General features: G+C 35.9%; 6 protein-coding genes across 7 annotated transcripts; all 6 read right to left on the reverse strand.

Annotated features, from left to right (window-relative positions):
- Positions 1–20197: 20197 nt before the first annotated feature.
- Positions 20198–21950, reverse strand: LOC136221872 (NAC domain-containing protein 90-like). Of its 2 annotated transcripts, none has more exons than XM_066009341.1 (3): positions 21728–21950; positions 21148–21440; positions 20198–21031 (listed from the first exon to the last, which is right to left on the reverse strand). In XM_066009341.1, exons 1-3 carry the CDS (start codon positions 21903–21905, stop codon positions 20729–20731), a joined length of 774 nt encoding a protein of 257 aa, XP_065865413.1. In that variant the 5' UTR covers positions 21906–21950; the 3' UTR covers positions 20198–20728. The 2 variants fall into 2 exon arrangements, with proteins under 2 accessions (XP_065865413.1, XP_065865412.1); XM_066009340.1 differs by having other exon boundaries at positions 21148–21464.
- Positions 21951–25930: 3980 nt separating this feature from the next.
- LOC136223530 (NAC domain-containing protein 90-like) lies at positions 25931–27344 on the reverse strand. The gene is made up of 3 exons (XM_066011582.1): positions 26979–27344; positions 26553–26845; positions 25931–26450 (listed from the first exon to the last, which is right to left on the reverse strand). The coding sequence occupies exons 1-3, from the start codon at positions 27190–27192 to the stop codon at positions 26160–26162; spliced, it is 798 nt and encodes a 265-aa protein (XP_065867654.1). The 5' UTR covers positions 27193–27344; the 3' UTR covers positions 25931–26159.
- Positions 27345–29688: 2344 nt separating this feature from the next.
- Positions 29689–31157, reverse strand: LOC136223276 (NAC domain-containing protein 90-like). The gene is made up of 3 exons (XM_066011201.1): positions 30768–31157; positions 30394–30686; positions 29689–30291 (listed from the first exon to the last, which is right to left on the reverse strand). Exons 1-3 carry the CDS (start codon positions 30946–30948, stop codon positions 29995–29997), a joined length of 771 nt encoding a protein of 256 aa, XP_065867273.1. The 5' UTR covers positions 30949–31157; the 3' UTR covers positions 29689–29994.
- Positions 31158–35277: 4120 nt separating this feature from the next.
- LOC136223672 (abscisic acid receptor PYL11-like) lies at positions 35278–39888 on the reverse strand. The gene has a single exon (XM_066011788.1). The coding sequence runs from the start codon at positions 37597–37599 to the stop codon at positions 37042–37044; it is 558 nt and encodes a 185-aa protein (XP_065867860.1). The 5' UTR covers positions 37600–39888; the 3' UTR covers positions 35278–37041.
- Positions 39889–42211: 2323 nt separating this feature from the next.
- Positions 42212–43884, reverse strand: LOC136221734 (NAC domain-containing protein 90-like). The gene is made up of 3 exons (XM_066009169.1): positions 43651–43884; positions 43117–43409; positions 42212–43014 (listed from the first exon to the last, which is right to left on the reverse strand). The coding sequence occupies exons 1-3, from the start codon at positions 43826–43828 to the stop codon at positions 42718–42720; spliced, it is 768 nt and encodes a 255-aa protein (XP_065865241.1). The 5' UTR covers positions 43829–43884; the 3' UTR covers positions 42212–42717.
- Positions 43885–68432: 24548 nt separating this feature from the next.
- LOC136222517 (abscisic acid receptor PYL11-like) lies at positions 68433–68954 on the reverse strand. Its single transcript, XM_066010289.1, has one exon. The coding sequence runs from the start codon at positions 68952–68954 to the stop codon at positions 68433–68435; it is 522 nt and encodes a 173-aa protein (XP_065866361.1).
- Between the last annotated feature and the right edge of the window lie 3135 nt (positions 68955–72089).

Genomic DNA, 72089 nt, shown 5'->3' on the forward strand with positions numbered 1-72089 from the left:
GGTAAAGAATCACCCATTTACATTGATGCTAAATATAAAAGAGAGAGGGGGAGAAGGAAGAATTGATTTATTTACAGTGTGTCTTATGCCTCGATTCGTATGTTAACCCTACACTAAACTCACTCTCCAAAAACGAGTTTATTTACATGGTTCGTACCTTAATCGCCGTTGGAACGATTTAGGTACGTTTCAAAACCCCGTTAATTTACATGGCATCTACTCGAATCGCCGTTGGAACGACTCGAGCGTTTGAAGACGTGGAATAAAGAATTTTAACCCAAAGACGTGGTTAGGCATACAAGTCAATTTATTTTGTACAAATCATTTAAGGAAACGATTCAAAACTTTATTATTTACAATAAAAACAATTTTAATTACAAGGTTCGCCTAATCCGTCGTTGGAACAGATTAAGGTTTCAACATGTGATATTTTGGAAATAGTTTAAAAAGGTCAGGAAAAACGTCATTTACACTTTAAGAATGTCTAGAAAACTTAAGTTTAAATAAACAAATTAAAGTCTCTTTTTGTGATTTTATTTTCCCTTTTTCACTCAATTAATCCTTACTTGAATATAATTACAACAACTAACAAATTAAATTCAACTTCACCCAACCAAACATGTTTAAAGAATATATACCTATAGTAAATCCAAATGGAGAATGAATATACATATTTATACATATATGTAAGAATAGTAAAAATGGTAATAATATATATATAGATTAAATGTAGGATAAGGAAAGTAGTAATACATATAATACCTTTTTATCCTAATTACAACTATGTAAAAATAAGGGAGACTATAAAAACTAAAAATAACATTTAATTTCCAAAATAGTTTTACCCTATGATAGCTAATATACTTCAAATGCCAAAGAAAACTATATATATACATATATACTACTTTATAACATTAAATCCAAACGAATTAAATTTCAACATGAAATAAATAAATATATAGTACATAATAAATAGTTATAGGATTAAAAAAAAAATTTATAAACATATTACACAATAATATACATATATATACAAGTAGAAATGTCAAAAAGTGGGGAAAGGAGGGTAAAAATGGCGATTTTCGGTTTCCAGCAGATTACCGACGGAAAATCCCTCGCCAATCTGCTGTTAGTGACAGAAAAGGTAGAATTACAACAGCACTCCAAAACTTTCCAGATTCGTTCAAAAGCTTTAAATTAAATCTAATTCGATCGTTTGGGATCTCCGAACTACCAAAAATGGATCATAGTCTATAACGGAGTTTCCTAAAACGACGTTTTTATTTTAAAACGTTATTTGGAAATATCTTTTCCAAACTTATAATTACAACGTTTTTAATACCCGAACTACCTTTTAATCGGATCACGGTTCGTATTGGGATATTAAAACGAGGTTTTTTATTTTAAAACAAAACCGAATTTTTATTTAACACGGGATAAAAATAAATACGAAGAACTAAATAAAACGTGATAAATAAATGAATAACTAAATAAATAAACTTATAACATAAAAATAAATAAAGAAAATAAAATAAATGAAATAAATAAAACGAGTCTAGTCCCCGGATAATACCTCAAGTTCGGTATTGACGGTTGAAATCGGTTGATTCCACGAATCGTGCTTTTCCGGTGTTTTTTGTGTTTTTGGTAAAATTTTAACTTTTAGGAAATTTGAAATTTTTAGGAAAAAAAATGTTTTTTCCCAAAAAAAGATTTTCTCTCTCTAAAAATGTTTAGAGTGAGAAGCTCCTCCCAAAAGTCCTCCTCTCTCAAATGCATGGGGATCCGTGCCTTATATAGGCAAACGGATCCCCGGAACTTTGGGCGACGCTCGAGTAAAATTGGGCGTCGCCCAAAGGGGGTTGGGCGATCGCCCACCCTGGTTGGGCGAACGCCCAACCTATGTTGGGCGAACGCCCAACCATCGTTGGGTGTACGCCCAACTGATGTTGGGCGTTCGCCCAACCATCGTTGGGCGTCCGCCCAACGTCATTGGGCGCCTGCCCAGCGGCCGTCGGGCGCTCGCCCAACGGCTGTCGGGGGTGCGTGCCCGACGGCCGTCGGGCGTCCCGCGGACGCCGAGCGCACGCCCTGCGCTGCCGGACGTGCGTCCGACTGTCGTCGGACACACGTCGGCTGCCGCTAGGCGCTCGCTCTACGTTGCGGAGCGTCCACGAGCCGTTCACTCAACGACCACGATTCTCGTTGACTCACCGTTTTATTATTATACGTTTTTCTCTTTCAAAATTTTCCCGGAACCAACCGCTTCGACCGCTTTGTTAAAGGTTTTCGTCACAGGTCCTCCGACTCGGTGTCTACAGTTGCCCCTACTTTCCTATTTTGACAGTGATGTGTATGTTTCGAAAACGTTTTTTGCTAACGCAACACATGCAATGTAAAACATATAAAATTAAGAGACACGTAAAGAGTAGGAGGAAGAATACCTGACCTTTGCGCTGCGCGTTCCGGCGTCGTTCTCGATCCTTTCTGTCCTTGCCTTTGAATCGGCCGCCGGCGGATGTTCTTCTCACGGACACTAGCCTAAGTTGACCGCGGGTAAAAATGGCTCAAAAGCAACCTTGGTGCCCGACCGCGAGCAAGATGGCTCAAAAGCGATCATGGTCTACGACCCGGGGGGAAATGGCTCAAAAGCGACCCTGGTCTACGACCGGGGGGAAGTGGCTCAAAAGCAACCCTGGTCCACGACCGCGGGTAAAATGGCTCAAAAGCAACCCTGGTCCATGACCGCGGGTAAAATGGCTCAAAAGCAACCCTGGTCCACGACCGCGGGTAAAATGGCTCAAAAGCAACCCCGGTTCACGACCGGGGTAAAATGGCTCAAAAGCAACCCTGGTCCACGACCGCGGGTAAAAATGGCTCAAAAGCAACCCTGGTCCACGACCGGGGTAAAATGGCTCAAAAGCAACCCTGGTCCACGACCGCGGGTAAAAATGGCTCAAAAGCAACCCTGGTCCACGACCGCGGGTAAAATGGCTCAAAAGCAACCCCAGTCTACGACTGCGGGTAAAAATGGCTCAAAAGCAACCCCAGTCTACGACTGCGGGTAAAAATGGCTCAAAAGCAACCCTGGTCCACGACCGTGGGTAAAAAAGGCTCAAAAGCGACCCTGGTTCACGAACGGGGTAAAATGGCTCAAAAGCAACCCTAGTCTACGACTGCGGGTAAAAATGGCTCAAAAGCGGAGGTTCTTTCTAACGATTCTGAATTCTTTTAAAACACTGTTGTCTGTATTTTCTCGCTGAAGCTAGTATCTTGGAGGTTTGAATGGTTTGATAGGAACGTCTTTTAGTCCAGAATGATTCCAACTAACAATCATTTTTCTGTTGACTGTCGTCTGTATTTTGACTGGTGCCACTGCTCTGTAAAAATTGGCTATCGTCTGGAGTTTCGTCTTGATATTATCGGTCACTGTCTGGCAGAAGCGCAGGCTGAGACGGACTGCAAATCGGAGGTCTGTACACCTGGTAAATGATTATTTACTTTTTACCTTTATGTCACATCGTACCTTTTTCACTATCTACGGAAATGCCATTCCCATTTCCTATATAAGGTGGTGAGGTTTCATTTCAACCCCACACCTTCTCTTTCTTCTCTCTCTCTCTAACTTTTGATTTGGATTGTTCTCGGGATGGATTTGGACCAATATGATGGCACGAAGGGCATGGAAGCGGGTTTCATGAACCTTACTACAGTGGACCCTTTTCAGGACCCCGCAACGCATCTGAGCCGGACCCGCGGTAACCAGGTAAGTACTTTCTTACTTCCTCATCTTTTGACTAAAATTCTAGGCTTTAGTATCCCTATTTAAACATGATTTGCATGCTAACTTCTAGATTGCCTTAGAATACTTTTAGTTAGAAAACATGAATTTCTTCGCTTGCAAGTAACCTTTATTTATCTTTTGTAAGCATGCGAACTATATGCATGTGAATAGTAAAACTACAAACAATGCATGCCAACAGTAAGAACAAACATGAATAGTGCACGTGAATAGTAAAAACGTGAATAGCACACGTGAATAGTAAAAAACTTGACTAATGTACGTGAATAGTAAAAACTTGACTAATGCACATGAATAGTAAAAACTTGACTAATGCACGTGAATAGTGAAACTTGACTAATGCTCGTGAATAGTAAAAACTTGACTAATGCACGCGAATAGGCCAATGAATAAAGAATTAATCAAATCCTATGCAGACAACCCCAAGGTAGAGATTTCACACAATGACGGTCTAAATTGACAAGATGTCTCTAGGTTAGATTTGACCGAAAGAATAGCTAGATTAACGTGCTTTCATCAGATGCAAGCCTGGGGACAACCTTTAAACTTACCCGTTCCGTTCTTTCTAGTTTATCGGTATTTCCGGGACTACAGCGGATATTCACATGTGGTACTCTATGTTAGGCGCCGCGGCGAGAGCCCGTGTGCGAGAGCTGGGCTTTGAGCCCTTTATTTTGGCGCTGCCCAGCGCCAACGGGGTGTGCGACCGCTTTGGCCTACGAGCCTTATGCGAGAGATGGGTAGACTCGACCCACACCTTCCACCTTTCCTTCGGGGAGATGACCATCTCGCCCAGAGATTTCTCTTTATTGACTGGGCTGCGGGAGAGTAGCACTCCGGTTCCCCTTTCCTTTAATGCGATGCGCCCGCGGGTTGACCGTGCTAGATTGGCTGCTTTGATTGGGCCGGGAGTTTATCCAGTCGCCAACTCCACCCCGGCGAAGTTCATCACTACATCGGGGCTTTTGAGTCGTAGGGACTTTTGCGGGACCGACGACACCAATTTGGCCGTCCGCAGCTTCCTGATATATGCTTTGAGCGAGACGATCTTCCGCACCAAAAGCGGAACGATTCATGCAGGTCTCATTCAGGCTTTCAGCGATATGGATGCGGTGGCGTCCTATGATTGGGTGGGAGTGGGTCTAGCTTTCCTGTACAAGTTTTTGGATTTGACTTGCTGAAAGCGCAAGGATTTCGGCGGCTACACCTTTGCTCTTCTGGTACGTGGTGCATCCTTGACTTGCCCTTTTTATCTTCTTCGCGCTTTCTGTTCGTAACCTTTGTTTTCACGAGCAGGTTTGGGCCTACGAGAGGCGAATTCTTCCTAGCGAGCATCGGCGCAGGCCACGGGTGCCGAAGCCCCCACTCATGGCTCGATGGAGAGAGTTCGATTTAGGTACCGAGGAGAGGCCGACGGTGGCGCAGCTCCTGGATTGGATTGATTCGCGGACTTTGGGACAGGTAAATATCTTCTAGTCGTGCTAGATTCTTGTTTGATCAGACCTGACTTTTCTTGGTGTTTTTAGATTAAATTCAGGTGGGACGACCTTGACTTCGGTCCCGATTACGCGTATGTTACCCTGATCCAGGAGCAGCAGAGTGTGCTTACCGGCCCTTGCGTGCGGACCTAGTATTTGGGTGACCGGGGCATCACCGGGGTAAGGGCCTCGCACTGGTCACCAGGCAAGATCCCTGTCTCTATGTTTGCGGTACGGACCATGCCCTTATCGGTCATTCGTCAGGATTTGACCCGCCGCTTTGTTGGTAGAGATGTGTGGGTTCATGCCGGGGGCCGTGCTCCTTACCTATCGACCTTATTGAGTGCGAGGGATGCCCCAGCGGCGGCGATGGAGGTGGACCCTGTGGCAGACGTGTTTTCGCGGGAGGCTGTCGCTGCAGTCTTTGGTCGGGAGGAGATCCCGGTGAGTGGTTCGGCCTATTTATCTTTATTTACGAGATAGTTAGTGGTATTTATTGTGTCTCTATTTGCAGGAGGGTTTCTGGAAGAGTGCTCATCTGTCAGAATTCTTCGACGACGCTCGAGCTCAGACGTCTGCGAGTGAGCCACCATAGTACGTGGGCGAGTCCTCCAGCGCCGCCCGACCGGAGAGGTCCCCTTTGGGCGTACCCGTCCCGGATTTTGGGAGGGATTTCGCGACTATTTGTTATGACGAGTCCAGGGTGGCCTATGTCGGTGTCGAGATGGCTCCTCCGGTCTTTACATCGAGGGTACCGTTTGACCCCTCAGACGCTTCCCAGACCTCGAGAGAGACTTGCACCGATTATGTGGGGTTGTCTGGTTACCTCCGAGATCGACTCAGCTTGCGCTGCGCTGACCATCTGGTATGTATTATTACTTTATTTTAGTGTAGTGGGATGTATGCATATATGTATGTATGATTTTTATTCTTGCCAGTATTTCTTTTTTTTCATATTTGTTTTTTTTTCTTTTCAGAGTGATATTCACACACATGAGCGGAGACGGAGCGAGTCGGTGCAGGAGTCCGATGCCAGGGTTGGCCAAGTTTATCGGGAGAGGAACGACCACTGGTCAGAGGTGATGCGGAGAGAGACTGCGGGACGCCTTGCTATTGAGGAGAGGGTGCGGGAGGAGACTACCGGACGCCTTGCTGCTGAGGAGAGGGCGCGCATTGCCGAGGAGAGACTTCGAGCCACCGAGGAGGCCCTATCTGCGGAGCGGGCGTCACATCTGAGGGATTTTGAGGCCTACTGGGATGTCCCTCCTTATTAGGCTCATCATGTATAGCTTTGTAGTTTTTATTAGGAGTACCCCGATGTATAGTTGATGTATAGGGAGTGGGGTGGATAGTATGTAGGCTTTTTATTGTGAAAAGTAAAGTAGGAAATGTATAACTCATGATTCGTATTGCCATGCATTCAGTAGATTATGATGATTCCAATCATTCTCTTCGAATATATTCATGCCTTTATTTATTTACAAACAACAGAAATACTTAGCCTCTTATACATTATTTTTGTAATTGCTCAAGATATAACTACCGTTACCAAGACCTGCCTTTTTTCGGTTTTCAGATCCTGGCGATTTTTCATCTCTCCTTTTACTATCCCGGAATTTTCAAATGAGTGCCCTTTCGGGTTTTCACCCATTGGGATGTCCCTTATTGTTGCATAGGCCGCCCTTTGCGGGTTTTCAACCTATCGGGAATTTTCTTTCGCTTTTTTTTTTTTTTACGAAAAGTATTTCTTAAGCCTATCCAGATTGGTAGGTTCGGAGAACTCCATGCCGTCCATAGTAGTTAACTTCACCGCTCCTTTGCTTAGTATCCTCTTCACGAAGAACGGCCCTTCCCAGTTTGGCCTAAACTTGCCCCTCGGGTCGGTGTGCGTCACGCGGATCTGTTTTAGCACCATATCCCCTTCTTTGATAGGGCTGGCCTTGACCTTTTTGTTGAAGGCTCGGGCCATCCTTCGCTGATATAACTGCATATGGTAAAGGGCCTCCATCCTTTTCTCGTCCACCCATGCTAATTGTTCATACCGCTTCTTTACCCATTCCGTCTCGGGAATCTCTGCTTCTACTGCGATTCTCAACGATGGTTTTTCAATCTCAATTGGCAGGACTGCTTCTGCCCCATACACTAAGGAGAACGGCGTTGCCCCAGTTGATGTTCTAACCGTCGTGCGATAAGCCCATAAAGCGAGCGGAAGCTGCTCGTGCCAATTCCGGTGCGATTCTGCTGTCTTCACGAGAATCCTTTTAAGGTTCTTATTAGCGGCTTCTACTGCCCCATTAGCTTGCGGTCGATAAGGAGAAGATCTATGATGCTCAATACCGTACTCCTGGAAGAGACTTCTTACTTCCCCCTGAAACTGGACCCCGTTATCCGTAATCATGTGATGAGGCACTCCGAACCTGGTGATCAAATGTTTCTCAATGAACTTTCTCATCTGCTTGGATCCCAATTTGCTAAACGACTCTGCCTCTACCCACTTGGTGAAGTAATCAATGGCGACTGCAATAAATTTGTGCCCATTCGAAGCATTAGGCCTCACCTCACCGATGATATCAATGCCCCAAGCCGCAAATGGCCAAATAGGTGCTAACACATGTAATTCCATGGCTGGTAGATGACTACAATCTCCGTGGATTTGACAATCGTGACATTTCTTCGCATAATCGTTACAATCCTTTTCCATGGTGAGCCAATAGAAGCCTTGCCTTATGATTTTCTTTGCTAACACCGCTCCTCCCATATGGGCTCCACAAATTCCCGAGTGTACTGATTCCATTGCCTCGCGGGCTTCTCCCGCATCCAAGCACCTTAGTTGTAACCCATCGATGTGCCTTTTGTAAAGCAAGTCATTGTGAATGACGAACTGCTGAGCTAACCTTCTAATCACAGCTTGATCCCTAAGTTCTGATCCCGCCGGATACATCCCGTTTTTCATGAAGTTCACGATGTCGAAATATCAAGGCTTTTCATCCACTCCCAACAACATTACGTCTTCATATCACGGTTTGTGAGACCTCTTTAGCACCAAAGGCTTTGAGGCAAGATTCCGTGGATTATCCCACACCGACACCAAGGTGGCCAAAGCATCCGCTGCTTGGTTCTGTGCTTAGGGAATGTGATAAAAACGACATTCATTGAATCTTTGTGCCAACCCTTCTAGCTGGTCTAGGTATGGACGTAATCTTTCTTCCCTCACTTCCCAGTTTCCTTGTGCCTGCTCGATGATCAGCTTTGAGTCGCCCCAGATTTCCACATACGATGCTCCCAATGTCGTTAGCGACTCTAACCCATAGATGCATGCTTCATACTCGGCCATATTGTTAGTAAGAGGGAATGATAACTTTTTCGCCATTGGTATCCTTTCTCCTTCCGGTGAGATAAGTAGCACTCCTACTCCGGCTCCATTCGAATTGACTGCTCCATCGAAGAACATTTTCCACGGTATAACTTCTATTGCGTTCAAGTGCTCATCGGGGAAATCATAGTTTATCTCTTCCTCTTCTGTGTTCAGAGGTTGGTTGGCCAGGAATTCTGCTACGGCTCTCCCCTTGACAACCTTCTTCGTTACATATTCGATATCAAATTCGGACAAAAGCAACAACCATCGGGCTAGCTTCCCTGTTAGAGACGGAGTTCGGTACAGATACTTCACGGGATCCATCCGGGAAATAATGATCACTTTATACGATTGAAAATAGTGCCGTAGTTTCTTTGTTAACCATACTACTGCCACACACGTCTTTTCGATCATGTTATACTTAAGTTCGTACTCCAGAAACTTCTTACTCAGATAATATACCGCGTGCTCCACATCGGTGTCTCCTTCTTGGGCCAACATTGCCCTAATAGATCGCTCCTCGATCGCCACATAGAGGAGAAGCGGTTTTCCCAGTTTAGGCGGTCTCAGAACTGGCGGATTAGACAAATAGTTCCGAACACTCTCTAATGCTTGCTGGCACTTATCATTCCAAACCGTGGGTTGATCTTTCCGTAGCAGCTTAAAGATCGGCTCGCAGATCGCAGTGAGTCGTGCTATGAACCGACTGATATACTGAACCTGTCCCAGAAATCCTCTCACTTCTTTCTCATTCTTTGGTGCCGGCATTTCCCGTATGGCATTCACTTTGTCGGGATCTACCTCGATTCCCTTGTTACTGATCACATAGCCTAAGATTTTCCCCGATGAAACGCTAAAGAAGCACTTCTTCGGGTTCAACCTCAGTTTGAATTCGGCAATTCGGGCCAAAAACTTCTCGAGTGCAGCGAAATGCCCCTCTCTTGTCTCCGACTTGACCATCATGTCATCCACATAAACTTCTACTTCCTTGTGTATCATTCATGGAACAGTGCTGTAGCCATTCGCTGGTAAGTTGCCCCGGCATTTTTCAAACCAAACGGCATCACCCTATAGCAGTATGTTCCCCACTCAGTTGTGAACGAGGTTTTCGCTTTGTGTTTCTCAGCCATCTGAACTTGCATGTAGCCCATGAAACCGTCCACATTTGTGTGTAAGACGCTTGATGCTGCACTGTCGATCAACACATCAATATGAGGCAACGCGAATTCATCTTTGGGGCACGCCTTGTTAAGATCTCTATAATCGACGCACATTCTCACTTTGCCGTCCTTCTTTGCGATGGGCACTACATTTGCGACCCAAGGGGGATAGTCGATTACTTCAATGAACCCTGCTTCTAACTGCTTCTTCACTTCCTCTCTGATCTTATCTGCCCATTCCGGTCTCATGCGTCGGAGTTTCTGCTTCACGGGCTTCGCGTCGGGGTATGTTGGAATACGGTGAGTTACGATTGATTGATCAATTCCTGGCATGTCTTCGTATGTCCAAGCAAACACTATTTCATATTTTTTTAATTATTCTCTCAAATTCTTTCCTCTCTTCAATAGTTAATTCTTGAGCAATTTGTATAAGTTTAGGATTTTCATCCGTGCCAAGATTGAAAGTCGACATTTCTATTGTATTGATTTTAAATGTAGGCATGTTATATGAATGAGAATGCATGGAATGATCATGATCAACATCAAGCAAGTAAGCAAAATCAGAATTTATTTCATTGATGGTGTTGGCGAGTACATCGTCAGATTCAAATAAAGCAATAATACAATTTTCATCATCGGGGTTCTCGGGTTTCTCATAAGCTTTGGAGGTACTGGGCTCGTCCATCGCTCCCACAGTGGCTTCAATAGTAACGACCTGCTCCTCGGCATTCAAATATAACATCATAATCTCCTCGACAAAGCAGCTTGCCTTTCCTTTGCCCCAGTCGGCAACATCATTGAAGATCTCAAAACCTGGTAGAATCTTTCCTTCGGTGCTAACAGCCACTTCCGACTCATCATCAGACTCATCCCAGATGTTGATCGGAACCCTTTGATTGATACCTTCCTCATCGGAGGAACTTCCCCAAATGTCCACGACCATCAGATCCATTATGTGAGGGACATTCAGATTTATGTAGGAAGGATCCGACGATCCATACCGAGCCCAGCCTATCAGTTCTTCATAGTCCTTGAGGAACACTCCATTCATCCTCCTAGCCACGAGTGGAATAGCACCCTTCCGGATGCACATGAGTTGCTCCCGATCACTCAAGGTGACCCGAAACGAGGCATACTTGAACCTCCATCTCCTAGCATAATCCACGAATGCTTCCTCGGGAAATTGCTTGATCCTTTCTAAATCTTCCAACGACCCTGTCCACGGAATGTACATCTCATACCTCTGCACAAAGGCCTCCATGAGGGATCCCCCAGTCCCCTTTTGTCTTTGCCGAGAGCATTCGGTGCCACATCAAAGCTTCTTCTATGAGTGTCTTTGGAAAATGCTGGACTAACTCACTTCGGTAGAGTCCCGCGTCAAACATGTAGGCACGGAAACGGTTTATGTGATCAATGGGGTTCTCATCTCCCTTATACTTAGACATGGCTGTTACTGCTTCAGGTGTCTCCTCTTCGGGTAATGCAGGCATTTCCTCTAGACATTCCCGTGCGGCGTATTTCTTGATGAATCTCTTAGTCATTTTTGCCCAATCTGTTTTAACGTACATTGGAAGAGACATGTACCATACTAGTGACTCTCCCGCCAATGAGTTGCAGAACAAGCTCGTAATCTCCTCCTCTTTGAAGCCTAGAGGGCCCATAGCCGACAGATAAAAATGTAAGTGCTCCATGGGGTCCTTCCCTTCATTATACTTGCTGACAGTCGGAAACGGACGTTTGATAGGCCCAATTTGCATCGCGCTATATTCCCTTGCCTGTATTTTGTCTCTTCGATACTTCATCAAAAACAAGCTTGACACCAGTGACCAATCATGCTTAGTCGCGTCAGGTAGCGATTGAAACCACTTCAAAGGTTCGCCCACCAGCGAAAGATGGAACCATGGAGCGACTTCTTCCACTTTGTATGGCTCTCCAAACATAGCACACACGTATCCATACAAATGAGCTTCGGGGTCTTCTACCCCACTAAACAATTTCAACACAGGCATGATCCTCCGAGATGAGACTTCCTCGGTCTCCTCAGTTTTAGTTCTATCATCCATCACTTCTTCCGTTGGCTCCTCTTCCAAAGCCGACACATACAAACCATTTCCCACATTATTCTTCTCATCGGAGTCCAACTCCTCATTGTCCTCCCCGAAGGGTTCCATCACTACACTTTCTTTCAGACCGACTCCGATCATGCTCACCCTATGATTAGGCAATGGATTACGCCTAGTGGAAGGGTTTGCTGACGACGGATCAGCTATCTTCTTCTCCTCAATCAAATCTTGGATCTCGTGCTTCAACCTCTCACAGTTCTCAATAGTATGCCCATAACTGCTGTGGAATTCGCAGTATCCCCTAGCTTGTATCTGCGGGGAAGGTGGAACTTTGTTATAAGGAGTAAGAGCTTTCAACAATCCCTTTTTCTACAATCGTTCGAAAACTTTTGCGTAGGTTTGATCGAATTTGGTGAACTGCCTCTTTTCGATTGCATTAAGATCAAGCACTTTCACTGCTGCAGATTCTGCACTCGTGCTTGGCCCTCCGGCACTATATCCAGACTTCGTCCACTTGGTATAAGATTTCTTTGGTTCTCCGTCCCCCTCAACTATCAAGGCGTAGCTATACATTTGGTTGAAATCGGTAAAAGGCATGTACCGCAGCTCATTCTTAATATACGGCAAGGTGTTACCGACTACCATTCGGATCTGATCCTGCTCAAGCGGCTTCTGCTTCATAACCGCGGCCTTGGCCCTCCATCTTCTCACAAAATCGGAGAAAGATTCCCCAGTCTGCTGCTTAGTGCTCTCAAGCTCCTTCAAAGTGACCTCAAGCATGGTGTTGAAGCTATACTGTGCGACGGGATCTTTTGGATTATGACGGGATCTTTTGGATCTATCGAGAGACGTAACCGTATGCTTATTCAGTGATGAAAGCACTTTTTATTTTAAGGAACGGACTCATCGCGTAACGTGTTTGTTTCTAGCGTTAAGAACCCGTTTGCTCTTTTGGCTACGTGAAAAGACGGCGAGTCTTATTTGAGCGCACGGTACCCTTTCGGCTAACAACTCTTTATTCTAATCTACGGGATATATCACCTTAGCGTGGTTATAGAAAATCAACGTTTCGTTGAATCGCATGTCTATTCGAAGCAGGGATATTACCGTCCTTTTCACTTTGGCATGAACTGAACAAACACGCAGGTCGAGCCATATTTCTTGTAGTTTTGGTAATGGTCGAAATGATCGAGCCATTAGTCAAATCCACAGTCTCGTCCACATGGCGCAATTATGCGGTTTGGTTTAATTCGGCTTTGTGATTTTTAAGCGGCGTATATACCAGTTCGAGACATGTATTTAACGACATTGGTTCATTTTCTTTAACTACCCTCGGGATGGATATATATCGTAGATACAGAATGACTTTGGTCGTTTGTCTATCTTTGCTTTTCTTTTCTTTTCTTAGTCACTTTTGCGGACACGCCCATTTCTCTTAAGAACGACACAAGGCATAACGTAAGAGCTCGTCTTTTATTCAGAAGGGACGGGCCACGTTTGCGAAACTCTTTACGTTACAACGGGGTCATTTGAAACAGAAACGTTCTTTGTTTTCGTTTTGTCATAATCTCGCTTTATCCCAACCTATTTAAAGAATGTGAATAACGACTACTGTTAATATAATCTTTTGAATCGAGATATAACTATCCTTAATACCAAACTGATTCATACTAATACGTGCTTACGCCATAACGCATTTCCTGAACATGTGCCTTCTTCGGGACACGGAAAGGGACCAGGCGGGTCACACAAGTTCATTCATACGAGATGACTAAGTCGTCTTTAGTTCGAATCATTTCGAAGTTTTGGGGTAGTTTGTATATCGGTTTAAGAGTATATATTAACGTATCATTTCATTTTCTTTACATATTTTAGGATTAGACACGTATCATGGCAATTTGAAAACACGAACTGATTCATTTATCACATCAAAAATGGTAACGGGTAATCCTATGGCAACTTCTAAGGCTACTATATGCTGACACGGCTGATCGCGGGACCTCACAGGACCGCACAAATTCGCCCCTAACAAATGGATGGGGACCCTTTGGCGCCTTACTGTACGGGGGAACTTACACTAGCCTCTTTCGAGCGACGAATGGACTCTCGCTAGAGGTTTCGTGGAAATTACCCAAAAGGTTTGCAATAATGCACATGAATGCATACGAAAAGAAATAATACGATCCGTCCCCGTTAAGGGCTTAATACACGTCTTTCGGAATCAAATTTCTCGCTTCCCCAACAGAGTCGCCACTTGTTAGACGAGGTGCCACGGCCTAATCTCCCGGGCGGACCGGGGGGTGGACACCTCATGGCGACGTAAGCGGTGATTGGCGCCGAAAGCAACCAATCGTGGAATCAAGCTGCTCGGCAGGACCGGAGCTCGGAGTATGGAAGAGTCGCCACCCACGAATGGGAAAATGAACACCGATCCCTTGCGGGAGACCGGTGAGGGTTCAGAAAACTTAGGTACGAGCCGAGAAGGCTAGCTCCTTTCCGGAGAAAGGCTACTAGGCACCCCGACATCGCCCGGTTATGAACCACCGGCCTCCTACTCAGCGTGTTAGGCGATAACGGACTAATCGCATATTTCTTTAAGTTTAAAATTCATTTGAAACCTTTTCTTTCTCGTTTTGAAAACCGTTTTGAGCATATATTATTGAAAGCCACTTTGGTAAAGAATCACCCATTTACATTGATGCTAAATATAAAAGAGAGAGGGGGAGAAGGAAGAATTGATTTATTTACAGTGTGTCTTATGCCTCGATTCGTATGTTAACCCTACACTAAACTCACTCCCCGAAAACGAGTTTATTTACATGGTTCGTACCTTAATCGCCGTTGGAACGATTTAGGTACGTTTCAAAACCCCGTTAATTTACATGGCATCTACTCGAATCGCCGTTGGAACGACTCGAGCGTTTGAAGACGTGGAATAAAGAATTTTAACCCAAAGACGTGGTTAGGCATACAAGTCAATTTATTTTGTTCAAATCATTTAAGGAAACGATTCAAAACTTTATTATTTACAATAAAAACGATTTTAATTACAAGGTTCGCCTAATCCGTCGTTGGAACAGATTAAGGTTTCAACATGTGATATTTTGGAAATAGTTTAAAAAGGTCAGGAAAAACGCCATTTACACTTTAAGAATGTCTAGAAAACTTAAGTTTAAATAAACAAATTAAAGTCTCTTTTTGTGATTTTATTTTCCCTTTTTTCACTCAATATCCTTACTTGAATATAATTACAACAACTAACAAATTAAATTCAACTTCACCCAACCAAACATGTTTAAAGAATATATACCTATAGGAAATCCAAATAGAGAATGAATATACATATTTATACATATATGTAAGAATAGTAAAAATAGTAATAATATATATATAGATTAAATGTAGGATAAGGAAAGTAGTAATACATATAATACCTTTTTATCCTAATTACAACTATGTAAAAATAAGGGAGACTATAAAAACTAAAAATAACATTTAATTTCCAAAATAGTTTTACCCTATGATAGCTGATATACTTCAAATGCCAAAGAAAACTATATATATACATATATACTACTTTATAACATTAAATCCAAACGAATTAAATTTCAACATGAAATAAATAAATATATAGTACATAATAAATAGTTATAGGATTAAAAAAAATAATTTTTATAAACATATTACACAATAATATACATATATATACAAGTAGAAATGTCAAAAAGTGGGAAAAGGAGGGTAAAAATGGCGATTTTCGGTTTCCAGCAGATTACCGACGGAAAATCCGTCGCCAATCTGCTGTTAGTGACAGAAAAGGTAGAATTACAACAACACTCCAAAACTTTCCAGATTCGTTCAAAAGCTTTAAATTAAATCTAATTCGATCGTTTGGGATCTCCGAACTACCAAAAATGGATCATAGTCTATAACAGAGTTTCCTAAAACGACGTTTTTATTTTAAAACGTTATTTGGAAATATCTTTTCCAAACTTATAATTACAACGTTTTTAATACCCGAACTACCTTTTAATCGGATCACGGTTCGTATTGGGATATTAAAACGAGGTTTTTTATTTTAAAACAAAACCGAATTTTTATTTAACACGGGATAAAAATAAATACGAAGAACTAAATAAAACGTGATAAATAAATGAATAACTAAATAAATAAACTTATACCATAAAAATAAATAAAGAAAATAAAATAAATGAAATAAATAAAACGAGTCTAGTCCTCGGATAATACCTCAAGTTCGGTATTGACGGTTGAAATCGGTTGATTCCACGAATCGTGCTTTTCCGGTGTTTTTGGTAAAATTTTAACTTTTAGGAAATTTGGAATTTTTAGGGAAAAAATGTTTTTTCCCAAAAAAAGATTTTCTCTCTCTAAAAATGTTTAGAGTGAGAAGCTCATCCCAAAAGTCCTCCTCTCTCAAATGCATGGGGATCCGTGCCTTATATAGGCAAACGGATCCCCGGAACTTTGGGCGACGCCCGAGTAAAATTGGGCGTCGCCCAAAGGGGGTTGGGCGATCGCCCACCCTGGTTGGGCGAACGCCCAACAATTGTTGGGCGGACGCCCAACAGAGTTGGGCGAACGCCCAACCATCGTTGGGCGTACGCCCAACTGATGTTGGGCGTTCGCCCAACCATCGTTGGGCGTCCATCCAACGTCGTTGGGCGCCTGCCCAGCGGCCGTCGGGCGCTCGCTCAACGGCTGTCGGGGGTGCGTGCCCGACGGCCGTCGGGCGTCCCGCGGACGCCGAGCGCACGTCCTGCGCTGCCGGACGTGCGTCCGACTGTCGTCGGACACACGTCGGCTGCCGCTGGGCGCTCGCTCTACGTCGCGGAGCGTCCACGAGCCGTTCACTCAACGGCCGCGATTCTAGTTGACTCACCGTTTTATTATTATACGTTTTTCTCTTTCAAAATTTTCCCGGAACCAACTGCTTCGACCGCTTTGTTAAAGGTTTTCGTCACAGGTCCTCCGACTCGGTGTCTACACCAGTTTTTCCTACTGCAGTAAAAAATGCAGCATCAATGCTACAGCAAACCAGACCCTGAGGAGGGCGATGCCACTTCGAGCAGACCACAGGTCGATCCTGCAGAATAGCAATATTCCTAAGATTACGGGTAGCCACCCAATTGGACTGGCAGTCCAAACCCCTTATAATAACCTGACGACTCCTAGTTATTTTGCATTTCCATAGCTTATCATTATGAGCTTTCCACCAACTCCACAAAATCATTAAGAATTTGCAGCATATATCTTTAGATTGAGTATTGATGATTTCGAAGAATAAGGAGTTAAAACCATCAACATCCAAAGACAAAGAATCAATTAGATTAAGCAGATTACTGTCAGCCCATATTTCCCTTATATATGGACATGTAACAAATAGATGCCAAAGGTCCTCATATCCAGTATTACAGTGCACACTAGTAGAGGGAATTGACAAACCTCGTGACAGTAGATTAGCCCGTACTAGTAAACAGTTTCGGGCAATTCTCCAACAGAAGTAGCGAACTTTTGCTGGAATCTCCATACTCCACATTTTCCTCCAATTACCCGCTACCCTCCACTGGTCATTTTGAGCCACTACTTCCGTTCCCAGTCGATAAGCTCTCTTTGCCGAGTATAGACCATTTCACATTTCATTCCATATAATTTTATCGACAGTACCAGGTCTGTTCATAGGAATGTTCTGGATTGCTTGCACATCCCTAGGGATAAATATTTCGTTCAACATTTCCACATCCCATTCGCGAGTTCCCGGGATAAAAAGTTATAAAAATATCTAGTAACCTTTATAAGATATAAAATAAGACTTTTACCCACTCAATGATATTGATGAAATTACACATCTAAACAAAATTGATTTTTATAGTTTTTCGAATTTTACTAGTTTAATTTACAATTAACTTGTTCAAAATAGTAGATTAGCTTCCTGAATTTTGTAAGTGTCTCACCAGCTCTCTAAACTTACTTATTTCGTATCACCAGCTCCCTAAACTTGTCCATAAAAGTAGACCAGCTCCCTGAACTTTGTAAGTGTCTCACCAACTCTCCAAACTTGTTTATTCTATAACAACTAAATGCAAAAACCATAATACTAACTCTTGATCATCACTCATTCAATCTCTCAAACCTGCAATACTAACTCTTATAATATGTTGAAATGTAAGAGAAGCGAAAAATTACCTCTCGAATAGATGAAGACGTATTTTTAGAATTTAGATTTAATACATTTTTTGTATTTAGTTGTTACAGAATAAGCAAGTTTAGGGAGTTGGTAAGACATTTGTAAAGTTCAGGGAGCTAATATATTTTTATGGAAAAGTTTAGGGAGCTGGTAATACGAAATAAACAAGTTTAGAGAGCTAGTGAGACATTTGCAAAATTCAAAAAACCAATTTATTATTTTGAACAAGTTCAGAAAGCGGATAATGTATTAGACGAATAGTATATGACTAATAAATGGAATAATATGTGCATTTTCCTGAAAAAAAGAATTATATCACGGGTTTCATACTAGTTATATAGGAAAAGACAAATTTTATAAAATTGTGATTTTTTTAAAAATAAAATTACAGAAAAAACAAATGGAAAAATATAATATTTTGAAATGTCAAAATTTCAAAAAGCGGCGAAAAGTTTTCCAGTTTGCCTCCTTGCTTTGTGCAGTGGTGTTGTATCTCTTGCTGAGCGGAGCTTCTCATCTTCCTCTGTGTCTGTGCCCCGTTCACGTTCCACTCTCGCACACAGAAGGGGAAATACATTATCTCGAGGTGATTTTTTTTTTCTTCAGACAAATGCTTTTGATTCTTTATTTCATTCCTATCATTCTCGATGAGAATACATGACGGCTATCCTTGCTTGTTCATTCATTTCCATTGTAGAGTTTGAGATTCTCTATGGTTCTTGCATTCCCCTGAGTTCGTGAAATTTGTGTTTGGTTGTTGAATATTTAGAGAATTAGTAATGATCTAGTTTTGCAGACTTGGATCATAGATGAAAACTTCCAATATGCTCCGATTTAATAACTTCAATCTGAGACTTTAATATGTTTATTTGTCAGTGATAAATTGTTCTTATGAATATCGATTAGCTGCTTCGCTTCTTTCAATCTGTTGCTGTTGTTTTATGGTGTTTGGTAGCAATATAAACATTGATGAGCCATGGAAAATTATTTGGCCGAGGTCATGATGACCATCTGGTGGCGTTTTGTGTTGACATTTGACTTTTTCATCACTGAAGTCGTTTTAACTTAACACAGATTTGTCAAATAGTGTTGAATTAGGGTAAGGTGAAGAAATTTCCCACAATTTTGTAATTTTGTTGAACCATATTTTACACTTTGATACTAAATGCTGTTCTCTTTCTAGTTATGTCCAATGCTTGCCTTCTTAGTTTGTGTTGTGCCTAGGAGATTAGTTGAATTGAAGAATGGACATGTGGTAATATAGTTTTCCTGTGAAATTGTACAAATCTTAGGTGAATAACTCCACCAATTGCATGTCGATAGGCCTTTTTCTTTAAATTTATTCTAAAATGCATAAACTGATGGTAAAAATAATGGAGCAAGTTAAATGATGTGTGCATAGGTACGAGTTTCTGTGCAAGTACGCATACGAAAATGTAAGCAACATGTATTACCTAGTATATTTGCTAAGTTTTTTCACAGTAGCAAGACTTTTGACACTTAGTTCCATTTGCTGAGATTATGAACATAACAAAACAATGAGACTTGCCAAAGTCATTGCTGAATGAGTGAGTGGATGCTGATTGGTTCTTTTAGTTCTTTCTTGATTTAATTTCTTGTAGTGCATGCTTGGTGGAAGACAGATTATCAAATCAAATGTCACTAAAGATTTGGTTTATGAAATTACTTATAAATGGCTTTAGATGCACACGAGATTTGAAGCTTAGAGTGAGTGGATGCTGATTGCTTCTTTTAGTTCTTTCTTTATTTTAATTTCTTGTAGTGCATGCTTGGTGGAAGATAGATTATCAAATCAAATGTCACTAAAAGAATTGGTTTGTGAAATTTCTTATAAATGGCTTTAGATGCATAGGATATTTGAAGCTTACGAAGCTAGAAGTTCAAAGTCCGAATCATGCGAGTGCTCAAGTTTATGAAGCATAATGATTCTCTCTCAGTAATAGTTTTACTGATTATCGGTTCTTGAACCATGAGGTCAACCGAGTTTGGAAATTACATGGTCTGAGCTTCCAAATCTATCACAAATTGGTAGCCAAACATAATTATTTTTACCTGTCTATAAATTAGCAGCTGCAATGCAATAGGTAGTTGAAGAGATTTAGCATCAGATAAATGTATGTGATGAGTTGTTTTTGTTTATTTATGATCAATAGCCATACAAAAAAACAAACAAGGAGAGCATAGTCTGTCTATAATAGTTCATGTAGCGAGGAAAACCACTGGGAAGTAAACTACATTGAGTTAATATGGTATTTAACTGATGTGTTTGCATCTTTAAATAGGCATTCAAACATGTAGATCAGTTTTCCAGTTTTGAAATAAGCTCCATTGCAGGTTTTCACTGGAATTTTTCTTAAACTGTAATCAGTACAGAATTCTTTGAATGAACTTGCAACTAAAGCAGAATTGTAGAATTTATTTTCTCTTGTGTACGCTATGCTTTTGACTGGATGATGTTTGCTTCACTTTTGCCAGTAGTAACATATATTTTTCCAACTGGTTGATTTGCATTTCATCATTATGTTGTTCTATACAATTCAAGCAAACTTCAAGTGTTTGTTGTTGTGTTATTGTTAAGTCTTTGTATTACTTTGTGTTTGTGTTTGTGATATTGTCAAGAACTTTTCTACGTTTAGTCATGGGATCATGGCCAATTCAGTGGTTCCCATTCCCAAAATGGTTGAACTAAATGATCAACCATCTCCCAGTTGGCACTTTCTTCTTCTGTCCTTGTGCTTGTGAGATCACCATGATCTCCTGCCGAGTTTGAAGTCTCAGATGAGCTTATTGCATTATCCACCATTCTGGTGTTTTGAGCAGATGTTGTAGCAGTGTCACCTGCAAGTACTTGTTTCTCTCTTGTCACAGCTTCTACCGGGCGTCTGTCAAATGCTCTACAACTCCCCGATGCTACATAAACTCGACACAAACTGAATTCATGTCTCAGCTGCACATTAGAAATCACGGACAAAGAAACAGATTAGAATTGACAAATAACATAGCATTGTGCATCACTATTTCATCTTTTTTGTCATACTATATACAATACAATATTATACATACCTTAGGTACAGTAGTACTCGACGAATCAGCTACTCCTTCAATGGCTCTATACTCATTCATCTTCCATTTGGTTTTTGTTCCTGTAGGTATTCTCCCTTTATAGAAAACCATGGTTTTCTTGACTCCAATCACTTTGTTATCTGATGAGTAAACATAACCAGGGGAACCTGTAGCTTTCCAGTACCCAGATGCTGTTGTGCGGCTCGGTCTTCCTCCCCTTGCTTCTCTTTCTTGTCTTGGTGTAAAGAAGAACCATTGCTCACTGTCTCCTTGACATAGTTCACCAGCAAGCTCTTCAACACATGTCAAGAAACAAACTTTAAAGGTATTCAACATCTACTAGGAGCAATTTATTTATTTATTTATTTTTTATTTTTATACTTGTATTATTTCATCAACAAAATTGGCCTCTTGCCAAATAAATTGACAAGGGAAGGCTTGTCCCCAATACACCCTTGTGGTGGGACCCCTCCCCGGACCCTCGCTCAGCGGGGACGCGTAATGCGACCCGGCCGCCCTTTTTTTTTATACTTGTATTATTTCATCAACAAAAAAACTACAAACAAGTTGGCAATTGTACTTGGAAGATTCCATGGCTCCATGTTGTAAATGTCTGTGATAGGAATGACACGGTGTACTTCTTGTCTTTTGCCTTCCAGCTTGTTATGAAGATAGAAGGAAACTAGCTCTTCTTCTGTTGGATAAAAGCGTAAACCAGGTGGGAATTCTTCTAATCTTTCTTTGCACTGTTTTTCCATTCTTGCTTATCTTTAAATGCTTGATATTGTCTGTTGGTAAGTGTTTTGTTATTGTCGATTTTTGAACCAACAAAGTATATATAGAGTTTTACTTACGGAAAGGATTTGCCGAGTGAATGGAGAAAAAAATGGCAGAGATAAGTTATTTGGAAACTTCCACGCGGTTGTAAACGAAAAATAAAAAAGGTGTCCTATGTCCTACCACAGCTCCCATCTCATTTGAACGAGTCAAGCCACTGTTTACTCCCCTATATTGTCTGTCCTAGACTTTGGAGCTGCACCCTCTTGGTTAACCTATCATAACCATTGATTGTTTACTGGTCCTGTTGAAACAGTAGGGATGGCAATTTTTGAGACGATAAACCGATTAACACAAAGTGTTTGACATAATTATTATTTCTATTGCATTCGTGTCATATATAAGTCATGTAAAATATATATACAGTAACTCGAATTACCACCTGTGTTGCATGGATAAGTATTAGACTATAAGTGAGTCGAGCTGCTCATGACCAGCTTGACGTTTAACTCGATAAAAACTTGACTGTATTCGGTTCAGTTTATAAACAAACCGAGTTTGAGCGTGTCGAAACTCGATTCAAAAGCTAACAACTTTAGTTTTGTAGGTTTTCAAAACTATATAGTTTCTAATTAAAGAAATTTCAAATAAATTTAATTAATGAGTTGTTCGCGAACGAAATTCATAAATAGAATCAATGAGAGACAAAATGTTGAGTTCGAGTTCGAACTCGTCAATGTTCTAAGGAATAGATCAAAATTTGTTTCGGCTCGATTACCGCTCTAATAAGAACACAAACATATAATGAATACTGGAAAATGTTATTTCTCAAACATAACCTTTACAAAATCATTTTCAAATGAAATCGGATAGACACGAAAACAGCACGAATTCCGATAGTAGAAACGCTATTATACAACATAGAGTAACGAAGAGTATCATACAACATAGATTACAACCCCTAATTGAAAGCGCTAAACTAGGATCTTTAGTGGTCACTATCAATCACTTTTGTGAAATAGGAAAATAGCTCAATCTGTGGGTCCTTTTATACTTGGTAAGAGGTGAAGGCAAGTGCTATGCTTCTTTATCTGTTTGTTCGTTGGCGTGTGTGGGTGGTCCTATGGAGACGATGTATTAAGCTTTTTTATTTTTTTTAGAAAAAGCTAAACTATAGATATATAGTATATATAAGTACTCAAACAAAGTAATAGTATTTTGTCAAAGTAACATAGTATCAACCATTAGTTTAGGTAGATAATTTAAGTGGATTACTATACGTCGCCCTTATTTTACTTACTGTCGCCTCCTGTTTGACATTTTTGCCCTTTTCATTTTTCATTCAAAAAAGTGAAATTCTCTCAACCCCGAAGAACAAAACGAAGAAAAATCATGCCTCCAAAACAAGGAAAAATACTTGAACATCTAAGTTTCGTATTTACTAATAATCTGAAATTTAACGAATTTAACTTGAAACAAATTTTTTTTTCCAGTTGAATTTGCACTAAACGGGTAGCCCACACGGTCCGGTCCATGACCGGTAGTATGAACTACCCGTTTTTACCTAGGAAAAATGGGTAGGCTACCTGTTTCTACCTAGGAAAAACGGGTTTATTTTTTTTTAATTATAATAAATATTAAAAATTGATTGGACGCTTCAATACGTATTTTTTATTTCCAATTTATCTATACGTTTTTTCTATCCAATCAATACATAATTTATCAATAATTAAATTTACGTTCTAAAAGATAAATAAATATAAATTAACAAATAAAAATTAATTGCACGCGTTAAGACGTATTTTTTTTATTTCCAATCAATAATTTATATATACGTTTTTTCTATCCAGTCAATACATAATTTACATATAATTAAATTTACGTTCTAAAAGGTAAATAAATATAATTGACCAAATAAAAATTAATTGGACACTTCAATACGTATTTTTTTTATTTCCAATCAATAATTTATCTATACGTTTTTTCTATCCAATCAATACATAATTTATCTATAATTAATATTTATTATAATTAAAAAAAAATAAACCCGTTTTCCCTAAAGGAAAACGGGTAGGCTACCCGTTTCTACTTAGGAAAAACGGGTAGTTCATACTACCGGTCCATGGACCGGACCGTATGGGTTACCCGTTTAGTGCAAATTCAACGAAAAAAAAATTCGTTTCAAGTTAAATTCGTTAAATTTCAGATTATTGGTAAATACGAAACTTAGATGTTCAAGTATTTTTCCTTGTTTTGGAGGCATGATTTTTCTTCGTTTTGTTCTTCGGGGTTGAGAGAATTTCACTTTTTTGAATGAAAAATGAAAAGGGCAAAAATGTCAAACAGGAGGCGACAGTAAGTAAAATAGGGGGTGACGTATAGCAAAACCCTAATTTAATTATGCTTCATGAAGTTTAAATTGTTTATTTATTTTCCAATTTATATTGAATTTCGTACTTTTCCTAATTTAGTATTACACTTTCTTCAACGCACGTGTGATGGGTAGTGGGCCATCACTTCCATTTCTTTGTTGCAATTAAAAATAGTCTTGAAACATTAATGAGCCTCCTATTATGTTAAACTGTAAAAGAGGAATAGAAGATCGTTAGGTTGGATGATTTTGTGGAAACTTTGTAATGCCCAAGTTAATATAGACCGTAGGAGATAATATAAGAGAGTATATAGTGTACTATCAAAAAAAAAAGAAAAGAAAAGAAAAAATACAATGTAAAGAAATAAAATCGATCACCTGTCCAACAAGAAATTATATAAACTGCGTTTTGGTTCATGAAATTGAATAAAAATTCGAATAGAATAATTATTACCAAATAATAGAATAGCATAAGTATTATCGTTGATTACAAAATGAGATAAAATGGAATAACTAGTTTTGCAGTTTAAAAGATAGTGTTACACTATTTAAATTTTAATTATTACTGTCAATTATTTAAACAATTAATATATATTAAGCAAAACATTAAACATGAAAAATATAAAAAACAGTAAAAGTAAAAAACGGTAAAACATGAAAAACGGAAAAAATATGAAAAAAAAGTGGAAAACAGTAAAAAGCCAAAAAAGAAAAAAAGAAAAAATAGCAAAAAAAGGTAAAAACACAAAAAGGAAAAAAAAAAAAAAAAAAAGAGGAAAAAGGGAAAAAAGAAAGAAAGAAAAAACGTAGAAACATGAAAAAATGCTAAAAACTGAAAAACATTTTAAAATTTCTCTCCTTTGTCCTTGTTTATTTTGTTATGTTGAATGAACCAATGGTTACCTTATGTAATTCTTGTACAAGCTATCTTAGATTCTTCAACTTCAACCATATGGCAATATATTTATAAGGTGCAAAATTTGTGTGAAAAGAGATGAAGGCAAGCTTTCCATAAAGTTGAGAAAACAGGAACCTTAACCTACACTCCATTTCAAAATTCACTCGAGGCTACATGTTTTCAATATGCTCAATCTGAAGTAATTTCTTTTTTTTTTCTTATTTATTTCTTTTCCATTGACATTTTTTCAGCATTCTTGAGGATTCTAAACTGTTTACTGCTTTAACCATGAAATTGTTCAATTCCTTTGACATTTATGCTGCATGCTTTATTGGACTGTTAAAAGGAAAATAAAAAAAAGTCCACCTTGACTCTTAAGCTTCAAAATATTTTAAAAAACACTCCACGTGGTGGAGCCACGAAAATGACTTTTGAGTTCTTCAATTTCTTAAATATTTGTCTGAGCTTTTTCTGTTTTCACTTTTTTTGGATTAAGAAATGCATTGAAACTTTTGTTTTATATTAAAATAGTTTTATCGTGCATTGAAACTCTTATTTTCTTTTGGAATTTCTCAACACAGATTGATTGGACTTATTATATACGAGATGAAAGCATCTCCTAGTTGACCAGAGATAGTGCTGCCTTCTAGCTTGAAATTGGGTCAATGAGTTAACCTTGGGTCAAGTTTTCTTCTTTTAACTTCAATTTACCTTATCAAAAAAAAAAAAAACTTCAATTTACTTTGTAAAAAATAAGTTGCAGTTTTATTATTTTTACCTTTATTTCCTCACCTTACAATGAATGAATTTTCTTTTTTACTACTTGTGAAATTAAAGCTAGGGTCATGCTTGCGTATTCTAGCTAAGACAAAGGCAGCGGATTTACATTTCCGAACATTTCTACAATGAGCGAGGACCTTTACTGGTCACGTCCACAGTAGAACTTTTCTACGTTTAGTCATGGGATCATGGCCAATTCAGTGGTTCCCATTCCCAAAGTGGTTGAACTAAATGATCAACCATCTCCCAGTTGGCACTTTCTGGTATCCTTGTGAGATCACCATGATCTCCTGCTGAGTTTGAAGTCTCAGATGAGCTTGCATTATCCACCATTCTGGTGTTTTGAGCAGATGTTGTAGCAGTATCACCAACAAGTACTTGTGTCTCTCTTGTCACAGCTTCTACTGGGCGTCTGTCAAATGCTCTACAACTCCCCGACGTTACATAAACTCGACACAAACTGAATTCATGTCTTAGCTGCACATTAGAAATCATAAACAAAGAAAAGGTTGTTGATTAGAATTGAAACATAACGCAACTTAACATAACGTGTGCATTACTATTTCATATTTTCCATACCTTAGGAACAGTAGTACTCGACGAGTGAGCTACTCCTTCAATGGCTCTATACTCATTCATCTTCCATATGGTTTTTCTTCCTGTAGGTATTCTTCCCTTATAGAAAACCATGGTTTTCTTGACTCCAATCACTTTATTATCTGATGAGTAAACATAACCAGGAGAACCAGTTGCTTTCCAGTACCCGGATGCTGTTGTGCGGCTCGGTCTTCCTCCCCTTGCTTCTCTTTCTTGTCTTGGTGTAAAGAAGAACCATTGCTCGGTGTCTCCTTGACATAGTTCTCCAGCAAGTTCTGCAACACATGTCAAGAAACAAACTTTAAAGGTATTCAACGTCTACTTGGAGCAATTATTTTTTATTTTTATTTTTTTTATACTTGTATTATTTCATGAACAAAAAAACAAAAAACAAGTTGGCAATTGTACTTGGAAGATTCCATGGCTCCATGTTGTAAATGTCTGTGATAGGAATGACACGGTGTACTTCTTCTCTTTTGCCTTCCAGCTTGTTATGAAGGTAGAAGGAAACTAGCTCTTCTTCTGTTGGATAAAAGCGTATACCAGGTGGGAATTCTTCTATTCTTTCTGTGCATTGCTGTTTTTCCATCCTTGAATGCTTGGTTATATTGCAGGGAAACATAAATGAATCTAAAAAGGAAATGAATATTGGGAAACGTTATTGTAGAAAAAATATAGTTAGGAAACGGTAATGAAAATGAAAAAAAACTTAGGAAATGAACATGGAAACGTTAATGAAGAGGAGTTTAGTTTTTGTGCAACGTAGATGCTTGGTGTTGCCTGTTGATACTAGTGTTATAGGGTGATTTGCCGAGTGAATGGAGAAAAAATGGTAGAGATTAACTATTTGATAACTTCCACGCGGTCCTAATATAGTTCCATATCCAATTAAAATCTTATTTGAAGGAGTCAAGCCACTGTTTTTCTCTCTCCTGTATTGCCTGTCCTAGACTTGGCTGCTGCACCCTCTTGGTTAACCTATCACAACTATTTATCGTTAGTACTCTAACTAATGAAAATCATTCCGATGAAAATCATTCCAACCAATGAATTCACGATATATGTATATATAGTTTTTCTTTCCACCAATCATGTCCATGCAGTGGGATTTAAAACGATTTTTATTGGTCAGGAGTATTACTCCAGGAGTACTGTAAAATTTCTCGTCATCGTAGGTGAGATGATTGTTGTAAAGAAAAAAATGTTAGAAATCTTTAGATTTTATCATAATATTAGATAAACACTAATTGTCCAGATGTTCGAATAAGATGATTTTCACAAACACTTAATAACAGTCAGAAGAGCGTACTTTGATCCATGACGATTATAATCGAGTTCTTCGGAAATCACGAGAATTGTGTTTCTCTCACTTTAACCTTTAGATTTTATTTTTATTATAATCTGAATGTATGATAAAATTAGGATGTTCTCAGTGTAATTTTTTATTTATATTAAAATTTTAATTATTATTACCAATTATTTAAATATGAACCTCAAATATATGAAAAATGGTAAAAGTAAAAAACTGTAAAAAACAAAAAAAAAGTGAAAACAGTAAAAAAAAAACAGAAAAACTGGTAAAATAAAAAAACAAAAACATAAAAAATGTGAAAATCTTGAAAATATAGAAAAATGTGAAAACGGGTTACCATATGGCAATATATTTGTGAGGTACAAAATTTATGGGAAAAAAAAATGAAGGGCTCATTTGTTTTACCTACTATTTGTGATTGCTATTTTCAGTATAAAGTTAAATAGAAAATCACTAACCAAACACTTAAAATTCTCCCTCGGGAACTGAAAAGCAATCAAAAGCATCAAATAGAATAACAAAACACTCAAAAAGCAAAAAGGGAACTTTAACCTACACTCCTTTTCAAAATTCACTCGAGGCTACATGTTTTCAATATGCTCAATCTGAAGTAGTTTCTTTTTTATTTATTTCTTTTCCATTGACATTTTTAACATTCTTGAGGATTCTAAACCGTTTACTGCTTTAACCTTGAAATTGTTCAATTCCTTTGACATTTATGCTGCATGCTCGAGGAAGAAGGAAAATTGGACTGTTTAAAGGAAAAAAATAATATCAACCTTGACTCATGAAATTGACTTTTGAGTTCTTCAATTCTTAAGTAGTTGTCTGAACTTTTATTTATTTATTTATTATTAGTATTAATTATAAATAGAGGCCTTATGGTTATACGGATTTGCAGATAGATATTTGTATTATTTTTCTTTACAAGTGCAAATCCTATGATATTTTTCTTTACATATTCAATCACGTGGTCGTAAAATTTTGCATTTTTTTTTACTTTGCCAGATATGGCCGATAACGACTTCAAAATGAAAATTTTCAAGAATTAAAGTTGTTTAGTATTATATTTACTGTGTACCATATTTTTAATTTTTCAAAATCATCATTTTTTAGTTTTCTCTCTCTAAACATTAACATTTTCTCTCATAAAAAAACAAAACCTAAATGATCTCAACCTTAAAAGTTGAAAAATTAAAGTTGCTTAAAATATCATTTAACTCTTGAAAATTTTAATTTCGAGGTCGTTATCGGTCAAATTATGACAAAGTGAATCCAAATGCAAAATTTTGCAAACCACAAGATTGCGTTTGCAAAAAAAGAAAAATACCACAAGTATCTATCTGCAAATCAGCGAAACCACAGATCATCTATATGTAATTCCGTTATTATTATTATTTGTCCAATTTCTTGATTCGAGGCTCGTCACGAACCGTTTAGATCCCAATTAAAGTTTTATGCAAATGCTATAACTTTAACTCGAAATTTAGCTTAAATGATTTGAGGCTCTTAACTGCTCCACCAAACCTTAATTAGTTTGTCTTAACTTTTTTTGTTTTCAATTTCTTTGGTTTTAAGAAATGCACTGAAACTCTTATATTGTATTAAAATAGTTTTATCGTGCATTGAAACTCTTATTTTCTTTTGCAATTTCTAAACACAGATTGATTGACTTATTACATACGAGATGAAAGCATCTCCTAGTTGACCAGCGATAGTGCTGCCATCTAGCTTGAAATTGGGTCAATAAGTTAACCTTGGGTCAAGTTTTCTTCTTTTAACTTCAATTTCTGATCAAGCTTGAAATGTACTTTGTAAAAAATAAGTTGCATTTTTTATCATTTTATCTTTATTTCCTCACCTTACAATGAATGAATTTTTTTTTACTGCTTGTGAAATTAAAGCTAGGGTCATGCTTGCCTATTCTAGCTAAGACAAGGGTAACAGATTTACATTTACATTTCGGAAAATTTCTACAATGAGCCAGGACCTGTACTGGTCATTGTCTGCAGTAGAACTTTCCTCTGTTTAGTGTCACGTGCGGCCAAAAAGTCATCCACGGCACCGGGTTCAGTGATTGTGAGAATTCCGCCCGTGACATTAGTCATGGGGTCATGGCCAATTCAGTGGTTCCCATTCCCAAAGTGGTTGAACTAAATGATCAACCATCTCCCAGTTGGCACATTCTTCTGTTCTTGTGCTTGTGAGATCACCATGATCTCCTGCTGAGTTTGAAGTCTCAGAGGAGCTTGCATTATCCACCATTCTGGTGTTTTGAGCAGATGTTGTAGCAGTGTCACCTGCAAGTACTTGTGTCTCTCTTGTCACAACTTCTACGGGGCGTCTGTCAAATGCTCTACAACTTCCCGATGTTACATAAACTCGACACAAACTGAATTCATGTCTCAGCTGCACATTAGAAATCATAAACAAAGAAAAGGTTGTTGATTAGAATTGAAACATAACGTAACTTAACATAACGTGTGCATTACTATTTCATATTTTTCATACCTTAGGAACAGTAGTACTCGACGAGTCAGCTACTCCTTCGATGGCTCTATACTCATTCATCTTCCATACGGTTTTTCTTCCTGTAGGTATTCTCCCCTTGTAGAAAACCATGGTTTTCTTGACTCCAATCACTTTGTTATCTGATGAGTAAACATAACCAGGAGAACCAGTAGCTTTCCAGTACCCGGATGCTGTTGTGCGGCTCGGTCTTCCTCCCCTTGCTTCTCTTTCTTGTCTTGGTGTAAAGAAGAACCACTGCTCAGTGTCTCCTCGACACAGTTCTCCAGCAAGTTCTGCAAAAACAAACAAACTTTATAGGTACTATTCAACATCTACTTCAATTATTTCATGAACAAAAAACACAATTGTATTACTTGGGAGATTCCATGGCTCCATGTTGTAAATGTCTGTAATAGGAATGACACGGTGTACTTCTTCTCTTTTGCCTTCCAGCTTGTTATGAAGATAGAAGGAAATTAGCTCTTCTTCTGTTGGATAAAAGCGCATACCAGGTGGGAATTCTTCTATTCTTTCTGTGCATTGCTTTTTTTCCATTCTTGAATGCTCGGCTATGTTGCACGGAAATGGAAATGAATCTAACACAGAAATGGAAACAGATATTTGGAAACGTTGTTTTTTTTAAAATATAGCTAGAAAACAGTAATGAAAATGGAAAAAAACTTAAGAAATAAAAGAGGAGTTTAGTTTCCGTGCAACATAGATGCTTGGTGTTGCCTGTTGATACTAGTGTTACAGGTTTATACTTAGGGAAAGGATTTGCCGAGTGAATGGAGAAAAAATTGGCAGAGATTAACTATTTGATAACTTCCACGCGGTCCTAACACAGTTCTATATCCAATTAAAATCTCATTTGAACGAGTCAAGCCACTGTTTACTCTCTCTCCTGTATTGCCTATCCTAGACTTGGCTGCTGCACCCTTTTCGTTAAGCTATCATAACTATTGATTCGTTAATTAGTATTCTAGCTCGTTTTGTATACAATACATAGGAGATGATTGGTATAAAAAAAAATATATATACATAAGACATTAATTAATTCGTCACATGTATTATTTTCGGAGTATCCTAAAACATTTCCCGGTTGTTAGGATATCAATTTTTAACACGTATGGAGATAATCCATAATCCGACACGTTTGGTACAATTATCATTATAAGACAATAGCTTGAATTGCTAGCCCTAGTTAGAAAAGAGGAAATTACATCCATGACCTCTGAACTTTACACTTGCTTTTATTATGGTGTCTCAACTTCAAAATCGAACATTATAGCCTCTGAACTTTATATTTTCCAAACATAATAACTCAAAATGAAAAATTTAAGAATTAAAGTTGTTTAGAGCCATATTTCCTATGAAACCAGCGTTTTTTATTTTCCAAAGCATAATTTTTGGATATTTCTTCCTCCTAATTAAAAAAGACACTTAAATGATTTCAAAACAAACAAAAAATCAGAGTAAAGTTACTTAGAATATTCTTTTTACGAATTTTACAATGAAGGGTTATCTACTATTAGAGTCATTATATTACTTAATATTAAAAGGTGTCATTATTGGTGAAGCTCTTAGTCTAGTGGTTGAGAGCTTACCTATGCCTTGGGAGGTCATCGGTGTAATCTACCGTATTAAAAGCTATGATGTTAGGGGTATACGTCAAACACTTTTTTAGTGTGAAATAGCTAAATCGTAGGCCCTTCTATACTTGGCAGGAGGTGAAGGCAAGTGCTATGCTTTCTTTTGTGGGTGGTCCTATCTGATTATTAATACAAAAACCATAATTAAGTTGTTAAACTTTATTTGTTTTGAGAATCTGATAAATTATTCTTCTATACATTGATTTTGTTATGGAATCGGTCCTTATTTAATGGTTCTTTAAAATGTCTTGTTTTTGGTGGATGAGGAGCCTTATCTTGTACAAATTGGTCTTTATTTATTTATTTATTTATTTCTTTATAAATTCTTATTAATTTCAGTAACTGTGTTCAAGAACAAAGTGGTCTTGAGCATTTAGGCTTTTAGACACTCAAAATTGAGAATGCATTCTAATTTTCTCCTTCTAAGCTTCTTGGTCTTTTTTGGGCCACTTAGGCTGCCATGAGTTCTCCTAGGGGGATCGAAACAAAAAATGTTTTTTTATTATTATTTTGATTTTTTTGTTTTATTATGATTTAATTTTGAATATTGTTAAATGGTTTTCGGTGAATTGTGTTCTATTATTTTTAAATATTTTTATTTAATTGCTCTATACTTATTTTTATGATATGGTTGAAGACTTTAGAAACATTATTTCATAATTTTTAGTTGATTATATTACTTATTGATTTTTCTAAAAATATTTTCTATTTATTTATTTAAGTTGTTTCAATGATATTGTTCTTGAAATATTTTTTTTATACATTTTTAAGGGATATATGTTACAAATATACATGTTTTTCTTTCTATATTAAATCATGTTTAGATAATATAATACAAATTCTATTAATCATTTTTTTCTTGATTATCTCCAAAGGCTATATCCGCTTGACTAGCACCTAGCGTTCTTTACAAAATTCCTATATAATCAAATTAGACATTAAGCATCTCATATTGATTAGCTATAAAGGTAATTAGTTATTTAGTATGAAAAAATCCTCCTTTAAGGTGCTTATTAGGAGTGATTTAGGTCTAAGTTTAAGATAGTTGAAGTTTTCTAATCCAATGTTGTCGATTGTTATAAATTTCACGCTTCAGATGTCCAACTTTGAACGTGAGAAGGGTGTGTTAAGTATCCTACAATGGCTAGTTATAATAATAATAAGTCATTTATAATTGTGAAATAATCTTCCTCCTTTACTAGGTGAATTATGTCCAAGTCTAAAATGAGATACAAACTCTATGGGTAAATTACATTCATGGCCCTTGAACTTTCAAATGGGACATTATTCCTCCTAAACTTTGCACTTTATTAACATAATGCTCCCTCGTTAGCCAACTCAAAATGAGTGATCCCGATCTCAAAATATAAAAACTTAAAAATTAAAGTTATTTGGAACCACAATTTCCAATTTTCCAAATCACTATTTTTGAAAATTTCTCTCTCTTATTCTAATAACATATAAATTGACTTCAAAATCAAATATTTTAGAAATTAAAAATTTTAGAATATCATTTCCATAATCTCTGCTATGAAATATTGTATGTTATTGAAGTGATAATTTTTTGATCTATATTAAAAGGGACAGTACTATTAGTAAAATGCAAAGTCGGAAGGCTATAATGTATGATTTTAAAGTTCAAAGGTCATAAATGTAATTTATCCCAGTTTATCAATGTCCCATAACGTTAAACATTTGAAACATTTGAAGGAGTCCATTGAGTAAATGATCTTAATTATTATGGAGTTTAGTGGCCACTTGAAAGAAAAAGAGTAAAAGCAAAAAGGGGAATCGCATGAAAGAGACACTTCAGAAAGAAAAAACCATATCTTATTAGTAACAAATTAATATTATACTCAGTTTCTATGTCACTTCTAATAAATTTGTTATGGAAAACAGATATTTCTAATAAATTTTCTGTTAAATGACATTTTTTGCTGAAACGTCTGTTTTTTTCTTTCACATTTATATTAAATTATTTTTAGTTGATAGTATTATACCTATTTTAATTGTATTTATATAAGAAATTACAAAATGACAAATCTAATTAATCTCTAAGGACTTTGTCTGCCCAACTAGCACTTTTTACAACCTTATTGTATAATTAAACTAGACACTAAATATCTCATATTGAGTAGCTATAGAGTAAATTATACCAATGGTATCTGAACTTTACCCTAATTCACACTTTGGTACCTAGATTACATTTTGTCTCAAAAATATACCCGAAGTAATGATGACCGGACAATTAAGTATATTTTACCGGTTAATGGCCGGTCAATGCGATTCTGACGAGTAAATTACACTGATGGTACCTGAACTTTACCCGAATTCACATTTTGATACCTAGATTTTATTTTGTTCGAAAAATACACTTCAAGTAAAGATGACTCAATATTTTAGTATATTTGACCGATCAGTGATTGATCAGCCCGAGTTTGACCATTTTAAATTAAAAATTGAGACCAATCATACACTCAATTAACATAAAATTATAATACTGTCATTAGCTCATAAATGACAATATTATAATTTTATGTTAATTGAGTGTATGGTGAGTCCCAATGTTTAGTTCATGTTACCCGGTGACTAACTGATCAAATGAACTAAATCTTTCAGTCACCTTTACTTGTCTTATGTTTTTAGGATAAAATAAAATCCAGGTACCGAAGTGTGAATTATGGTAAAGTTCGGGTACCATTAATGTAATTAACTCATGAAACTCGCATTGACCGGTCATAACCGGTAAAAATATACTAAATTGTCCGGTCATCGTTACTTCAGGTATATTTTTGGGACAAAATGTAATCTAGGTACCAAAGTGTAAACTATGTAAAGTTCAGGTACCATTGGTGTAGTTTACCCAGTAGCTATAAGGTAATTAGAATCCGTGTGGTTCACATGAACATGTTTATTTATTGTTACTGATAGGTAGTGGATACTAGTTGATTTTTCTGTTAATAGCAGTTGTTTCGAATTTCTACAAACGTTTTTTTATCTTCTGTTTAGAGAATCTCCAAGAGACTCTTAGTGCACTCTCTAAAAATAATATAAATAATTGACTCTTTGTGATTTAAGAGTAATTAAGATAACTGTACTCCTTATTTATTATTTTATAATTAAATTATTAATGATTGTTATATTTACCAATAGTGAAAGGAGAGAGATCCTTTAACAATAAATTATTAATAAAAAAATAAAGTTATGAGACATTAAGAGGTGGAAAGAGGCTCTCTATTAATAGAGAGGATGAAGAGGCTCTTAGTGATTTGAGGAGCCACTAAGAGACTGTTGGAGTTGATTTTTAATTCTCTCTCCTCAAATTTTAATTTGAAAGCCAAACTAAGATGCTTTTGGAGATGTTCTTAGAATTAAAAGACAAAAAGTAGTTAAACAAATGGAAACAAACAAATAATTGTTATCTGGTGTGAAACTATCCTCACTCTTAAAGGTGCTTAGAAGCGAGTTAGTTCTAAATGGCCTAATACATCACCAGATCCCTGAACTTATCCATAAAAGTAGATTGACTCTCTGAACTTTGTTAGTGTCTCACCAGCTCCCAAAACTTGCTTATTTCGTATCACCACCTTCTTAAACTTGTATATAGTAGATTAGCTCCCTGCACTTTGCAAGAGTCTCACTAGCTCTTTAAACTTGTTTATTTCGTAACAACAAAATACAAAAACTTATTAAACCTAAAATTCAGGTACATCCATCACACTTTTTTACGTCTACACTTACATGCTCAAAATTATGCCATCGTGTTCCCTTAAAAATTCAAGGAGTCGAATTTATGGTTGATCTGCACGTGCTACTAATCAAATGGCCAAATATCCTATTAGGTGTCCAATGGCTTCAAGAATTAGGAGAGGTAACACACAACTATAGATGTGTGTTGATTGAGACCATTTTCATAATGATTTCCCTACTTACCACCTTGAGGACAAGGTGTTTTCTTATGACAATGAATGATATGGACGAAGCTGCGATTAACAATGGAATTACCAACACGGACACATTAATACGACGATCCAAGAGGTGCGTGAAACCATCTCGTTATCTGGGCCTGATTACATTAACTAAAAGATACTAGTTATGGTTAATGATTTTTCCTTACCTATTTAGGATTAATTATGTTTATTTATCTGTTTAGGATTAACCTTTTATTATCTGTTTAAGATTAGGTTTTCAATTCCTTTACCTAGTTATATTATAATCATCCTTGTCTATGTTAAACTTTAGGCATCAAATTATCAATGGAATTTGCTATTCTTTAAAAGTTGAGAAAAGTTATTGTTTCAATTCCTTCCACCCAAAAAGATTCATCTCGATACTCCCTGGAGCGTATCAGTATCCCCATAATTAAAATAAAAAATAAAAATGGGATATTATTTTGTTATATCCATACGTATCCACGGTATCCCCGATATACCGTGTGTCAGGAGTATCCAATATGCGTATATCAACCTCTTAAAAGTACATGTACTTCGTAGAGCATTAACTTAAAAAAACGGATGTAAAACAAAATCATTTTCAATTAAGGAATTTACTAAAATACAAGAAAAACATCCCATCTAACTCTATTAACTAAAAATGGATGTAAAACAAAATCATTTCCAATTAAGGAACGTACCAAAAAATACAAGAAAAACATCCCATGCCTCAAAATTTTATCCAATTAACTCTAAAACGTATCTTCGAAATATCTCCATATATCCCCACGTAAAAATAATTCCCATAATTAAAATAAAAAAATAAAAAGGTGATATTTTTTTACTGTATATGTACGTATATCCGGTATCCCTGATGTATCCGTGTTTTAAGAGTTTTCAGTATATATATGTCAACCTCTTAAAATATGTCAACCTCTGAAAAGTACCGGTTGATAATAGATCATTACCTTAAAATGGATGTAAAACAAAATCATTTCCAATTAAGGAACTTACTAAAATACAAGAAAAACATCCCATCTAAATCTATTAACTAAAAAAAACTCTCAACAAGCCTCAAAATTTGACAACGTATGAGAAGCTAAAGTAGTAATGAGTTTAGCTAAAGACCTAAGATTAAAACCAATAATTGTATCAGCAAAATAGCAAGTATCTTCCTTACAACTCCAAGAAGGTATATCAACAACGTAAGACTCAATCAAAACAGTCTTGCTCATTCCACCATGTTCATCTTTTTCACTTTCATGTAAAGTTATTGTGGACTTATAATTTTCAAGCATATCATCTCCTCCAATTCTACTAACTATCATTAAACAAGAAGCATCATCAAGATCATCCAGCTTCTCTGTGATTGTTTTCCCGGCCAACCCAGAAACTAGCTCAAGTTCACGTACACTTCCAACTCCGGTACCGTTGCCGGCGAGGATTGTGCAGGTCTTGATGAAACCTTTGTAGGATCTTGGGTTATCAAATTGCTTGATGATTGACCAAACAAGAGGGAGAGCTGCATCAAATGTTTGAACTTTGCTTGAACCACACTGGTTTCTTGAGAGGTTTGGGCTATGGTATTTCCTCATCATTGATGCCTCTGTTTTTACCAACATTCTTATAGAATTTCTTTCTCGTTGAGTTCATTTTAAGACCAACTTAGATATAGTTGCATATTTTTAGGTTTTAACTCGGTTGGTTTTGTCTTGTTATTTGGGTAAATAACACCCATATCATTGAATTTTATCTATTTTAATATTGTAGCTGTCGAAACCTCACGTCTTAAAATAACTGTTAAAGCTCTCAAGATAAAAAAATTTTAAAAAGTTAATAATATTTTAAAGAATTTTAATTTTTTAAAATTTTTTATTTTTAAGATTAAATATTATTTAATTAGGAGATAGTAAATTTAAGTTTTAACTCCTCAATTCGAAAACTTAGATGTACTTTCAGATTATGGTATTTTCTCATCATTGATGCTTCTGTTTTTACCAACATTCTTTTAAGATTATTTTAGAATTTACTTCTCGTTGAGTTCATTTTTAGACAACCTTAGATGTACTTACAGTTTTAGGTTTTAACTCGGTTAGTTTTGTCTTGTTCTTTTTCTTCACAGAAAAACAAACAAAAAAAATATCTACTAGATATTTAATTTAAATAATGCAGTAATTCCATCTTGTGGACCCAAATTCACCAAAAATAGGGCAACACTAAAGGCTACTACGTCACCAATTAATTCCTCTGTTAGTCCGTTGGCATCTCCAAAGTGGTTGTTTGGGAGGTGACAAAGGTTACTTTCTGTTGTTTAGTTTTTCTTTTTTTTTGGTGATGTTATTTTTTTAAGGCATAATATATTGTTTGTTGTTGAATTTGTTTAAAAAGATTGATTGACGTCTCAATTTACATAAAATGTTTAGTTAACCTTTTGAACTGGTATAAAATGTAATCAATTAACATTCAGTTGTAAAAAAAGTAAGTTAAATACGGAAGACGTGTTGCACGTGCCTTATAATGTTATTACATGTTTCACAAAATAAATTAAAACATATTAAAAAAAGTTCATACTTTTCAATTGTAAAACTTTTTCTCCTCTAATATTAGAATTGTATACATTGACCTTGATCATTTTATTTTTTAAGATACGTGTCATGTGTCATTAGGATAACAATTATATTAAGTCTTCATCCAAATTATGTGAATTTCACCAATTAGGATAGATCAGAAGCCAAATATGATATGATCAAATAATAAATCAAAGGTCAAATGATGAAATTTTAAATAAATCAAGGACCAAATAGTAGATTAAGCCCAACAACTTGCTTCAATTGTTTTCTTGTTCTTTCACGTTATATTTTCTTATAAATTGAGATTTGCAAGTTAGTTCTTCGACCTCCATCTTAAAGCCATTAGTTTTCAATTTCTTTAGTTTTAAGAAATGCATTGAAACTCTTATATTGTATTAAAATAGTTTTATCGTGCATTGAAACTCTTATTTTCTTTTGCAATTTCTAAACACAGATTGATTGACTTATTATATACGAGATGAAAGCATCTCCTAGTTGACCAGCGATAGTGCTGCCATCTAGCTTGAAATTGGGTCAATAAGTTAACCTTGGGTCAAGTTTTCTTCTTTTAACTTCAATTTCTGATCAAGCTTGAAATGTACTTTGTAAAAAATAAGTTGCGTTTTTTTATCATTTTATCTTTATTTCCTCAAACTCCGCCTGTGAGGGTCACTTGGTGGCCTTTACAGCCGGTCCCAAGCCCGGACAAAGGAGGAGGGTTGCGGTAGGTTTGTGGCGGCCAGCGTAAAACTTAGCCACATCTTATGACATGAACCATAATATAAATACCGTTGGGGCGTTCCCTACTCAGCGACGCGCTGCACTTCCTAGACCCGGGTGTAGTGATAAATGTGCAAGGGTTGCTAGGTCGTCGCCCCGAAGCGGCGCGCCACCCCAGGACCCGGGGGTGGTGTCAAATATGCAAGGGTTACGGGTAAATAAGCTAGTCCACGGTAATGGTAGGGGTAGGGGTAAGGGTAGTAGGTTACGCTTTGGGACATGGAACATAGGTTCTTTGACAGGAAGATTAGCTGAAATTGTAGATGTTATGAAGAGGAGGAGAATAAATATATTATGCCTACAAGAAACCAAGTGGGTTGGAGCCAAGGCTAGAGAGATAGCTCCTTGGGGTTATAAGCTTTGGTACTCAGGAAAGGATAAGGGTAGAAATGGAGTAGGTATTCTTATTGATAGGGAGTATATTGATGAGGTAGTAGCGGTGTCTAGGAAGAGCGATAGAATTATGAGTGTTAAGCTAGTGATAGGGGATGAGGTTGTGAATGTCATTAGTGCATATGCGCCACAAATAGGATTAGATGTGTCTATAAGACAAGCTTTTTGGGATGACTTAGAGGAAGTGGTGCAACAGGTTCCTAGGGATGAAAAAATGGTACTAGGGGGTGATCTCAATGGACACGTGGGTTCTAGGCGAGATGGGTTTGAGAGTGTTCATGGAGGGTATGGTTTTGGAGATAAGAATGAAGCAGGAAATGATATTTTGGAATTCGCATCAGCCTATGACTTGAGTATCATGAACACATGGTTTATGAAGAGAACATCCCACTTAGTGACTTATCGGAGTGGCGGTAATGCGAGCCAAATTGACTTCTTCTTAGTAAGGAGTGCTTGGAGAAAGAGTTATATTGATTGTAAGGTGATCCCTGGTGAGAGTACGACAACCCAACATAGAGTAGTGGTGCTAGATTTTCGAAGTAGGAAATGTATAAGAAAACAAACACCTCAAGTAGAGACTAAGATTAAGTGGTGGAAATTGCAAGGGGAGAATCAACAAAAATTTGTGGATGAGATGACCAAAAAAGATATTTGGACTTGCAATATGGATTCAGATATAGATTCAATATGGAATAAGATGGAGCATAGTATAAGGGAAGTAGCGAAGGAAGTTCTAGGGGAATCTAAAGGTAGCATGCCACCGGGTAAGGACACATCTTGGTGGACAGAAGAAGTACGACAAGCAGTAAAGAGTAAGAGAGAATCCTATAAACTATTGGGGAAATGTAGGAGTGACGAGAACTACGAAAAATACAAAGAGGCTAAAAGGGAAGTAAAGAAGGTCATACGAGATGCTAGAGCAAAGGTGAATCGGGATCTGTATACAAGATTGGATACGAAAGAAGGGGAAAGAGACATATATAGAATTGCTCGGATGAGAGATAGGAAGACGCGAGATCTCGGAAAAGTTAAATGTGTGAAGGATGTGGACCAGAAAGTCCTAGTTGGAGATAAGGATATCAAGGAACGATGGAGGTCCTATTTTGATGACTTATTTAATGGAGATCGCCAACAAGATGTTGGAGATATAAGTATCCATCACGATATGATAAATCATGAATGCCTGCGGAGAATTCAAAAGGGTGAAGTCAAAATGGCATTAAGTAAGATGAAGTTGAAGAAAGCAGTAGGACCTGATGGCATCCCTATTGAGATTTGGAGATGTTTGGGAGAAAGAGGAATCGAATGGTTGACGACGTTCTTCAACAAAATTTGGAGAAACAATAAGATGCCATCAGAATGGAGGAAAAGTACCTTAATCCCTTTGTATAAGAACAAAGGCGATGTCCAAGATTGTGCCAACTATCGGGGAATCAAATTAATGAGTCACACTATGAAACTTTGGGAGCGAGTGATTGAGGACGGTGAAGATCTCGGAAAACCAGTTTGGCTTTATGCCGGGAAGATCAACTATGGAAGCCATCCATCTAATGAGACAATTAATGGAGCACTATCGAAATAAGAAGAAAGACTTGCATATGGTTTTCATTGACTTGGAGAAAGCATATGATAAGGTACCAAGGGAAGTACTTTGGTGGGCCTTGATAAGGAAAGGCATTTCGCGGAAATATATTGACATCATAAAGGACATGTATGAGGGAGTATGCACGAGTGTACGTACTAGTGTTGGGAAAACTGAAGAGTTTCCTATTACGATTGGAGTGCATCAAGGTTCCGCACTAAGCCCATTTCTTTTTGCCATCGTTATGGATGAACTAACAAGTTCACTTCAAGATGGTATACCATGGTGCATGCTGTTTGCAGATGATATTGTGTTGGTTGATGAGACGAAAGAAGGAGTGGAGATGAAGTTGGAACTATGGAGGCAAACTCTAGAATCTAGAGGCTTTAAGTTGAGTCGAAGTAAGACAGAATATTTGGAGTGTAAGTTTAGCGGCCGTAGGAGTAGGGAGGCAGGGACAATCACCCTAGATGGGAGAGTTGTTCAGGCCTCGGATTGCTTCCGGTATTTAGGATCTATTATCCAAACGGATGGAGAAGTAGATGGAGATGTTGCCCATAGGATTAAAGCTGGTTGGTCGAAGTGGAAGAGTGCTACGGGTTTCCTTTGTGATCCCGGCATGCCTAATAGATTGAAGGGAAAATTCTACCGGAAGGCAATTAGACCAGCATTGTTATATGGTACGGAGTGTTGGGCAGTGAAACACTGCCACATCCATAAGATGTCGGTGGCGGAGATGCGTATGTTGAGATGGATGTGTGGTCACACGAGAAAGGACCGGGTGCGTAATGAAATAATTAGGACAAAAGTAGGGGTTACATCTATTGAGAATAAAATGAGAGAAAACCGACTAAGGTGGTTTGGCCATGTGAGACGTAGAGCGCTTGATGCGCCGGTTAGGAGAACCGAAGAGTGGCAAAGGGATGTAGTGGTGAGGGGTAGGGGAAGACCTAAGCAAACTTGGAGGAGGGTGATCGAGAGTGATATGAGTTTATTGGGAATTGAGGAAAATATGGTAGTGGATAGGACGGAGTGGAGGGAGCGAATCTGTGTCGCTGACACGACTTGATTTTCACGGTTTTATATGATGGTTCATGTTAGCCGACCCCGAATCATTTCGGGACTAAGGCTTTGTTGTTGTTGTTGTTGTATCTTTATTTCCTCACCTTACAATGAATGAATTTTTTTTACTGCTTGTGAAATTAAAGCTAGGGTCATGCTTGCCTATTCTAGCTAAGACAAGGGTAACAGATTTACATTTACATTTCGGAAAATTTCTACAATGAGCCAGGACCTGTACTGGTCATTGTCTGCAGTAGAATTTCCTCTGTTTAGTGTCACGTGCGGCCAAAAAGTCATCCACGGCACCGGGTTCAGTGATCGTGAGAATTCCGCCCGTGACATTAGTCATGGGGTCATGGCCAATTCAGTGGTTCCCATTCCCAAAGTGGTTGAACTAAATGATCAACCATCTCCCAGTTGGCACATTCTTCTGTTCTTGTGCTTGTGAGATCACCATGATCTCCTGCTGAGTTTGAAGTCTCAGAGGAGCTTGCATTATCCACCATTCTGGTGTTTTGAGCAGATGTTGTAGCAGTGTCACCTGCAAGTACTTGTGTCTCTCTTGTCACAACTTCTACGGGGCGTCTGTCAAATGCTCTACAACTTCCCGATGTTACATAAACTCGACACAAACTGAATTCATGTCTCAGCTGCACATTAGAAATTATAAACAAAGAAAAGGTTGTTGATTAGAATTGAAACATAACGTAACTTAAGATAACGTGTGCATTACTATTTCATATTTTTCATACCTTAGGAACAGTAGTACTCGACGAGTCAGCTACTCCTTCGATGGCTCTATACTCATTCATCTTCCATTTGGTTTTTCTTCCTGTAGGTATTCTCCCCTTATAGAAAACCATGGTTTTCTTGACTCCAATCACTTTGTTATCTGATGAGTAAACATAACCAGGAGAACCAGTAGCTTTCCAGTACCCGGATGCTGTTGTGCGGCTCGGTCTTCCTCCCCTTGCTTCTCTTTCTTGTCTTGGTGTAAAGAAGAACCATTGCTCGGTGTCTCCTTGACATAGTTCTCCAGCAAGCTCTGCAACAACACATGTTAATAAACAAACTTTAAGGTACCATTCAACAGAAGAAAATCAGTATAGAGACCCACACAATAAAAAGGGACAATTAAAATAATAATATATTTTGTAAGTCAATGAGATCCACACAATAAAAAGGGCCAACTTTTTATGAGATGAACACGAAAGGGAAACACTAACACTAAAATGAGTACAGTTGTATTTCTATTATTTCATGAACAAAAAACACAGTTGTATTACTTGGGAGATTCCATGGCTCCATGTTGTAAATGTCTGTAATAGGAATAACACGGTGCACTTCTTCTCTTTTGCCTTCCAGCTTGTTATGAAGATAGAAGGAAACTAGCTCTTCTTCTGTTGGATAAAAGCGTATACCAGGTGGGAATTCTTCTAATCTTTCTTTGCACTTATTTTCCATTCTTGCTTATCTTTAAATGCTTGATATTGTTTGTTGGTAAGTGTTTTGTTATAGTCGATTTTTGAACCAACAAAGTATATATAGAGTTTTACTTACGGAAAGGATTTGCCGAGTGAATGGAGAAAAAAATGGCAGAGATAAGTTATTTGGAAACTTCCACGCGGTTGTAACGAAAAATAAAAAAGGTGTCCTATGTCCTACCACAGCTCCCATCTCATTTGAACGAGTCAAGCCACTGTTTACTCCCCTATATTGTCTGTCCTAGACTTTGGAGCTGCACCCTCTTGATTAACCTATCATAACCATATAAACATATATAATATAACACAATCATGGTAGAATAACTTGAATTACCACCTAGGTTGCATCGATAAGGACCAGGGTTGTAAATGATCCGAGCCGCTTATGAATTCTGCTCGATAAAAACTCGACCATGTTCGGCTCAATTTATAAATAAGCCGAGTTTGAGCATGACAAAACTTGACTCGAAAGCTCGTGACTTTAGTTTTGTCATGGAACCATTTGAACTAAAAGCTCGAGCTTATAGTTAAGGCCCAATCATATATCTTATATCAATTTCTGACATACCCCCCACACGCAAACGCCTCTTGGGCTTGCAGAGTGTACAACACATGCCCATCCCACCATGTGTTTTTAATTCCACATATTAATGAGGTTGTCAGGACTTAAACCCTCGACCGTTTGGTCTTAGAGGCTCTGATACCATGTTATGGAACCGTTTGAACTAAAAGCTCGAGCTTATAGTTAAGACCCAATTATATATCTTATATCAATTTCTGACAAGTTTTGTAGATTTCAAAACTATTTAGTTCCGTGTTAAAGAAGTTTCAAATAAACATAATTAATAAGTTGATCGCGAGTGAAGTTCATGAATATAATTAATGAGCTGCTTGCTGGCAGCTAAGGAATAAGATATTGAGTTTGAACTCGAGTTCGTGAATTCTAAAGAGTAGAGTATGATCAGGGAAGAGCCTATCAGAGCATGAGCAGACAAAAACTCGGTTTGGCTCGATTGCAATCTTATTACATGAGCATAGAATGGATATGGGGAAATTGTATTTATAAAACATGAATTTTTATAAAATAGTCATATGGATACAAAAACACAAGAATACAGATACAAAATGTAGCAACGTTATTAATGGAAAGTATCATACAACTAGATTACAACCTCTAATTGAAAGTATTTTCTTTCCTTACACCAATTATCTCCCAATGAGATAGCATGCTCTTTTGTTTTCCAATATCAATCCGTGGATCTTTTATACTTGGCTAGAGGTGAAGGCAAGTGTTGTGTTTATTTATCTGTTTGTTCGTTGGCGTGTGTGGGTGGTGGTTTATTAATGGGAAAACAAAATTTCAAGTTTCACTTTGTTTTTTTTTTAAATTTATTTATTTAGAAAAGCTAATAATAGAAAAACAAAGTAAATACCTTAACCTAAACTTATAGATATTAGTTTAGGTAGATAATTTAATTATGCATAGCCTCGAAGTAAACCAAAAATATTGAAACCTTCTTTTTGTATCTTCATGAAAGTTCAACTTGTTTTTTTTTTTTTTTTTGTCAATGAAGTTTAATTTAACTTGTTTATTTAAGGCAAAAGATATTTTCCATTTTATATTGAATTTTGTACTCTTCCTAAGCTTAGTATTAAACTTTTTTCAACGCACGTGTAATGGGTAGTGGGCCATTACTTCCATTTCTTTGTTGCAATTAAAAATGAGGTCAATTACATCTATGGCCACTAAAATTTGGGGTTAAATGCACCATTGGTCATTAAACTTACATGATTGTCTTAAAATGGTCACTCAATTTTAATTTGTCTCAATAAAATCACTCAAGTTTGAGTTTTGTCTCAATTAGGTCACTTTGACGATTTCAGTGATTAAAAAGCATCGAAATGATAACGTAGGTGACATGTCAGATGAGTTAACTCAGATCTCGAACCGAAGCGATATATGACATCCACGTGTCGGTTATTTTTATGAAAAAAAAAACTAAATTTTGTTTTTTTTTCATGAAAATAACCGCCATTTGATGTATATGTGGATGTCATGTGTCATTTTGGTCAGGGATTTGAGTTGACTCATGCGTATATGTCATATATGTCATCATTTCGATGCTTTTTAATCACTGAAATCGCCAAAGTGACCTAATTGAGACAAAACTCAAAGTTGAGTTATTTTATTGAGACAAATTGAAGTTAAGTGACCATTTTGAGATAAACATGTAAGTTCAGTGACTAATAATACATTTAACCCCTAAAATTTGCCATATTTAACATTATGACTGTTGAATTTCAATTATCGATGTTATGACACTAAATCTTATATTTTTTTGATACCAGTAGCCAATGTTATCTTTTTTTTTTTTAAAGAGTAGCCAATGTTATCTATTGTTGCTCACCTTCTCTTTTTTAAAACCTTATATACCCATTTTATCCTTCTTGTGAATTCCTCCCTTTAAAATCAGTGTATTCTCCCCACCTCTCCTTTTTTATCTCTTGAAACTCCGCGCGACAACCCATGAACAGCCGAGTATGCCTGCTATTTTTTCAGAAAAAATTCCTTAAATCCCTAGATCGCAACTCTTAAACCCATCTTTTCCTAAAAAGCTACTCCTAATCGCAACTTATAACCGAACTGTAACCAATAAATCGCAAATCTGTAGGAAAACTCATAAATAGAAAAAATAGCATAAAAAAGACTAGTGCGATATTGAAGTGCCAAGTAGGGCTGTAATCGAGCCGAGCCGAGCTTTGACCTGTTTAAGCTCGCTATAGAATTAACGAGCCTGAGCCAAGCTTGCTATAAAATTAACGAGCCGAGTCTGAGCCGAGCTTTGGCTTGCTCAACGAGCTTGAGCCGAGCTTCGAGTTTGTTTCGAGCTCAAAATCCTCTTTTGTACTTGGTTCATTAAGAAAATTATCTAACCATGAATTATTTGGGAGTAAATCGTTAATTATATTTGTGAAGTTTGCTCGCAAATAACTCTTTAATTGTGTATATAAACAAGCTCACAAGCAAAGTTCGTGAATAAATAAGCAAGATGCTTACAAATAGTTCGTCTATTACACATTTATTATGTTTGTGAACGAACTCATCTGATAGCAAATGAAATAATATTAAGTTTAGATATTTGTGAACTAACACAAAACTATATAGTTTTCTACAAAACTAAAATTTGTTCATAAATGTTCTAATCGAGCCTGCTCGCGAGTTTTCGAACTGAGTTTTGGCATGCTCAAACTCGGCTCGTTTACGAATCGTGCTAGTAAATCGTGTTCATGAGCGGCTCGTTTATAAATCGAGCCGAGCTTTTTATCGAGCCGCTCATGAGCGGCTTGGCTCATTTATAGCCCTAGTGCCAAGGTATTCAATTTCCAGCATGAGCTGTTAGACTGTGAAGAACATGGAGAAACTAATACTTGTTACAGCACAACCAAATGGGGCGAAGGCTAACAACTTCTTATTAGCATAAGGCACATAAATGGATAAAACCATCAGATAGGGATGTTGGAATCTAATTATACCAATAATTTTCCAGATTTGTTGTGGGCAAATGGTTACTGCTGACAATTACAGATTATTATACCAATTATACAGAAAATACCAATAATTTTCCAGATTAAGGTTACAGTGTTAGAGGATTTTTGGGTCTCGAGTTTGGAGTTTCAAACGCTAAGAGAGATAAAGAAAAAAGGGGATTTCTGAGTTCTGACAGGGTGTTTGTTAGAGGTGATAAAGACACGGGGATAGGGATAAAAAAAAACTGAGACGAGTTATCTTATGTTTGTTTTAGGGATACGTTAGGGAGATAAGAGCGGGATATGAGTCTTATCCCTCGAATCCTATACCCAAGAGGGGGTGGTATAAGGAGGTGGGTTAAGCTCCTGCAATTTTAATAGCGTGGAAAAGTGCATGTAGTTTAAATAAGGTTAAAATAGTAAAATGTATTATTTTATCCCTATCCATATCCCGCATACCAAACATTGAATAATAATTCTCGACTATCATATTTTTATACTTATTCCAACTATTTATCCTTATTTCTATCACAACATTTATTCTTATCCCTATCCCAATAGAATACTAAACGACCCGTGAGGGATTTCTGCATTTCCCAGTGTCAATCTTAGAGAGATAAAAAGGGAGAGTTAGAGACTGCATTTGGTTCATGAAGGAGAAGGGTAAAATGTATATTGAAGTTTTAGAAAGAGGGAAAAGGGTAAAAATGTATATACAGAGTTTTAGAAAGAGGGAAGAAAAGAGAACTGGTAAAAAAAGGGTTAAGGTGTAAAAATATCCCTAACGTTTTGGGTCAGGAGCAATTTTACCCCTAACGTCTACAATTGTGCAATTTTATCCCTAACGTTGGAAGTCAGGAGCAATTTTATCCCTAATGTTGATAAATTGGTTCAATTGAGAAATAATTCATCAAACTGTCTTCTCGGTCATGAATTTTGTCATTTAACTTCATATGTGCATCATTTTATCAGTAACAAATCACAAGCATATGTTGGGACGTGAAAAAAATAAAAAAAATATACTGTCTTTTTGTACGAATTATACAAAAAATATTCAAAAAATTCACCGAATTTATAAATATTAATTTCCAATTCTATTATTAAATTATAAAATATATGAAATCTTTTTTTTAAACGAATTGTTATATAATTGGTGCAGAATAAAAAACAAAATATTTAAAAGTAAAATTGCTCCTATCTTCCAACGTTAAGGGTAAAATTGCACAATTTTAGACGTTAGGGGTAAAATTATTGCTGACCCAAAATATTATAAGTATTTTTGCACCTTAACCAAAAAAAATAAAAAATGTTATGTCTTGAATCATTAATGAGCCTCCTATTCTGTTGAACTGTAAAAGAGGAATAGCAGATCGATGATTTTGTGGAAACTTTGTAATGCCCAAGTTAATATGTGCTGTAGGGTTAAATGCACCATTGGTCATTGAATTTACATGATTATCTCAAAATGGTCACTCAACTTCAATTTGTCTTAACAAAATCATTCAACTTTGAGTTTTGTCTCAATTAGGTCACTTCGTCGATTTTAGTGGTTAAAACACATAGAAATAATGACATTGATGACACATTAACATGAGTTAACTCAAATCTCTGACCGGAACGAAATGTGACAGCCGCATATCGAGTATTTTTATGAAAAAAAAAACTAAATTTTAGTTTTTTTCCATAAAAATAATCGACACGTGACAACCATGTGGTGCATATGTGGATGTCATGTGTCATTTCGGTTAGAAATATGAGTTGTCTCTTATAGACGTATCACTTATGTCATCATTCTGATTATTTTTAATCATTAAAATCGTTATAGTGACTTAATTGAGATAAAACTCAAAATTAAGTGGTTTTATTGAAACAAATTGAAGTTGAGTGACCATTTTAAGATAATCATATAAATTCAGTGACCAATTGTGCATTTAACCGTGGAGAATGTTTGGTAAAAATCAAGAATGTTAGATTGATAGAATAATATAAAACGAAATAATTAGTTTTATAGTTTAAAAAGATAGTTTTACACTGTGTAATTTTTATTTATTTTAAAATTTTAATTATTCCTATTAACTATTTAAATATTTAATATATATATTCTAAACTGTTTACTGCTTTAACCTTGAAATTGTTCAATTCCTTTGACATTTATGCTGCATGCTCGAGGAAGAAGGAAAACTGAACCATTGTTGGACTGTTTAAAGGGAAAAAATATGTCAAACCTTGACTCAAGAAATTGACTTTTGAGTTACTCAAAAGTCAATTTAAATAGTTACATGAACTTTTATTTATTTATTATTATTATTATTTGTCTAATTTCTTGGTTCGAGATTCGTCACAAGCAGTTTTGGTCCCAATTAAAGTTTTGACGAATGCTATGACTGCTAAATCGATCCTATGAAGCACCTATCTTCTAAGAGGCTAAACGTAGGTCTAATAATCCGATACTCGAGGAGGGGGATATAGCATTTTTAGAAAATGGAAAAAAACTTAGGAAACGAACACCGAAATGTTATTAAAAAAAGGTTCATTAAGTGTTTAGTCTCTGTATTTTCAAAAACACACGGTAAGGTCCTTAACATTTTTCTCGATAAACTGTTTTAGTCTCGGTGAACTGTTTAGTCTCTGTCATTAGACTCTCATGAAGATTCCGTTAGTCAATTTGGATTTGAGTCAAAATCTATTTAAAATAAAAATGTAATGCCTTAACTACTCTTTACCACAAAATCAAATATATAAAACCATTAAATCAACTTTGAGTGTTCTTTTTCTTGATTTTCTTCTTAATCGTTCAAATTCGTAAGCATTAGGTCTGGTAAGCGAGAAAGATTTGAGTCGATTTCTACCTTCAATTCAAACAGGAAGAGTGAGCATGAGTGATTCAATTATGAGTTAGGGATTCAATCCTTTCTCCATTTTTTGTGAGCGCGACTTGTGAGAGAAAGACATAGAGGTGTGAATTGCTTTTGACTGATAAATAGTAAAGAGTAATTTAATCATTTCTGAATTTATAAACGGTAAAAAACCTAACAAACAGACGGAATGACTAAACAGTTCACTGAGAAAAAGGTTAGAGACTTTATCGTGTGTTTTTGAAAATACAGTGACTAAACAGTGTGTTTTATCAAAATATAGGGACTAATAAATTAATTACCCTTAAATGAATATGCAACTTAGATGCTTGGTGTTGCCTGTTGATACTAGTGTTATATAGGGCTATCAATTAGTTGGGGATTCCCCATCACCGTTGGAGACCCGACCCATTGGGGACGAGGAATCCCCGTTTGTGATCCCCATGGGACGGGGATGGTTTTTATTTTGTTCCCGATAGTTGGGGACGGGGCGGGTATGGTTACAAGTGTTCCATCCCCATCCTCGTCCCCATCCCCGAATGTCCCTAATGGGGATCCCCGACTAAATACCTGAATATAAATTAAAATAAACTAAAAAAATATATATGTGATTTAGATAAACTAAAAAAAACTAAACATATTGAGTTGTAACCTGGTTGCTTTAAAACGGAATATATTCTAAAAATAAATTAAGATAGATTAAGTAAGAGCTCTTAGGTTGGTTTAAAATTAAAACGGAATCTATGCAATTAATAGTAGAAATTATAAAATAAAAAAATTGAAAACTAATAAGTAATGCATGCACCGGGGATAGAGATTCCCCGCGAGGATGAAAATCTTGGATAATCAAAACCTTGGAAAACTTAAAAAAAAAGTAAAGAAATTAAAAAGTTAAACGGGGACGGAGATTCCCGCGGGATGAGGATTTCTCGCGGGACGGGGATGGTAGCTAAAATTTTCCCCATTTGTTATTTGGGGCGGGGACGAAGAATCCCTGATAAACTAGTAGTTAGGAATGGTTAATGCAATTCCGTCCAAACCCATCCCGTTTACAGCTCTAGTGTTATAGAGTATACTTTAGGGAAAGGATTTGCCGAGTGAATGGAGAAAAAATGGCAGAGATTAACTATTTGATAACTTCCACGCGGTGCTAATACAGTTTCATATCCAATTAAAATCTCATTTGAACGAGTCAAGCCACTGTTTACTCCCATGTATTGCCTGTCCTAGACTTGGCTGCTGCACCCTCTTGGTTAACCTATCATGACTATTGATTTGTTAGTATTCTAGGAGTAAACATCATACCAAATGAAAATCATTGGTATAAAGAAAAAAATATATACATACGATATTAATTGATCGTTGCATGAATTATTGTCGGCAGGGGCGGATGTAGGGGGTCAAAGGGGCATTTGCCCCCCTCCCCCCCTCATCCCATTAAAAAAAAAAAAAATTTAAATCCAAAATAAGGGTTAAAATGCAAAAATACACCTAATGTTTTGGGTCATGAGCAATTTTATTCCTAATATCTAAAATGGTATAATTTTATCCCTAATGTTGGAAGCCAAGAGCAATTTTACCCCTAACGTTGATAAATTGGGTCAATTTGAGAAATAATTCATCAAGCTGTCTTCTCGGTCATTATAATAGTGTCTGAAATTGATCCAATTTATCAACGTTATAGGTAAAATTGGTGCAAAATTACAAAATTGATATGCAATTGGTGCAAAATAAAGAAAAAAATGACTGTATTTTATAATAGTGTCTGAAATTGATCCAATTTATCAACGTTAGGGATAAAATTGCTCTTGGCTACAAACATTAGGGGTAAAATTGCACCATTTTAGATGTTAGGGGTAAAATTGCACCTGACCCAAAACGTTAAGGATATTTGATGCGTAACAATCCGAGAATCCCGGAAATGGATGATTACGAGTCGGAAACATTATAATTTACGTTTTTTATAAAAAAAAAACATGAAAATAATGCATGACAATTGAACGATTTTGCATTTTTCGTCACCAAAAATTGAACAATTTTGCATTTTTTATCATAAAAAATTGAACAATTTTACATTTTTTGTCTAAATTTTTTTTCCGTAGAATTTTGTCCCCCGCTCCCTTAAATCCTGGATTCGCCACTGATTGTCGGAGTATCCTAAAAGATTTCCAAATTTGTTAGGATATCAATTTCTAGCATGGTGATAATCCATAATCCGATGCGTTATTGGCAGCCCTAGTTAAAAATGGGTAAATTATATCCATGGTTTCTAAACTTTGCACTTACTTTTATTATGGTCCTTGAATTTTTTAAGGATTAAAGTTGTTGAAAATTTTTTTCTAATGAAAAATTATTTACTATTATAGTGATGATATTAATCAATATTAAAAGGTGTTACTTGTTCCATTTTGAAGTTAGGAATTATAATAAAAGTAAGTACAAAGTTTATTTGATACCTTGATGTATCTGGTTTATTTCTATCAGCGAACCGGGTTGTCCTCGATGTTATTCGAACACCGGTTCTCAATCTGACTGTCTAATGTACGTTGATGATTTGATTACTTAATGAAATTCTTTGTGTCAAAAAAAAAAAATCATCGGTGTAATCTACCGTACTAAAAAGCTATGATATTAGAAGTATACATCAAACAAGTGTGAAATTGGGAAATAGCTAAATCGTGGGTCGTTCTATACTTGGCTGGAGGTGAAGGCAAGTCCTATCTCATTGTTTATGATAATATTAATGGAAAAACACAATTCAAGTTTCACATTTTATTTATTTATTTATGGAGAAGTAAATGGAGATGTTGTTCGTAGGATTAAATCTGGTTGGTCGAAGTAAAAGAGTGCTACGGGTTTCCTTTGTGATCTCGGCATGCCTAATAGATTGAAGGAAAAATTCTACCACACGGCAATCACACCAGCATTGTTATATAGTACGGAATGTTGGGCGGTAAAACACTGTCATATTCATAAGATATCAGTGGCGGAGATGCGTATGTTGAGATGGATGTGTAGTCATACGAGAAAGGATCGGGTGAGTAATGAAATAATTTGGACAGAAGTAGGGGTTACATCTATTGAGAATAAAATGAGGAAAAACCGACTAAGGTGGTTTAGCCATGTAAGACGAAGAGCGCTTGATGCGCCGGTTAGGAGGACTGAAGAGTGGCAAAGGAATGTAGGGGTGAGGGGTAGGGGAAGACCTAAACAAACTTGGAAGAGAGTGATCGAGAGTGATATGAGTTTATTGGGGATTGAGGAAAATATGGTAGTGGATAGAACAAAGCGGGAGGAAAGAATTTGTGGCGCTGACACGACTTGATTTCACGGTTTTATATGATGGTTCATGTTAGCCGATCCCAAATCATCTCGGGACTAAGACTTTGTTGTTGTTGTATTATTTACTTATAAGTTGAACTATAAATATTACTCAATTCATTCTCTTATATAAATCATTCTAACAAATTAATTTTTTTCTCAAATATAAATCATTCTAGTTTTTTCATAAATTTTTAATTTAATTTTTTGATCCAATCATTAAGTTTTTTTTATTTTAATTTATGTGTATTTTAACGTTTCAAAGCTTATTTCCAGGCCGATGGTCTCACCAAGGAAGACTGCATCGCGGCCTACTTACTAGCACGGTCAATTGGAAAGTTGGTTAGGCGGTCAGGACTCTTACACACTGCTCTATATTTTTAAGAGTGTGCTTCGTGTCTTCAACATAATTATGATGATAGGAGAGAGAATTTATTTTTACTTAGTATTGGCCCAAAATAAAATAAATTTTATTTTTTATGTATATAAATGCTTAGGTTATGTTTTTAGGATATAGTTTATATTTTCTAGAAATAATACACGTATAAGCTAAGCTTCAACCCGTGGGAAAATCCGGCACCACGCGGGGCGTGTCCTCAATACGCAGCGCGTAAACAGGGCGTCTGGAGAAATCAACGTCAAAACGCAAACACGCAGCGCGTCCTTCACCTTACGCGGGGCGTAATTTCTCACGCGGGACGTATTTTCCAATACGCCGTGCGTAAGACGCATTCGCGGAGCATGCCAAGATCAGAGGCTTGAAGACGCGGGGCGTATCTGCAAGACGCGGGGCGTAATCCTTCACGCGGGACGCGACACCAGAGACGCCACACGTGAAAACCATCAATGAAACGCACTAGGCCTAATGTCCACCAACACGCAGGGCGTAGCAGAGCATACGCGGGGCGTGTCGTCTCGCCCAGAAGCAGTCAACGGCAGTTTGAGGAGGTTAAGTTAGTTAATTAGAGTTAGTTGGGTTTGGTTAAGTTAGTTGGTGACTATTTACCAAAATACCACTGATTATTTACCAAAATACCACTAATTATTTACCAAAATGCCACTCTAAAAAACTATAAATAGACCCCCTCCCCTTCCTTATTTTTCACACTCAACACAAACACAATCCCCTTCCTAAAGGTCCATTTCAATGCTCTCTCTTTTCTAGTTCTTAGTTTTCAAGTTCTTAGCTTCTAGTTCTTCAAGTTCTTCAAGTTTTTCTTTTTCATTCTTCGCTTTTTCTTAGCTTCGATTCTCTTTTAAGCTTTCTTTAGCTCTAATTCAAGTTCCAATAGCATCTTTTCAAGTTTTTTCAATTCAATTTAGCATTTCTAAGCTGTTACTCTGCTCAATTTCCAATTAGAATTCCATTTTCCAAATTAATTTTCCAGATTCGTCCAACCTTTTTCAAAGCCAAATTCCGTCCATTTAACATTATTTTTTGCTTTCGATCCCTTCGAAAAAGTTGTTCCTAACGTCCTGAATTTCAATCTAGTGTATTTAATTTTCCAATTCCGTGTCCCGAAACTATATTTACAAATTAATCTTTGCACCCCAAATTCGTTTAGCTATTCTGCCCAGATTTTTCCAGATTCGTCCAGTCATTTTCAATCCTCAATTACGTCTATTTAAAGTCCGTTTTAGCCTTCGATCCCTTATACAAAGTTGTTCCTGACATTCTGAAGTTCAATTTACACTATTTAGTCGTCCAATTCCGCATTCTTAAACACCCAAACCAAGCTCCCGAAGTTAAGGTCTAAATCTGCCCCATTTGCCTACCAACGTTTTGCCATTGCACCAAGCACATACCGTACGGGCCCGACCGATTGCAGCTCTCCAAGGACCTCACGCCGACGTCAAAATTCAACATCAATCCGAGATAGCTATTGTGGCTCCGAGTTTGTTGTTGAATTCCAATTTTAATTTAATTTCATTTCAATTCCTCGTATTTGATTTGTTTTTCCAATTCAATTGAATTAGCTATATGTTTAGTATAGAAGTTTTTCAATTGTAATTCATTTCCAATTTCATGTTTCAAACGCTTATTCAATCAATAAAATACCGATTTTTCACTAAATCTTGTGTCAATTTCGCACTTTAAATTCCTTTATTTTCTCGTCTTCAATTTACCCGCTTAGCTTAAATAAAAACAATTTATCTAGCAAAGTTTCTATAACGGCGCTAGAGACCCAAGAGGGACTTTTTCAATCCTTGCGTCCCTCGCCAATCGCTTCGTTTAAGATTTCAAGTTTTGGCGCGCAATTCCATAAACTTAACCGTCTTTAATATTTTGACAAATAATTTCGCTGGCACGTCCGCACCCTAACCACACGTGACAAGGTTGAAATTAGTATATTCGTAAAATATCGCTAACACTTAACCAATATAAATTCATTAATTTGACTTTGGACTAATTATATTTTTTAATTTGCGTAAAATATGAAAGTAGTTGGAACTATTAATTTTAATTTGGGTAAATAATTCATGCTTGAAGTTACAACAAATATATTAATATTTACTTCCACTTCTTTGAAAACACATCAGCAAACCAAGAGTCAGGCGGTGCATAAAAAAGATGACAGTTTATAAGGACAAAGTAACAAGATCGTCCTTTTTCTCCAAAAAAAAAAAAAAAAAAAAAAATTCGTCCTCTTGTGAGAGGAAATTCTAAAAAAAAAATTTAAATAAAATATTTGTGGTTTTACTAATTTTTAGATAAAGGACCTGTGGTTTACTTTTTATCAAAACGATGATTGAGGTTTCGCACCTTAGTAAATGCTATTAAAACAATCTTTAACGACCTGAAAATGATAATTTTCAAGTATTAAAGTTGTTCAATATCATACTCCCTCCATTCTTTTTTATATGTCGTTTAAGGTTTTTCATCAAGACCAATGCAATATTAATGAGACTATTAAAATGACTAATGTACCCTTAATACTTTTCTCCTGGGTCTCTACTTTCTATGCAAAATTTCTCTCTTATTAATTTTTATGACTTAATTAAGATAATTTGCATTAATAACTATATCTCTCTCTTACAATAAATAGGGGCAAATTAGAGAAAGTATTGTAAAAAGTGCATTGGTAATACAAAACGACATATAAAAATGAACAAATTCAAAAGTCCAAAACGTCATATAATAAAAAACGGAGGGAGTATTTGCTATGGAACTACATTTTCGATTTTCGAAAATTATCTTTTTTGAAACTTTCTCTCTCTAAACATTAAATTTCTTTCTCTTTACCAAACATCATCTAAATAATTTCAAAATAAAAAAGTTGAAGAATTAAAGTTGTTTAGAATATTAGTAGTTCTTAAAATATGTCATTTTTGAAATCGTCAAAGGTGATTTTAATAGTATCAATAAAAAATATCCTTATTTTGCTAAAGTTGAAAACCTCAGTCCTTACTTTGAAAAAAAGTAAATCACAATCCTTTATCTGAAAATTAGTGAAACCACAGGGGGTTTTATTTGAAATTTATCCAAAAAATCACGAAAGAATGTCATCACAATAAAGGGTGGGGGACATTTAATATCATGTAAAAAAATGTCATGTGTGTAACATCAATGACATCCTCATTACGGCCCATGATTAAGTAATAATAGCCTAAAGAACAACAGTGGTGGACCAAGAACACCCATGACGGTTTAAACCTAATAACAACAACCTCTTACCGTTAGTAGGTTCTTAAACCTCCAAAGATCAAGGGAATCTTTCAAAATTCTATGAGACAAAAGATTCCTCTTAGAGTTCAGACTCCTTGAGAGGCATGGAATCCTTGCTCTATAAGGATTCCTAAAGAGGTGATAAACCCTAAACCTAAATAAATACTATAAATAGAAAAGTATTGAGACAAGGCTCGGTAACTACTATCTTTAAAATCTGTTTTTACTCTTTGATTCGGTCCTAAATTACAAACTGACTTAGACATCGGAATGGATTTGTAGGTTCACTACGACATCGGATCATTATCGCGGCTTTGACACGTAAGCTCGATCAGGTAACAAGTTATCAATTAACTATAAAGATAATTAGTTTTTTTCCTAAAAAAAAATAAGGTAATTAGTTATTTAGTGTGAAATAATCCTCCTCCTTTAAGGGGCAAATTATAGAAGCATCCGGTTTTTCATGTCAAATAGATGACCTCCCATATATATTTTGACACGTGTAATATGGACTCACATATATTATAAGAGACCCCACTATTTTAATTATTACGTGGCTTCAGATGTCCAACTCTAAATATGAGAATGGTGTGTCAAGTATCCTACAATGGCTAGTTATAACAATAATAATGAGTCATATATAAGTGTCAAGTTTAAAATTAGATACAAACTCTATGGGTAAATTACATTCATGGCACTTGAACTTTACAGTTACTACTTTCATATAGCTTTTTAACTTTCAAATAAAATAGTATGTCCTGAACTTTGCACTTTATTAACATAATGTTCCCTTTTACCGTTGGCCAAGTCAAAATGAGTGATTCTGATCTCAAAATGTAAAAATCCAAAGATTAAAGTTATTTGGAACCACATTTTTTTTTATAGAACCACCATTTTCAATTTTTCAAATCAATATTTTTTTTTTAAAATCTCTTCAAACAACCACTTTCTCTTTTTTTAATCCAACAAAATATAAATGACTTCAAAATCAAAAATTTCTTAGAATATCAAACCTTTTCTATGAAATGTTGTATGTTATTAGAGTGATTTGATCACTATTAAAAGAACTGTACTATTAGTAAAATGTAAAATTCGAAGATTATAATGTTCGATTTTTGTTAAGATATTTATTGCATGTGAGCTCACCTACACCCACTTGCACTTGATTCCCGTGTATTTAGGCTTTCAGTTGTAATTTGTTATTTTAGCCTTCAACTGTGTATAAATAGCATTGATTACTATCTAATAAAGTAAGGCAATATTTTACCAATTTCTTTCTGCATGGTATCAGAGCACAAGGCTCAATAAAAGTTTGCGAATCATCCTTTCTTCCCTGTTCTTGCTTTACTCTTTCCTGACCTAAATCAGAATCTCTCTTCTCTGGATTTTTTTTTCTTCTTTCTCCTGCACTTCTCAACAATGGCGGATCTTGCTGGTTTTGATCGAGTTAGCTTTGAGGATGAAGAGGTTTCATCAGATTCTTCACCTCCTTCACCTGTTAGATCGGTTGCTGGAAAATCACCGGTGGAAGGACCGATTTCGGCTCAAGTTTTACCGATTCCATCGAATCGACCTCCAACTCAATCGCAGAAGAAGAAGCATAACAGTCAGGTTCCTCCTGTTGATTTTTCTTCTCTTCATACTGATAATAAGATATCTTTCCAGTATCAGCTTACTACGGCTGATAATCCTGGAGTAAGCCTAGTTACTGTTCCGTTGGACGGAAAAAACTACGTTTCTTGGAGCAGAGCCATAATTTTAGCCTTATCAACTAAGGAGAAGTTGAACTACATATTATGTGATGATTTTCAGCCTACTCAAGGCTCACTCATGTATTCACACTGGAAACGAGTTGACTCTATGGTGATTTCCTGGATTCTGAACTCCATTGCACGCGATCTGGTTGAGGCATTCATCTTCACAACTTCAGCCAGAGAACTTTGGAAAGAGTTGGAGCAAAGATTCGGTGCATCAAATGGACCACTTCTATATCAACTTAAAAGAGAGATAAGTGATTTCAAACAAGGTAACTTGTCTGTGGCAATTTATTTTACAAAATTAAAACGACTCTGGGATGAGCTTGCATATCTGTGTCCTGCTGCTATATGCACTTGTGAGGCTTCACAAATGTGTTCATGTTTTGTTGCAAAGAAAACATATAGTTCTCATAATGCTGACCAATTAGTTCAGTTTTTAATGGGGTTAAAGGATGAATATGCTCATGTCAAGCACCAGATGCTTTTGATGGATCCTTTACCAAATATTCAGAAGGCTTATTCCATGGTTCAGAATGTGGAAAAACAGCGGGAAGTTCATTCTGAAACCTCTAGCCTTGAGATTGCAACACATATTTCTACTCCTAAGCCAAATAATAGTGATAGAGGGGAGAAACGTGACTCTGGAAACAAATCTGATCGTTTTTGCTTTCATTGTAATAAATCAGGACACGAGAAGGAATCTTGTTTTAAATTACACGGTTATCCTGAGTGGTTTCAGGAGTTTAAGAAGAAATCTAAACATAACAAAGCCAAGGCAAATGCTGTTTCTGCTCAATTTGAAACTCCAATGGATAATTTTGATGAAGGAACTCATACTAATCTCCCTCCTGGATTTGCTGAGTATGTTCAGAAAGAGATTCAGAAAGTTATGAAGGGAAAGGGATCAACAGAGTATGCTGATGAAGGAAATCAATCTCATTCTTTCTCTGGATTTTCTGGTTATGCAGGTATTAACTCTCTTCCTTCCTCTCACTTAATAAATAATTGTTTTAATACAAATACTAAACATGCTATACGTTCCAATATTTGGATAATTGACACAGGTGCAACATCACATATGTGTGGTGATCTTAATTTGTTTCAATTTTATAAATCAGTGTCACCTAATCATAAAGTTCACTTACCTGATGGGAGTAATAAATTGGTTAAACATATAGGTTCTGTTCTATTAGGACCTGATTTACTTATACATAATGTCCTTCATGTTCCCACTATTCAACATAATCTACTATCTGTTGGAAAATTGATCCATGATTCTCAATTTGTTGTTAGGTTTCTTCCTAATATCTGTTTACTGCAGGCCCATCCCTCTAATAAACCTGTTGCTGTGAGATTTTATCATGAAGGACTTTATGAACTAAACTCATCTTCCTTTATACCACATATCTTAGCTCAATGTAGTAGGGATACTGATATTTCTGCACATTTTACTACCTCTTTACATTCCAGTAATTTTGTAAACGATCCTGTAGTTGATCCTATATGGCACCTCCGCCTTGGACATGCTTCTGCTTCTGCAATGCAACATATACATGTTGTAAATGGAAGATTTAATAAAATTACTTGTGATGTTTGTCCTATGGCCAAACAACACAGACTCCCTTTTACTTCTAAAAGTATAACTACTACACATAAATTTCAATTAATACATGTCGATGTTTGGGGACCGTATAAACTCACTTCCCTTAGTGGTGCTAAATACTTTCTTACCATTGTAGACGATTACACACGTACTACATGGACAATTTTGTTACTAAATAAAACTCAAGTACTATATGCCTTAAAAAATTTCATAAATATGGTTGAAACTCAGTTTTCAACTAAAGTTCAGAACATACGTTCTGATCACGGTACTGAGTTTATAAATAACAATTGTAAGGATTTTTTCCAATCTAAAGGAATTCTCCATCAAAAATCTTGTGTTTATACCCCTCAACAAAATGGAATTGTTGAGAGGAAACACAAACATTTATTAGAGATTACAAGAGCACTCTTATTTCAAGCAAAATTACCAAAAACCTTTTGGGGAGAAGCCTTATTAACAGCTACCTTTTTAATTAACATTCTACCCACTAAAATCTTAAATTGGAAAACTCCTTACCAATTATTATATTCTAAGATACCCGATTATAAATTTTTGAAGGTTTTTGGATGTAAATGTTATTTTTCTAACTTACATCCTACTCGTGATAAGTTAGATCCCCGTGCTCTTAATGGTATTTTTGTGGGATATGCCATTGATCACAAAGCCTACAAAGTGTATGATACACAAAGTGGTCAAATTTGTATAACACGTGACGTTATATTTTGTGAGGATATTTTTCCGTTTGACAATATATCATCTTCTCATACTCAATTTCCTCATAATCCAAATATTTTAACTACTTCCTCACAAACCATACCTATTCCTATCAACCCACAAAATGAAAATGATAACAATATTTCCTTCCATTCACCCTCTCCTTCCATATCACATGACTCTACCTCATCCCCAAGCTTCCCAATTGCATCAACAGGGCCCACTAATCCAACTAATCAAAATGATCAACCACATATTAGTTCTACAATTGTTGTACCATCTCCTTCCACTATTTTATGTCCAAATATAACAAATCCACCTTCTCCTACTATACCACCTTCTCCTACATTATCTCTACCTAGCAAATCTTCTTCACCAGATGTTTCATCATCTGCACCCTCCCCTACTATACCATTGGTTCCACCTATTGTCACTTTGCAGGCTCCGACTACATGTCAAACTAGGAGTGGTAGAAATGTTAAACCACCACAATGGCTACATGATTTTGTAGCACATAGTTCTTTTAATCCTTCTTTGTATTTCCCATCTCCCATTTCTCTTCCACAATTACCCAGTTTTAACACATTGCATAATGCATTTCTCACCACACTTGACATAACCAAGGAACCCGAGACATTTTTACAAGCTAGTCAGGAACCTCAATGGCAACTAGCCATGGACACTGAGTTACAAGCCCTTGAGGCAAATGATACATGGGAAATTGTTTCCCTTCCAAAAGGAAAAAAACCTATTTCTACCAAATGGGTTTTCCGTATCAAACGTAATCCCGATGGGTCAGTTGACAGGTACAAGGCTCGGCTTGTAGCTCGGGGTTATAATCAAATTCATGGAATTGATTATGTTGAGAGTTTCTCTCCCGTAGCTAAAGTGGTTACAGTTCGTTTACTGTTCACTATTGCCGCTGCTAAGTCTTGGCCCATCCATCAAATAGATATTAACAATGCTTACCTTCACGGGATTGTTGATGAGGACATTTACTTAACTCCACCACAAGGGTACACTAAGGCTATTCCTGGTCAAGTATGCAAACTAAAAAAATCCTTATACGGCCTTAAGCAAGCCGGTCGACAATGGAACAAGGAATTTACATCTCAAATACTTTCTTTTGGTTTCATACAAGCAGCTTCAGATCATTGTCTTTTCACATATACCACCACGGATATATTTCTTGTTCTTATTGTCTACGTTGATGATGTCCTTATCACGGGAAATTCTGAAATTGCTATTAATGATGTTAAACAGCATCTACATACTCTTTTTACCATTAAAGATTTAGGTTCAGCTAAATATTTTCTTGGTATCGAAATATCAAGAACTACAGATGGTATTTTTTTGTCACAGCGTAAATATATTTCTGATTTGATTCTAGACGCTGGTCTTGAACAATCTTCGCCTACCCTTTGTCCCATGCGACCTGATATTATTTTAGATCCTTCGGTGGGATCTATTTATCCAAAACCCGACGAATATCGCCGGCTTATAGGTCGTCTTCTTTATCTTAATTTTACCCGTCCAGATATTGGATTTGCAGTCCAACAACTAAGTCAGTTTATGCACACTCCGTGCTCTCACCATATGGATGCAGCCCTCCATCTTATAAAGTATCTTAAACATACTCTGACTTATGGTTTATTTTACAACTCTACAAACAATTTACAACTAACAGGGTACTGCGATGCTGATTGGGGCCGATGTCGTGAGACTAGACGCTCTGTTAGCGGATATTGCATCTTCTTAGGGAATTCGCTTATTTCCTGGAAAGCCAAGAAACAAGCTACTGTCAGTCGGGCTTCTGCTGAAACCGAATATCGAAGTATGGCTAGTACTTGTTGTGAAATCAAATGGATTTCTTACTTATTACAGGTTTTCCAAATTCCACTTGCGCTTCCTATCACTCTTTATTGCGATAGTGAAGCCACCATTCACATTGCCTCTAACCCTGTTTTTCACGAACGAACAAAACATTTGGACATTGATTGTCACATTGTTCGTGATCACATCACCATGGGTTTCTTATCCACTCCGCATATTTCAACCAAACTTCAACTAGCCGATATCTTCACCAAACCATTGTCAGCTCCTCATCTTAATATTTTTTTGTCCAAGATGGGACTCGTTTCATCACGACCTCCATCTTGAGAGGGGAGTGTTAAGATATTTATTGAATGTGAGCTCACCTACACCCACTTGCACTTGATTCCCGTATATTTAGGCTTTCAGTTGTAATTTGTTATTTTAGCCTTCAACTGTGTATAAATAGCATTGATTACTATCTAATAAAGTAAGGCAATATTTTACCAATTTCTTTCTGCAATTTTAAAGTCCAGAGGTTAAATGTAATTTATCCCAGATTATCAATGTTCCATAATGTTAAATATTTGAAGGAGTCCAATGAGTAAATGGTCTTAATTATTATGGAGTTTAGTGGCGACTTGAAAGAAAAAGAGTAAAAGCAAAAAGTGGAATAGCATGAAAGAGACACTTCAGAAAGACAAAACCATATGTTATACGTAACAAATTAATATAGTAGTAGACTTAGTTTCTATATTCTATTTGTGGGGGTATAAATTGTAGGTGCCCGTTATGGTTACTTTGTTTTTTACAAAGTACCGTTACTTGGTGTGGTTTTCACCATTGGATGATAGAGCATAAAATTAATCCAATGGTGAAAACCACACCAAGTAACGGTACTTTGTAAAAAACAAAGTAACCATAGGGAACACCAATATATTAATAACAGAAAGAAGCAGCCCGAGTCAGAATACTACGAATGAATATAGGATTAGTCCAATGAATGAAAGAATTAGCATAGGAACAAGCATTTCGTGCCATAGCATGAGCTGCCCTATTCGCTAACCTTGAAACAAACTTCACCTTAAAACTTGGATGATTATGAAGAAACTCTCTAATGCCTTGAATAATTTGCCCAAACTCAGTGAGATCTCAATGTTGTGTTCGTATCAAATCCAACACAACCTTTGCATCGCTTTCGACCATAACTGAACTGTAACCTAAAGAAGAAACCCAACCCAAACTTTCCTTGAGTGCCGTTGCTTCTGCCATTTTGACCGATAACACACCCAGCTTGTGTGTACTATAACCTTGAATGAACCTACCCATGCAGTCGCACAGAACAGCTCCTACACCGATAGCTCCATCTTCGTTGAAAATTGCGGCGTCAACATTGCACTTCAGGTAATTACACGGTGGCGGGATCCAATTAGGAATTGATGATAATCTATCACTTACACCTTGCCGTGACCGCCCTTGAACCTCTGGATCTGCTCCTCCCTCTTCCGGCATCGGTATATTCTACTTCTCATTTGTTAAATGGAGATCTGTTATTTATGACTGAAAAAAAAAAACTGAACTGGACTCAATTATACTAAAACTGAAATAATGATAATATAACCTTTTAAAAATAGCAATAATTAAAATAAAAATTTAATACAATTAATACTGGTTCTAATAATAGTGATAATAATAATAATGAAAAAAATTTATAATTGCAATAAATAACGATAAATTACTGAATTAAACTGATTACTGAACTGATTATTACTGAAATTAAGTAATAGAGAACAGAGGCTTATTATATTAAGCATCCAATATTCCATGTCATTTAAAGAATCTTTAATTTATATTTGGATACATGTATTATAATCTAACTTAATAATTAAAATAGTGGGATCTCTTATAATAATTATGGATCCATATTAAACGTGTCAAAATATGCATGGAAGGTTCTCCATTTGACATGGAAAACCGGATACTTCTAATAATTTTCCGATTAAATGACATTTTTGCTAAAATGTTTGTGTGTTTTTTCACATTTATATTAAATTATTTCTAGTTGATAGTATAATACATATTTTAATTGTATTTATATAAGAAATTACAAAAGGTCAAATCTAATTAATCTCCAAGGACTCTGTCTATCTGACTAGCGCTTTTTACAACCTTATTGTATAATTAAACTAGACATTAAGTATCTCAGATTGAGTAGCTATAAAGGTAATTAGAATCCGTGTGGTTCACATGAACATGTTTATTGTTACTGATAGGTAGGGCCGTTCCTGGGCATAGGTTAGGAGTGCGGCCGCCTAGGGTCCAAGGCTAAAAGATGCTCAAATTTTTTATTTTTACTATATATATACTACTTTTTTTTATTATTATAAATATAGTTATAATACACATTCAAGCCTGAAAGAGGACTAAATAATATGATATTTTAAGTTAAAATGAGCCCAAATTTCTATTTTAGACTTTTAAGTACATTTTTTTTTATTATCAAGGGTCCCTTATCTCTTATTTCATCTGGGACCCATAAAATACCAGGACCGGCCCTGCTGATAGGTAGTGGATACTAGTTGGTTTTTCTATTAATAGCAGTTGTTTCGGATTTCTATCAAACGTTTTTTATCTTCTGTTTAGAATTAAAAGGCCAAAAACATTTAAAAAAATGGAAACAAACAGACACTTGTTATTTGCTGTGAAACTATCCTCATCCTTTAAGATGCCTAAGAAGTGAGTTAGTTCTAAATGGCTTAATACATCACAAACTCCCTGAACTTATCCATAAAAGTAGATCGGCTCCCTGAACTTTGTTAGTGTCTCACTAGCTCTATAAATTTGCTTATTTCGTATCACCACCTCCTTAAACTTGTCTATTATTAGCTCCCTACACTTTGAAAGAGTCTCACCAGCTCCTTAAACTTGCTTATTTCATAACAACAAAATACAAAAACTTATTAAACCTAAAATTCAGGTACATCCATCACACGTTTTTACGTCTATGTGGAGAATGGCGATACACTCACATGCTCAAAATTATGCCCTCGTGTTCCCTTAAAAATTGAAGGAGTCGAATTTACGATTGATTTGCACGCGCTACCAATCAAAGGGCCAGATATCGTTTTTGGTATCCAATGGCTTCAAGAATTAAGAGAGGTAACACACGACTATAGCCGTGTGTTAATTGAGACCATTTCCATATTGCTTTCCCTACTTACCACTTTAAGGACAAGGTGTTTTTTGATGCGACGACGAATGATACGGACGAAACTGCGATTAACAATGGAATTACCAATATGGACACATCAATACTAGGGGTGAGCAAAACTGAACTAAAAACCAAAAACCATAAAAACCGAACCAAACCGGACCAAATTGCAATTCGGCTTGGTTCTATTCTCATTTTTATACAATTTCAGTTTTTGGTTTGGTTCGATTTGGTTCAAGTATAAACCGAAAAACCGAATTAGAGTATTATTTGGTTATTATTTTGGTTTATTTGGGACTAATTTATAATAGATTATTTTGGATTTGGAATGAGAATGTTACAGTGAGAGTTTAATTACTTTAAATAAATTAATTTAGAATTATTGTTTGAGATTTTATATAATTTATTTAAAAAAAAAGTTACAGGAACATTATATATAAAAAAAAAAAGTTCCAGCAACATATATGTTTTAGTTTTGATATAATTTATAAATGTTTTTGATAGAAAAAAAGTTACAGGATTATTATTGTTTTAGATTTTGAATAATTTATTAAACCAATATAAATAGATAGAAATATATAAACATGAAAAAAATTTCAGGATATTATTTAATTATTTTTAATTTGGTTTGGAATAGAACCAAACCGAAATAGTTTGGTTCGGTTTGAATCGAATTGAATTTCAATTTGGTTTGGTTTGGTTTACAAAAATTGCTCTTATTTAGTTCGATTTTAGAACCAAACCGGACCATGCTCACCCCTAATACGACGATCCAAGAGGAGTGTGAAACAATCTCGCTGTCTGGAGCCTGATTACATTAAATAGGAGATACTAGTTATGGTTAATGATTTTTCCTTATCTGTTTAGGATTAATTATGTTTCCTTATCTGTTTAGGATTAGACTTTTATTATTTGTTTAGGATTAGATTTTCAATTCCTTTACCTCGTTAGATTACAATTATCCTTGCCTATTTACACCATTGCTTTGTTAAACTTTAGGCATCAAATTATCAATCTAATTTGCTATTCTCTAAAAGTTGAGAAAAGTTGGTGTTTCGTTTTCTTCCACCCAAAAGGATTCATCTTGATACTCCCTAAGGCGTATCAGTATCCCCATAATTAAAATAAAAAATAAAAAGGGGATATATATCCCTGTCCCAAGAGTATTCAATATGCATATGTAAACCTCTTATAGAAGTACCGGTGCTTCATAGATCATTAACTTATGTAAAACAAAATCATTTCCAATTAAGAAATTTACTATTCCCTTCGTTTCCTTATGCAGGTCATTCCAACAATTTAATTTTTTTTCCCTAAATATAAGTCATTCTAGGATTACAAGAGCTTTTAGTTTAGTTTTTTGGTCCAAATGTTAAATTTTTTAGTACTGATATATATGTTTTTTAATATGCTTATTCTCCAATAGTGACACAAGAGAATTTTTTTTCCATTAATCAATATATTTATGTGAAATACTCTAGAATAATTTATATAAAAGAATGGAATGAGTAAAAAAAAAAAAAAAAAAAAACATCCCATCTAAATTTATCAACTAAAAATGGATGTAACACAAAATCATTTCCAATTAAGAAACTTACTAAAATACAAGAAAATACAAGAACAACATCCCTTCTAAATCTATTCTAAGTCTATTAACTAAAAAAACTCTCAACAAGCCTCAAAATTTGACTTATAGAAGAAGAAAATACCAGAAAAACATCCCTTCTAAATCTATTAACTAAAAAAACTGTCAACAACCCTCAAAATTTGACTTATAGAAGAAAAAGAAAAGAAAAGGAAAACATTAAAACAATAATAGAAGTTTTAGGCAGGTTTGTTTTACCTACGGTTTGCTGTTGTTGTTTACTATTTGCTGTTGCTGTTTGCTGTTGGAAAAATCTGTTTTTCTGTAAGAGACAAACAGGAGGTCACTAACCAAACGTTGCTTTTCAGATGTAAAAGGCAAACAGGAGGTAACTAACCAAACACCTAAAACTCTCCCTTTGAAGTGAAAAGACAAACAGAAACATGAAAAGGAACAACCAAACACCTCTTTAATTTTGAAATGATTCGACGTCGACGTCGGTTACTATATGGGAAACATTAAAGTGAACTAAAATTGTAACGTATGAGAAGCTAAAGTAGTAATGAGTTTAGCTAAAGACCTAAGATTAAAACCAATAATTGTATCAACAAAATAGCAAGTATCTTCCTCACAACTCCAAGAAGGTATATCAACAACGTAAGACTCAATCAAAACAGTCTTGCTAATTCCATGTTCATCTTTTTCACTTTCATGTAAAGTTATTGTTGACTTATAATTTTCAAGCATATCATCTCCTCCAATTCTACTAACTATCATTAAACAAGAATCATCATCAAGATCATCCAGTTTCTCTGTGATTGTTTTCCCAGCCAACCCAGAAACTAGCTCAAGTTCACGTACACTTCCAACTCCGGTACCGTCGCCGGCGAGGATTGTGCAGGTCTTGATGAAACCTTTGTAGGATCTTGGGTTATCAAATTGCTTGATGATTGACCAAACAAGAGGGAGAGCAGCAGCATCAAATGTTTGAACTTTGCTTGAACCACACTGGTTTCTTGAGAGGTTTGGGCTATGGTATTTCTTCATCATTGATGCTTCTGTTTTTACAAACATTTTTAGAATTTCTTTCTCGTTGAGTTCATTTTAAGACTAACTTAGATTATATACTTGCATTTTTAGGTTTTAACTCGGTTGGTTTTGTATTATTATTTGGGTAAATAATACCTTTAATATTGTAATTGCCGAAATCTCTCAACGTCTTAAAATAATTGGTAAAGGTCTCAAAATAAAAAAAATTCGAAAAGTTAATGATATTTTAAGGAATTTTAATTTTTGAAAATTTTAGTTTTGAGATTATTTAAGTATTGTTTGGTTAGGAGATAGTGAATTTAGGTTTTAACTCTTCAATTCGTCTGAATTTTACCTATTTTAATATTGTAGCTGCTAAAACCTCTCAACGTCTCAAAATAAAAAATTCGAAAAGTTAATAATATTTTAAGGAACTTTAATTTTTTAAATTTTTCGTTTTGAGATCATTTAAGTGTTGTTTGGTTAGGAGACAGTGAATTTAGGTTTTAACTCTTCAATTCGACTAAATTTTACATATTTTAATATTGTAGCTGCTGGAACCTCTCAACGTCTTAAAATAACAGTTAAAGGTCTCAAAATAAAAAATTCGAAAAGCTAATAATGATATTTTAAAGAATTTTAATTTTTGAAAATTTTCGTTTTGAGATAATTTAAGTATTGTTTGGTTAGGATAGTGAATTTAGGTTTTAACTCTTCAATTCGACTGAATTTTACCTATTTTAATATTGTAGCGGCTGGAACCTCTCAACGTCTTAAAATAACCGTTAAAGGTCTCAAAATAAAAAATTTGAAAAGCTAATGATATTTTAAAGAATTTTAATTTTTGAAAATTTTCGTTTTGAGATCATTTAAGTGTTGTTTGGTTAGGAGATAGTGAATTTAGGTTTTAACTCTTCAATTCGACTGAATTTTACATATTTTAATATTGTAGCTGCTGGAACCTCTCAACGTCTTAAAATAGCAGTTAAAGGTCTCAAAATAAAAAATTCAAAAAGCTAATAATGATATTTTAAAGAACTTTAATTTTTGAAAATTTTCGTTTTGAGATTATTTAAGTATTGTTTGGTTAGGATAGTGAATTTAGGTTTTAACTCTTCAATTCGACTGAATTTTACCTATTTTAATATTGTAGCGGCTGGAACCTCTCAACGTCTTAAAATAACCGTTAAAGGTCTCAAAATAAAAAATTTGAAAAGCTAATGATATTTTAAAGAATTTTAATTTTTAAAAATTTTCGTTTTGAGATCATTTAAGTATTGTTTGGTTAGGAGATAGTGAATTTAGGTTTTAACTCTTCAATTCGACTGAATTTTACCTATTTTAATATTGTAGCTCCTGAAACCTCTCAACGTCTCAAAATAATCGTTAAACGTCTCAAAATAAAGAAATCCGAAAAGTTAATGATATTCTAAAGAATTTTAATTTTTGAAAATTTTCGTTTTGAGATTATTTAAGTATTGTTTGTTTAGGAGATAGTGAATTTAGGTTTTAACTCTTCAATTCGACTGAATTTTACCTATTTTAATATTGTAGCTGCCGGAACCTCTCAACGTCTCAAAATAACCGTTAAAGGTCTCAAAATAAAAAATTCGAAAAGTTAATGATATTCTAAAGAACTTTAATTTTTGAAAATTTTCGTTTTGAGATTATATAAGTATTGTTTGGTTATGAGATAGTGAATTTAGGTTTTAACTCTTCCTTTCGACTGAATTTTACCTATTTTAATATTCTAGCTGCTAAAACCTCTCAACGTCTCAAAATAAAAAATTCGAAAAGTTAATAATATTTTAAGGAACTTTAATTTTTTAAATTTTTCGTTTTGAGATCATTTAAGTGTTGTTTGGTTAGGAGACAGTGAATTTAGGTTTTAACTCTTCAATTCGACTAAATTTTACATATTTTAATATTGTAGCTGCTGGAACCTCTCAACGTCTTAAAATAACAGTTAAAGGTCTCAAAATAAAAAATTCGAAAAGCTAATAATGATATTTTAAAGAATTTTAATTTTTGAAAATTTTCGTTTTGAGATAATTTAAGTATTGTTTGGTTAGGATAGTGAATTTAGGTTTTAACTCTTCAATTCGACTGAATTTTACCTATTTTAATATTGTAGCGGCTGGAACCTCTCAACGTCTTAAAATAACCGTTAAAGGTCTCAAAATAAAAAATTTGAAAAGCTAATGATATTTTAAAGAATTTTAATTTTTGAAAATTTTCGTTTTGAGATCATTTAAGTGTTGTTTGGTTAGGAGATAGTGAATTTAGGTTTTAACTCTTCAATTCGACTGAATTTTACATATTTTAATATTGTAGCTGCTGGAACCTCTCAACGTCTTAAAATAGCAGTTAAAGGTCTCAAAATAAAAAATTCAAAAAGCTAATAATGATATTTTAAAGAACTTTAATTTTTGAAAATTTTCGTTTTGAGATTATTTAAGTATTGTTTGGTTAGGATAGTGAATTTAGGTTTTAACTCTTCAATTCGACTGAATTTTACCTATTTTAATATTGTAGCGGCTGGAACCTCTCAACGTCTTAAAATAACCGTTAAAGGTCTCAAAATAAAAAATTTGAAAAGCTAATGATATTTTAAAGAATTTTAATTTTTAAAAATTTTCGTTTTGAGATCATTTAAGTATTGTTTGGTTAGGAGATAGTGAATTTAGGTTTTAACTCTTCAATTCGACTGAATTTTACCTATTTTAATATTGTAGCTCCTGAAACCTCTCAACGTCTCAAAATAATCGTTAAACGTCTCAAAATAAAGAAATCCGAAAAGTTAATGATATTCTAAAGAATTTTAATTTTTGAAAATTTTCGTTTTGAGATTATTTAAGTATTGTTTGTTTAGGAGATAGTGAATTTAGGTTTTAACTCTTCAATTCGACTGAATTTTACCTATTTTAATATTGTAGCTGCCGGAACCTCTCAACGTCTCAAAATAACCGTTAAAGGTCTCAAAATAAAAAATTCGAAAAGTTAATGATATTCTAAAGAACTTTAATTTTTGAAAATTTTCGTTTTGAGATTATATAAGTATTGTTTGGTTATGAGATAGTGAATTTAGGTTTTAACTCTTCCTTTCGACTGAATTTTACCTATTTTAATATTCTAGCTGTTGAAACCTCTTAATGT

This window comes from Euphorbia lathyris, chromosome 3 (genome assembly GCF_963576675.1).
Source record: "Euphorbia lathyris chromosome 3, ddEupLath1.1, whole genome shotgun sequence".
NCBI lineage: Eukaryota > Viridiplantae > Streptophyta > Magnoliopsida > Malpighiales > Euphorbiaceae > Euphorbia > Euphorbia lathyris.

Bases quoted from the DNA above. Each gene is read 5' to 3' on its own strand.
- LOC136223276 (XM_066011201.1), bottom strand. From the start codon at position 30,948: ATGGAAAAAAAGCAATGCACAGAAAGAATAGAAGAATTCCCACCTGGT. The intron at 30,687-30,767 runs GTAATACAATTG...TTGTTTTTGCAG, and splicing joins GGAGCCATGGAATCTCCCAA to AACTTGCTGGAGAACTGTGT. The intron at 30,292-30,393 runs GTATGAAAAATA...TCTAATGTGCAG, and splicing joins CGAGTACTACTGTTCCTAAG to CTGAGACATGAATTCAGTTT.
- LOC136221872 (XM_066009340.1), bottom strand. From the start codon at position 21,905: ATGGAAAAACAGTGCAAAGAAAGATTAGAAGAATTCCCACCTGGTTTA. The intron at 21,465-21,727 runs GTACAATTGCCA...ATACCTTTAAAG, and splicing joins GGAGCCATGGAATCTTCCAA to TTTGTTTCTTGACATGTGTT. The intron at 21,032-21,147 runs GTATGTATAATA...TCTAATGTGCAG, and splicing joins CGAGTACTACTGTACCTAAG to CTGAGACATGAATTCAGTTT.
- LOC136223530 (XM_066011582.1), bottom strand. From the start codon at position 27,192: ATGTTTCCCTGCAATATAACCAAGCATTCAAGGATGGAAAAACAGCAA. The intron at 26,846-26,978 runs GTACAATTGCCA...CATGTGTTGCAG, and splicing joins GGAGCCATGGAATCTTCCAA to AACTTGCTGGAGAACTATGT. The intron at 26,451-26,552 runs GTATGGAAAATA...TCTAATGTGCAG, and splicing joins CGAGTACTACTGTTCCTAAG to CTAAGACATGAATTCAGTTT.
- LOC136223672 (XM_066011788.1), bottom strand. From the start codon at position 37,599: ATGTTGGTAAAAACAGAGGCATCAATGATGAGGAAATACCATAGCCCA.
- LOC136221734 (XM_066009169.1), bottom strand. From the start codon at position 43,828: ATGGAAAATAAGTGCAAAGAAAGATTAGAAGAATTCCCACCTGGTATA. The intron at 43,410-43,650 runs GTAATACAACTG...GTGTTGTTGCAG, and splicing joins GGAGCCATGGAATCTCCCAA to AGCTTGCTGGAGAACTATGT. The intron at 43,015-43,116 runs GTATGAAAAATA...TCTAATGTGCAG, and splicing joins CGAGTACTACTGTTCCTAAG to CTGAGACATGAATTCAGTTT.
- LOC136222517 (XM_066010289.1), bottom strand. From the start codon at position 68,954: ATGATGAAGAAATACCATAGCCCAAACCTCTCAAGAAACCAGTGTGGT.